Consider the following 72,089-nt stretch of genomic DNA (forward strand, 5'->3'; position numbering starts at 1 on the left):
TCTGCTTCTCAGAAACAAATCAGCCAGAAAAGCTGACACTTGTGTGGATGCATCCTCAGGTAGTGTAAATTCAAAGTTGTGAAAATCATTACCCCCGGGGGTAGGGTGGGGCCACAATGGGGGATCGAAGTTTAACATATGAATATATAGAGTAAATCTTTAAAAATCTTCTTCTCAGAAACTAATCAGCCGGCAAAGCTGAAACTTGTGTGGAAGCATTCTCAGGTAGTGTAGATTCAAAGTTGTGAAAATAATAACCCCTGGGGGTAGGTTGGGGCCACAATGGGGGATCGAAGTTTAACATATGATTATATAGAGTAAATCTTTAAAAATCTTCTTCTCAGAAACTAATTAGCCAGGAAAGCTGGCACTTGTGTGGAAGCATCCTCAAGTAGTGTAGATTCAAATTTGTGAAAATCATGACCCCTGGGGATAGGTTTGGGCCACAATGGGAGGTCGATATTTTACATAGGAATAAACAGAGTAAATATTTAAAAATCTTCTTCTCAAAAACTAATCAGCCAGGAAAGCTGAAACTTGTGTGAAAGCATCCTCAGGTTGTGTAGATTCAAGGTTGTGAAAATCATGATCCTCAGGGGTAGGGTGGGGCCACAATGGGGGGTCAAAGTTTAACAAAGGAATATATAGGGTAAATCTTTAAAAATCTTCTCAGAAACTAATCAGCCAGATGATTCTTTATAATTATTAAGACTTTGGCCCCAGGACAATTCTTTGGCCTCACGAGAAGGTTCAGAGTTTGATGTACGTTTATATCCGATGTATAAACTATTGTTAAGGATCTTTTTGAGAACTGCAATACTCAACATATGACATGACTATAAAATCATCCTGTCAGAAAGGGGACTAATGATTATAAACATAAGAATATCCAGGGGAAAATGGATTTTATTTATACAGGATCTACATGTATTATTGTTCATTGTCCAGATAGTTTGTATTATGACTCCATTAAGCTGATTTTATCATACCTATTGTTCCTCAGGTGAGCGATGTGGCCCATGGGCCTCTTGTTTATCGGTTTAAAATCTCATGTTTTGTAATTATCCCTTTAAAAAATGCTACACAGAGTATGTGTGTAAAGATATGTTTTATCATACGACCTTCAGTTTTTTTTTCTTCTAAAAATATTTTTATTTGTATTTAAAAATAGACACTGCTATGACTTTGAAACAGTTTTTTTTTTTTTGCTGTGACGTATATCTAACGACCTACGTATCGGTTAAATGACACATTTTTTCAAAGGAAACGCAGTGTTTTGTGTTACTGTAGAAACGTTAACATTACTAGAAAGGTATTTCATTTCTAAATTAAGTATTTTTATTTCGTTTTCATTGCTAAATATAGCGCCATTCCAGAAATAAAACAAACTACATATTGCTAATTGAAAATTTTTATTTTAAAGATAATGTATCGTTTCTAAAGAAGAGGGAAATAACATGCAACATATTAAATACAATGTACATCATTCTTTGAATGTTGTATATCAGTTATGGTTGAATGTTGATTTTCTTAATGTCTTTAATCAAATCTTACTTAACATAAAAAAACAAACCAGAACATGTTAATACTTCCTTTTGTAGACTTGGGTTACTTAACTTGTTACCGATAATGATAAGAATCTATGTTTCAAATTACGGTATTATCATATATAATCACTTCACATTGGTAGATAATCAATACCTAATTACTTGTTTACTACACTAAAACAATGTATTTCTATTATTTTTCGGGCATAATTTGAAAGGAAATGTGACGTACCTTGCCATTTAGTGCGAATAAAACGGACGGCCTTTCATGTGTCATGTTGCCCGAAAATGACAACATTTAGCGTAAATTACATAATGTTTAATGCGATTGAAAATAAAAATTAAATCTAAGCACAGGAAACAGAAGAGAGAGAGAAAAAAAATACTTTTGTAGCCCACTTTAGTTTTATTTCTAGAGACAAGAGATGCTTCGTGGTCCATCGATTGACACTGGGCATTTTTGAGTGCTTAGCGAAATAATGTCTGCTTCGTCTCAATTAAGATTGCAGAAGATAAAGCGCACAAATCGTGGTATCGCGGAATGTTTGAATTGGAATTGTGGAAATAGGAAACATCATCCAGCATTTTGTTCTTTTTTTTCCTCGTGGATTGATCGATCACGCCAAGTATTATTGCATTTGATGTCTCGATAATATGCTGACAAAAGGCAAGTGATTTTTGTTTGTAATGGAGGTTTGTTTATCTTATCAAGCGGTGTCGGTCACAGTCATTAATTACCTGGGAACTAAACCAATGCAACACCGCACGGTCTCCAGTTTTTTTTTTTCCAGGTGCGATGCATATAGATTTTTTTTGGTTCCCCTTTCTCTCATTTTCGATAAAATTTTAGATTTGTAATAGGCACATAAATTGTGTAATTGGCAGTTTTATGACTACTGTTTAAATAGGAAGATACCAGTGATTACTCTATAGGGTATCTGTCATTACACCAAGGTAATGCTTCAGTCGCATAATGTCCGTTTTGTCTCTTTTTTAAAGTCTTTAAGTGAGTATCGTTTAGTGGAATAAATCATGTAACTGGCATTGAGTTTTTTTTATAAATACATCTGACAACGGAACAAAGTGATATTTAGTGTCATATTTAGCTGACAAATATAGTCTTTATCAGTCAGTTAAGGCATATATATTTTTTATTGATTGAAAATACTATTTAGAAAAATCAATATATTTAATGTCATAACTCATTTTTAATGTTAACTCAATAAATTTTGTATTTTTTTACCTATAAAAATGATATAACTTTCAATAAGAAACACTTTATGCCTTACCATGTCTAGGATATATTAAGCAAGTTTCTCTCTTTTTCTTTTTCTCTCCTCTTTTTTCTGTCACTCTCATATTTGAATAATTTATATAATATATAAGATATTATGTTACATATTATATGCTAAAATGTTAAGATCAACTCAGCGAATGTGCCTTATCAATTAATGCAATCTAAAACTGATTGAAAAGTTTACAAAGTTCTAGATGATTTATGCATAACTAGAGTGCAATTCAAATATTGCAAAATGAATACTAAAATATAAAAAAGCAATAACTTGTATGGAATTGTGCTGAAATTAAAAATTTGACAAGGGTGCAAACAATATAAGATTTTCATTTTTAAAAGAAACAACAAGTAAAAAAAAACCTGCTTCTCACGTGTGCTACAAACAAATTATGTATTTCAAAACTAAAATTTAAACATGCATCCATGATACAGAGTAATTCTTTGAAAAGATATTAAAAGAATATATTTTGTATATTTGTAATTGTTAAATGCCTATACTAGGGAGGCTAGACCTACCAATAAGACAGACTCAAATTTCCCTCAGGTTGATTTTCTCTTTACATGAATGCTCTAACATAGTATACATTGGAATAAATAAGCAATCGTAAGAAAATGTATTAGGCAAAGGTGAACACACATGTAGACAAAGTAAGTCTCAGAAAACCGAAAGTAACCTTTCTTTATTATGTTATATTATACACATGTCATTATAATAAATAATATTTTACTGACTTTTCTTATACTTATAGGTATCTTTATAGCAGATAAGATATTATATATCGACCTGAATTTTGAAATTCATCATCAGAACTAAATAGTTTCCATAAAATAAATTTTAAAAAGGGCTAGCTTGGTGGTCATTGATATATGAAAGGCCATTTAGCCTCATGAAAAAGAAAATTTCTGTTAAAAAAATATGGGATAATATCTTAATATTATCGCCAGACGTTTTAAAATAAGAACTCGTAAATGATACTCTATGAAAGATCATATTCAAACTTTTAGATGGTTATAGTGATAAAATTATCTACCACCCAAGCTTACACAAACGATTGCTTTTGTAGCGCCTCGCACAACATAATTCAAATATTTAGAAAAAAATAAAAATATATAAAATATATATATATATATATATATATATATATATATATATATATATATATATATATATATATGTAGAATATAAATGTTAGAATGTTATCTTTAAGGGAATTATAAATAAGAAATTAAAATATGTAATTTATGTCATTAGATTTAATGTTAAATATATAATAGAAGTATTTTCATCATAAAATCCATTTTAGATAAAATAAAGTACAAGTGACACAGAAATATGGACCTTACGTTTAATCTAATATAACAAAATGGACGTTCACATTTTTGATTAAGTCGAACGTCACCCAAAAATGACAGTAGGACTTCCGACTTCATTGAAATTTCATGTGTTTTTTAAACCATTAAGCATGCTTTGATCCCTTTTAAGAACAGCTATATGTCTTTGTTTTCTTTTGATCCATATATAAAAAGTGTTTTTCGGGGGGAATATACCATTTGAACAAATGAATAAAGTACACCGGTCATAAAATTGATAAAACATTAATTCAATTAAAATATCTAAAGAACAAAGACGGTTTATTTAATGTGTGTAATTAAGATGTGCTCGTGCTTTAAAAGCCAGGGAGGATGTCATTCATTTAAAAAGACACACTGGTATAATATAGAAAAAGAATATGTGTATAGAGTTAATAATTAATTAAGAATTTAGAACGTTGTATACAATTATAAGGTATAATGAAAATTTATAAAAACCATTTATTCTTTACAGAAAAAGACTTTAAATGTTCACACATTGTAAATTTTTACAATTGGTAACAAAAATTAGTTTTTAGATGCCATACATACCGATTGTTAGCGTAAACTTCTTGCTTTTTTTTAATGTATGTTTTCATATTTATAATCAATTTCCCACTGTTTTCAGACTTTAGTTACCCTGTATGTTTAGAAGCAAATTTTAATTCCAGATTAGATAACAAAAATATAAAAACTATTATGTTTACGACTTGACGTGGAATTAAATCTGGCAGGAAATAAAAATAAATCATGTGTTAATTTGAAGTTATACCCATCTAGTACATGTAACCTCAAAATGTACAATGACTTTTATTAATTAAAGGCAAACTTGCAAATACAACAGACACCAGAATATATAACTTTGACTGAGCACAATTCAGTATGATCAAATTACTATAAAAGTACTACTACAATGTGAAAAATGCAACCTTCTACAATTCGCAAATATACAGAATTTATATTTGTGACGTATTTCCTTTTAGAATTTTACATCATGATACTTGACAACAATAAGAAAAGAACTGTATTCTATGTATACATGCATGTTTTAATATCAATATCAATGTCATAAATGTTCAATTCCAGTTGAAATATTCTCCCGTTGGAGAACCAGAAATTCAGTATATTTATATTCGCCGTTTTAATTAATTTTAAATTTTAAAAAATATAAATATAACAAAATTAATGCAATACTTCCACCAATGTATTATATTTAAAAAGAACTTTAATTATAGTTTCTTAATATTCCTCACCTTGAAATGGGGCTGTAGCTGGATTGTGATATATATAGTTGGCACATACACGTAGACAAAAATTTGATTTGAATATCTGGACTTATAACAGATAACAGGACATTAGTGATCCTAAAAATAAATATAATTGTATAACATATGAAATAAATACAAATTTTTATTACAGGTATTATAAGATTAATAGAATTAAGAAAAGATAACTAAGCGCCAGTATAAAATATGAAAGAAATAAAAACGTTTAGTATTATAGATTAATTCATTTCAATGGTAAGGATTAGGAGAGGATAACTATACGCGCAGTGACGTAACTTGATACTTGAACATCTTAACCCCGTTCTCGACCTGTATTGTATACCCTCAACATCTACATTTGTTATGTTATACACGAAGTATAACCTCTTCTTTCCCCGCCTAAACTAGCAGTTGTGGCGATTAAGTAATCTCGAAGATTGCAATTACGGGCCTACTAAAGTTTCGGATCCAGTTTTGTGGGTAACAAAAGACATGTTTTTATTAATATAATGGCGACTTTCTGAACAAGTTCTAGTGGTTTAAAGAGACATCTTGGTAAGCGGTTTAACGGTTTTAGCAAATCCCCCCGTTTTAACTTATCTTACAACCTTCAAATTTTATTGCATATCACTTTGCATAACTTTACGCTAGACTTGTTTAATTATTTCCTACACATCTAATTTAGAGAAATGCATTTTAAGTAACATCTCAAAGATGAACATTTTGTCTTCTTAATGTAAAATTTGAATACTATCATAGTAAAAATAGAAGGAAATACAAAGCACTTTAACTATTTAGCAGATATTATAATTTCGAAGCTTTCTGTTGCTCTGATGAGCAATTGGGGTATCGTGTTTTCCCAGTTACAAGTAAAATTAATATCAAAAGCAAAAGCAAAGCAGATTCACTTTTAAATGATAAACTTTACAAATAAAAATCTGTAGGTTACGCAAATTGGATCTTCTTTTATATCTTTTTCTAATTTCAAAGATACGTTTCGATGGTAAATATTTTTTTTTCTTTTTTAATCTACATGCATTTTATTCCTTTAACACTAGATAAAATTTTCAAAAACCATGTATATAAGACACATACTAGCATATGAGAAACCTATGGGTGGGTTTACAGCGGTATTTTAAAGAAACCTAGACACGATTTATATTATAGTTTTAAATTTTTTATTGTCTAGAATGGTTAATATGGATAATATTAATGCTTTATCAAAATTTGAAAGTTAAAGATTGAGTAAACATATTTAAGAGAATTTTTTGCTTTGAAAACATAGTCTTGTTAGTGTTTACATATGTGCTATTTTGTAATAAAATGTTTTTGGTGATAGTACTGTAGTATTAATGAACACATTGGATTAATTTATATTGTATGAGTCAAACAAATATAAGAATCGAGCTTCGTTTACATAGCAATGAATTCTTGCTTGTAACTTGACTTTCAACATTCAAAATTTTGTCAGTCATTCAAAATGTAAAGTTTACATTTTATACTTAAAAGAATTGAATTTTGACCTCAAATCGTGTAAAGGTCTCTTTAATAGTTAATCACACAATTTTTGAAAGTTTTCCGTCAAACATAAAGCTTAATTTTGCTGAGAACTTTCCTACAATGTATCTATTCAGAGTTCTACACAAAATTGTTCGTACCTGTATTAATTAATAACTAATCAATAGCTAATTACATGTACTAGTAGTTGAAAAATTAGATTTTGGTCTTTAAAATGTCTTTGAGACAATGTTGCATCTGTAGAATTAAGTATTACTTTAAAGTGTAAGATCATTGTATAATTTGTTGGCAACTATTTTGTGATATATGTCGTTCTCCAACAAATGTGTCAAGTCATACATGTATGTCTAATATATCTGTATATTTACAAATCATGGTCTGTAATTTTTTTGAAAAATCAATTAAAATGCTACGTAATGGTTAGATTTTTGTATTAAGACAGAAGCTTTTTTTTCTTTTATTTCTCCATGATTTCCTCTAGAAACCCTCCGTTTGACATAATCATCCACGATATATTAAGCATCAACGTTAAACAATGGGTTAAGAAAAGGGAAAACAAAAACTCAGAGAAAAAAGTAATAAAAGCGAGCCAGTATGCGGAAGAAATATCCTTAGCGATGACTATCTTAGAAAATGCCTAGTTTTGACGTAATGGAAAAAACACTTTATAATGTGGAGGCGACATCGAGATGGAATCCTTGTTGTTTGATGGCGAACAAAGATGCGCGTTGATACAGTTGTTTACAGCAAATTTACACAACAAATAGTCGTCCTCCAAATAAAAAGGAGAGAACACTTGTTCTGCGACGAGATACAATGTGAAAACACTGATTTTAGATATTGTAAATATTATGTCAACGACATATGTAACATTTAGTCGGTCATGTAAGCTCAAACAGCCATAATACATACACAATAGAGGTAGCGCATTGTTATCAATTAGGGGACAACACAAGACATTAGATATTACAATAACCCGCTAAATGTCCTGTCTAACGCCGACATCAGAAAACGTTCTTTATTGGTAGTGAAAGCTTTATCAATGAAAGCGACTCCAAGATGCTCAGTTATGATTTTAATAGGGTGTTTGTCGAAACGGAGCACTTTTGGTATTCTTTGTAGCTGTACACAGGGGTCACAGCCAGGTTTCGTCGTTTGATGAAGGAGAAGATAGGAATGTATTCCGTCATTCCTGCAAATCACAAATGTAGGAATTGTGAATATCAAGCAGACGATAGAAAACTACGATGTAGGTGGCGAGTCGGCAAGATGTCGAAGGAAACCTACGCTGTTGCTGACTGGTCTTCTGATCTGGAAACTTACAGCACCCCGAACCGTTTGCTAGTGGTGATAGCGATAGAGTCGTCCACGTGTCTTTGGTTGTCATGACGATCGTAAATACGTTGAGTCAGGACTTCTGAGCAGCGACGGCGCCAAAGAAAGCTAGAAAAACCGTGTTCTTTCTCTTAGAGATCGGTCACTCGGCCGGACATGAATGATCAAATGACATAATGAATAAATCAGCTATTCATCCGCTTGTTCGGACAAATTTTCCTGGTTTTTTATTTCTTGCTCTCTGGCCTCGCTGTGTTTGACAAGGTTTCGGGACAAGAGATAGACTGACATGTTAGGATTTATGTAGAAACACTCGTCTTTGTACACCCCTGGATCAATCAAATGAAAGAAGACACGTTCTGCACATTCATCTTATTTTTAGAACGGGGGACCATGCTTGGTCCAGCATGTCGTTTTGGAAAAGAAAAATCAATTGCTGAAAAACACAAAAAATATTAATATTTTTGATAATTACAATTTTATTGGGGGGGGGGGGGGGTCTCTGGTTGTTTTGTTTAGATTGTCTTTTTTTGTGTAAGGAGAGGTTGCTAGGTGTGGTGAATAGGATACCATTATGCAATTTAACCACGCGTTTGATTTGAGACATTTAAAATAAATCCAAATAAGATAGTTGAAAGCTTTCTTTGAACATAGATTGCTCTTTTTCATTTTAATCCAATCGATACCATTGTTTTTAGATTTATATTTCGATTTAAATTAACGCTACTTTAACTAAGAGTATTCCCTTTAATTAATTTTTAGGAAAAATTAATATAAGCAGGTTTATGTAACATTAAGTATATCGATCAATTTGGCGAGAGCTTTATTTAAAGGAAATACTATACCGATCGTGGCTTGTAATGCATTGTTCATGAACTCGGCTAAGTACAGAATGCATTAATTAAAAACAGATATCCGCCTTAATGTACAGATTAAAAGATTCGTATTTAATTTACCAGAAAAGGCAAATAAATTTCACAGCCCAGAAATCGATGCCGGCTTTGCAATATAAATGTTCCTCTATACTATACCGGTATCAAGTGAAAGAATAAGGTAGAAATACTTCTTCACAATTCATTGAATTTAGACGGGAAATTAAGATTTATTACGAGAGTGGATCAAAGACGAACTCGCTTGCTGTGGCAACATTAATTACAGTTTCTCTTGCTAATACAATTTGTATAATTACGGTTTTACATATGTATTATGAGATTTCAGCCCTGTTATTACAATTGGAGATCAGATTAATGCAAAAAGCTACTCAATATTTCGCATCATGGTCTAGCACCGTTGTAGGGGAGATAGAAAGAAAAAAACACAATACGTGATAAAAGGCGATTTGAAAGCGAAATCAACATTGCCAATAAAAGTAGTCAATTTCCTGTAGATTATCTTTTGGACCGCGGTGAGTATCGCGCAAAAATCACGTGCGCGTGCCCGTCGCCCGCAGTCCCGCGAATTAAAATTCGCTGTGGCCCTACAGATAGTTCCTGTGCAAATTTCAAATGAAAACGTGCTGTTCAAATTTTTTTTTATACTGTACATTATTAAAAGCCGGATCCGAACAAGATTCTGGACTTAATTTGATTTCTCAGCTTCTTTGCTTGTAATCGATGATAATGTTAAAATATTCTATATTCACCACTGCTTGCATGCACGGAACACGGTGTCAGTTTGTAATTGACAAATTGTGAGATTAAAATTTACACCATGAAAGCATGCCACCAAAAGCCTTAAAAAAACATTGTCCCATAGGACACAGGTAATTGAAATATTGTCTGTGCTTATAGATTATGATGCCAGAAAATTATATTTTTAATTTTCTATTTCAAGTGTATTTTTATATATTCATAGAAATTTTGAAATAAATTTGCAAAGAATGAAACAATGAATCACAATTTCCTTTTTGAAATTAGTTGTTGGAACAATACTACGAGAGAAGAGGATATTTACACAAGCAAACAAGATTGGCGAAGAATCTCATTATTATATTAAAAGGGGCATGGTCAAGATTTTGGTCAAAAAATAGTTTCCGATGTTTACAATGCTTCACTAAGGCATTTTTAATAGGCAACCAATATCTGAGTGTCATTCGTTGAGTTATAAGCGAGTTACCAAGCTTACAGTTCTTTGCTATGTAAACAAAGCTTTTGTTTACATTTTGAATGTTGAAGTAAAAATTCCAGTTTTAGACCTAAAAAGAATGTCTTGAACGTTAGGAATTTTTTTATTTATGCTTAAAATGAAAAATATATGCATAAATCAGCATAAAAAAGATTTTTTACTGGTATATTGAACTTATATAAACAATAACAGGGCACGAGCCTTGTTTACATGACAAAGAATTGTGAGCCCTGTAGCTTGCTTATAACTCTACGATTGACTTTCAAATTTCATTTAATCACTAGAAATTCATTCCTAAAGCATTGTAAATAATAAAAACAGAAAAATAAAAATAAGACCGAAATCGTGACCATGCCCTTTTAATTTAAAAGAATGTGATGCTTAGTAAAGCAAGATAAATAGTATTTCGTTTTGTTAAGACTGTTATTACCTAGAATACTATAGAATTGTGTCTGCTTGTGTCATGCAAAAAATACTACAACCATTCAAAAAACATGTCCATTTATGAATGAAACACTTCCCGTTCAAAAAATGTTAAATGAACTTAAGAATCTGTAATTGTAGTTACTGTAGGATATTTTCAATATTTGATGGACTTCATTTTGTTGCGTTTGTAAATCAATGTTGTATTTTTAAAATTAGTTTATTTTAAACATGGAAAGTTTGATTTTATTGATTTATGACATGCAGAATTTTAGTTAATTTTTTTTTCAGGCAATTCTTGCTTCGATATCTGATTTAAGACATGGTATTTGTTGTTTGATTTCTAGTCCAAAGACCTTAAATTGAGAATTAATATTCATTATCTTTCAATATTTTTGACTTTTTGGTCTCAGTGAGTCAGTTTTTAAGTCATTGTACTAGACTAGTTTTGAAATACATAATATCCATTCTAACCCCTAATGAAAGTAGTATTCAGTTATTAAAATTATTATAAAAGTATTTTAATTCAAAATATTGACTTTAAATTCTCAGTTTATGGACCTCCTGGATGTTTTACTACACAAATGTAAATATATCTATCAATATTGTATTGTTTGTTAATACTGTTTAATTATGTATTTGCTGATTTTCAGACAAAGAAAGCATTTAACAAAGTAAACCGCATTGTATATTAAGCAAACTTCAAGAGAGTTTTTCCTTCGTTTCATTGTTGGGAAAAATTCAATTTTAGTGTTAGTTTTTACGATTATTAGAAATATAATTATTAAGTGCTAGTTCTTTATCTGTTGTAAATATGTTCAACGATATAACTAAAAACCGTTTGTCAATGTATTTTAGCATATCCACAAATGAAATACTGTAACAATCAAAAAATTACATTTGTATATTTTACATTTTTTTCTTTATAATTTTTAAATATATTATTATCATTACTATTTACAATATTAAGAAGGAAAGAGGACCATTCTTGGATATAATTTTTTTTGATTTCGCCAGTTTTTTCATCTCCTAGAAACTAAAATAACATTAAACAGCTAATTTTCATGCGTAAATTATTTGCCTGTTTTGCGTTAGTTTATGGATCTTTATGGATCGATTATTGAATGTCCAGAGAATTTCAACTCGTGTATCGAAGGCAACAAATCATTGCTTGATTTTAAATTTTGACAGCAAGCGCCTCTGAAGACATCGAACATCCGGTGAGAACGAATTTCTTCTGTCGCTAAGAGCCGTGTTTTGCGAAACATGCACCGAAGAAACATGATTCTTAGGAGGAAGTACCAATACTTTATTCAATTGAAACATGAATTACCTTTGAATCGATAGATATATCAATTAATGGAAAAGTTACATATGTAATCTTGACGGATTCGGTACAAGAGCATGACTGATCAGGGATAACTGACCATGTTAACCAATCTCTCTCTCTCTCTCTCTCTCTCTCTCTCTCTCTCTCTCTCTCTCTCTCTCTCTCTCTCTCTCTCTCTCTCTCTCTCTCTCTCTCTCTCTCTAGCAAATCTACATTTAACAAAAAATATTTCTTTGAGACAAATTTGTGACCTTCATCTTAAAGGTATTTTCATACCTTAAAATTAATTATATCCTCTTAAGCTTTTCTTTAACTTCTATGTAGTTTCATTATTGAAGATGCAACTATTTTTTGCACAGTCGAGTCGCTTTAAGAATAGTACATAACAATAAGACTATAGTTTTCAGGGTTTTTTTAACAAGAGCAATTTTTGCACGCTGTAATAGTATTTTTCCTCTGCAGAAGATGCACAAACTGACAAAAACATTTCAGAACAATCAAACCTTGATAAATGACCTGAAATCATTAATGATAAATAAATTCCTTCTATTTCGATTCTAAGATAGACATTTGGACCTTATTTATCACACCTATTAAGTCAAGCTGACTTTGAAGACGCTTTTGATCTTCAAAAATGAAAGTAAATGAAACCAACAAAACGGCATGGTGCACCTCAAGGCCGTACATTTTTTGCAGAGTTAATTATAACATCCCAATATAATAGCAACCCAGAAGCCCCATTTTTCTCCTCTGTCAGGAAATAACGCGAGATCTCGCCGGCGGGGGTTGTCACATCACCCGATACAAAGACCCCTCCATCAAAGTTAATAAATGTATTATTTAAATTGTACCCAGACTTGGTAATCTTTTAATAATTATCTATGAGCCAAAATGTTTCTAGAATTAGGAGAAAATGTCCAGGGGCCAGAAATCTTTTCGCACACGACGAGAATGCGACAATTAGATATTATATCAGATAATCGCTTATGATTTGTTGTTTTTAAGGTAATTGTAAATGCTACAGATGTCATCTCTGTTCTAAACATTTAGCCGCGGAAAAGTCGCGTGTCACCAATGCAAGGTGTCATGAAAAAAAATGGAAAAACGGGCTGCTTTTGCTTTCATTACTTGATGATGCGATATCCCATTTTATTGAAAATTTATTCTATAGATAATAGACGAACCGTCGACAGCGGTAAATGGCTTGAACAAATTATTTCAGATTGTCTCTGACATATTCGCTAATCAAAAACTTTAAAAAAGAGAGAGTGAGATTGAATACATTAATTGTAATGAGATTCATAAAACGATACAGAAAAGGGATGCCCCCAGGCGAAAGCCGATAAATTTGCAATAAGGTTTTCGTTATAAATTTATTTATTATTTCGCGATTTTTTTCTGCAGAATTTGTTAAAAGCGACTAAGGTTATAATTGCTTACCAAAATATCGATGCAATCTTACAATTGCAAAAAGGTATTATTTACAAAGAAACAAATGCACACAAAAAAAAACTCGTTTTAAAATAGAATCCTCTTTTGCCTAAACACTAGATTTGTTTTTGTGTGAATTAGTGTCCATTTTCAATTAAATAACCTTAATTATTTTTCTAGGATATCAAGGTCGGGTTTCTTGATACTTATGGTGCAATATAATTCTTTATAATGCATATAATGCATACAATTAACAGGAGAATGGCGGGGGATTCTACATTGTATACAATGTATAAATATCAAATGGTGTACAACATTATTAATATATAATAGATATGTAAATATACGTAAGACAGATACATGTAACATCATAAGGCATTAACATATTAATTTTTCTCTCAGCTTCAAAGCTTTCAATAAATATTGGCAAAGATTCTGAATAGATTTGAAGTTATCATAACTAAACAACTGTATAAATTTGAAAAAGGAGGTTTCTTATAGTAGTAAGGTTTTATATATTTTTCTCGAATATTCGAAAAAAGCAGGACAGATCAAAACAAAATGAAATTCGTCCTATATCTCTTGAGAATTACACAAAGTACATTTACGGTCATTTCTAGGTATGTTTTTATACCTTCCGTTTTCAACGTTTAAGGAATGCGCTGATATTCTATATTTACATAACAGAGACTTTTCTTTATGTGACAACAGTTTCAAAAGATATTTCTGTAAACAAAAATGTGAAGCTATTTCCTTGTACACTATACATTTTGAAGAATTTTCAAAAACACTATAACAATTCTGTATGAACGCGTCCGTTAGGCGCTGTTCAACTAGTAGAACAAATTATTTAACATTAGTAACTTCTTGTTGTTCCCAAAAGTTTCCAAGTCCCAGACAATAAAGTTCATTTCTAACTAGGTTTACCAAGTTTTTACATTTTTGCTGTTGTTTTTCATATTCATTAACAATTCCTTATAACAGTTCTGAAGTATACAATTATTTGTTGTCAGCAAGCTACACCACCTATTTCAAAATACGAAGTTTTCTTTGTACATACACAGGGTATCTACCAAATTCAAAGTAAACAATAAAATTATTGGTAGATTTTCGAAGCGACATAATTCTTTTCAAAAAATCAGTATGTATTTTTTCAACTAATAAATAAGGTTTGTAAATGAAACTGACATTTTTTCAGAAGATATAACATGTGACAATGAACGGGGGTAAGTGGGGTTATAGTTCAGGCACGTAGCATCAGGGGGGCCAGGGGGCCAGCCCCCTTACTTTTTTTTTAGAAGAAACAAATTTTCTTAAATTTTTCATATAAAAAAATTGAATTATCATGGAGTTGCCCCCTTTTTGGGGGAGTATGTAAAAAAAATGTCATGAAAATAGGAAATCAGGAGTGAAATTGAAGTTATAGATATATTACGCCAGCCCTCCCCCTTTTTTTTTCTTTTTGCTTGTCAAGATTTTTTGGATGAGTCTGCCCCCCCCCCCCCCCCCCCACTTTCCAAAACGATGCTACGTGCCTGTAGTTAGTGAACATGTATTTAATTTTTATCATTCAATTAAAAAGTGGGTTGAAATTTTGTCAATAAGGTATGTTTGAGAAACTGGACTTGACCTTTACAAGAAAGATTTTTAAACAAAAAGCATCCACAAACACTTACTTGATGTATCTTTTTTGGCTACTAGTATTCTGCCGATTTTTACTTATTTAATGAATTGGATTTTTTATTTGGGTCCGTTACCACCAAGACTCGAACTCTGGTCGATTGTACTTGGTGCAGTGGTGCACCTACTGAACCTTATCAGCGAAAACATACTATGATAAAATATTTCAAAATGGAAATGATTCTGCACGTCTTGTTTCTTTGTCGCAATTCAACTTCACAAGATTATTTGAAATCACTCGCGAAATAGTAGCTAGCGTTATGCAGTATTTTATTATAGTGACAATGATATCTTTCCATCATTTTTTCTCTCTCTTCATTCATCGATAAACATAACTACTTCTGTTTCTCTTTGATGTCAGCAACCAGCTATTTCATCAATGCAAAATTATGATTTCTTTTGTTCTGCCCCTTTTTCAACTTGTGTATTGGTCCGAACACTTATAAAGAAATTTGCTTTTAGCAGTGTGGGTTTTGTTTAACAAAGAGAGAGGAGAAAGATTGATAGTTATTCAATGTTAATCAAATGTTTGAAGTTTTCGGACATCGACTAATGAATTTCTCATTGAATTGGAATCCAAGCACGCGCAAATCTCGTTTCCCAATCCATCATAGAGGTTCAGTTTTCTGCGGGACTGAGAAATGCGGGATTATTTTACTTTAACGGAAATCTGATTAATTTACAGATTGTATAAACAAATACCTTTATGATGCAAATAACGTTTCAGGTTTTTTTCTCCGTTGACTTCAGATTTTACGGTTTTCCTTCCAGGACTAAAAGACGTTTTTTTTAAACTAAACGAACTCTGATAAATATGTCTTCATATTAAAATTATAATATTTATTGGAATTGTTTGTATAAACAATTCTTCAATGCTCAACTCTGAGTAGAGGATATATTCAAGGTATAAAATACATCAAACCGTCCCTGCAGTCAATTGCAAATGAGCCGAGATTAAGAAAGTAAACTGGAATCTCTGATAAAGCCAATACCAATATTGAAGAACACTCCAAAAGTGAAACAAGGGTTGACAGAGACTGCCTTTATCAAATAAACGTGATCATTAAGGAAGAAAATTAATTTTAGAAGTAATCAAAGAGTCGTGTAAACACTTGATAGGTTAAAAGCGGAAGCGATCCCTCTTGTCGTCTGCCAATCACTGCGCCTGTCCGGAAAATTAACCGTCAAAGATTCTGACATTTGTGTTTTCCTCGGGGAGACTTTTCCTTTATGATTTTGTACAGAAAGAGTCTATGTATCCTAGATTGTTTTTAAAATGTCATTGGAATAAAGACTTTGAAGAAGAAATTTGATTAAATGAGAAGTTTCCAAGTTTTTGAGGCTTTTGACTTTACCCTTATATATCCAGATCTCGGATATTTAGAGTTGAATATTTGACGTTTTCTTAAAATGGTGTAGGTAATCTAATTTATTTAACGTTCAAAACCATCCATTCCCCATCCCAATTAAATCTAAGAGCCAAAAAAAAATAAAATTAGAAAATGCACTCTATTTGACATACTAATAGAAATAATGAGATTAAACCAAGTAGATGCATATACTTTTTTTTTTAATTTATTTGGTTTTTGCCTTAAAAAATAATTAAACCAAACCCAAGCCTAGGGATTTTGTTAATTTCAAACACATCATTACTGTTTAGACATAATAAATATACGGATTTTTATCACTGTAGAATTAAGCAAAAAAAAAATTACAATTGGTTCTCGTTGTTGCTAACTACAAAATTCAATTGTCAAAACATGAAAAATAAGCATAAAATAAGCGTTTAATGAATGACTGGATTGTTGACGTCTTACTCTAACTTATGTTAGACGTTAAATGACCCTTAGATCTATTTTTATTCAGAAAAATACTGTACAATGAATGTAAAAATCCCGGAATAAAATGACCGTGTTCCAAACAAACTGCACTTTCAGGGTAATTTTTCTGCAATTTGCCTTTATGTTATAAAGAATTCTGACGAATAAGAAGGTATCCATGCAGAAATAGGTCTCGGACTTTTCCATTAATCGATTTATCAGCACAATTTTGAGTTATGAGAACTGTTTGAACACTAAAAAAAAAAAAGTATAATAAATAATATATACGTATGATCGTTAATATTTAATTGAAAAGAAGTACTTTGGGTTTTGTAAAATAAAAAATAATAAGAGAAAAAAATATATACATTTACACATAACAATAAATAAAGGAACATAAAAATGCTTTATTTTTACTATTCTTTATTTAATATACTTCGTTTGTTGTTAAATATCCGATGTTCCCGTCTAGATATCCGTGAGTACGTTCTTCAGTTCTCCTACATAAAATAAAATTTTGATCATAACAAACTGAGATTTCTCGGACAACAAATGTAAAACAAGATGGCCTTGGGTTTTTATTAGGTGTTTCTTAATAGGATTAGCACTTTTTCCAATCAAGGAAGCGTGCGATTCTTGTCAATTAAAGCATCTCTCACTAGTGAGAAATACGGCTGGAGTCAAACATTACGAGGACCCTGTTGCTCGGAGACGATCATTGATTCACAATATGGAAAGATTTTAAGAGAATGGACTTGTCCATTTTTACATTATACATTTTTTTCAGCAAACTAAGCTTCTTTTTAGAATCTTTCCTGAAGGAGAGGACGAAAATATATTGCTATTGACATCTTATTTCTAAAAGCTTTATTTGCATTGTACATTTGTATTTTCACACTTAAGAGGGCTGGATGTTCGTGGCCATTTTTAGACTAAATTAATCTTCTTAAGATGAAGAGCTCTAAATAGAGATATAGGAAAATGTTAAAGTTTTATAGGTGAAATATTTTCTTCTCTTTGTTATAATAGTTAATGGCTAAATTATCACATAAAACTTTAAAGGTATGTCTGATGTGTATGTCGACACCTTATTGGAACCTTTTCGCACTAATAAAGATGGCATATATACAACAATTGAACAATTTTTTATATTTAAATTGTAATTTCAGCTGTGTAGGTAAAATGGCAGTCTTTTGGTTAAGATATCTATATTTGTACAGAAAAATATTGAAATTGTATGAATACCGTACCAAATAAAAAATAAATACTACAGTCAGTCAGAGACTGTAAAGAACAAAAGTAAGGCATATTTCTTTTTGGTAACGCTGGGTCAGTCAAAAAAAGTGATAAAGAACCACCACATTCCGTGCTCCCAGTGGCGATTCAGTTTTCCGAGGTTCTAATGATTTCCTTGGGATCATTGAGAGCCATACTCCAGTCGGTCAACAAACAGAAAGGAAAAAAACCTTAAGAGAGAGAGAGAGAGAGAGAGAGAGAGAGAGAGAGAGAGAGAGAGAGAGAGAGAGAGAGAGAGAGAGAAAGCGCAACTAAACAAGAACAACTGTATAATGTTATTAAACTTTATTAATGTAACAGAGCATGTCAGATTTCTGTATATTGTCTGTAGTCTGAAGTGAATAACCCCTTAAAACATTAATGTATTTTTCGTGTTACCAATCGCTCTCGGAAAGCTTGGAGCGCTACGGAACATGATCGGCAGTTACCAGTTAATAGGCGCCGACTACAAATCGCCGGCCAAGTCCGAGAGAAGATTCCATTCCCCTCCATTAGCCGTTATGAAGTAAATCAAAATACTCTATGTGCTGTCGATATTATCCGAGTCATTTTTTAACGACTTAATTAATCACTTGAGTGGTAAGGCTCTACCAGAATTTTCGCTCTCTCCAGGGTTCCGCTTGGTGACAACATCTTGTGGTCGGTTTCCAAAGTTGGTTGCACTTAGGTTTGGGTTTTTACCGTTTATCATCCCTAAGAGATTGAAGATATAATTGAGGGCGTGTGTGGAAAAGGTTAAAATGTTTATCAAACCTATTTTTACCGGAAAAAAATTTAAAGAACAATAAACAAACAAAAAACAACAGAAAGAAAAACAAAATAATGGAATAAATGCAATTTAGAATGCAATTTAGTCAAATGAAGGAATAAACAGAAACCTGGTGACCGAATACATCGATATATAATCAAAAAAATAAAGCTTCCATGATGCCACACAAAAAGACTATAGAAGTACTTTTTTCTTTTGTCAAAATAAACTGAACAGATTTAATTTTGAAAAATGAAATGATTCAGAGAATTGAACTTAAAATATGCCTGGTTTTTTAAAAGATGTACACATATGCATCTAAGTGGTAAAAAAAAATCACAATGGAATATCTGATCGAGAGAGAATATTTAGAAGTAATCCCAGACAACGGGTTGGGGCAATTTTACGATAGACTTTGCTGGAGACTGAAAATTTTTCGCATCACAGACCACCCGAGTTAATTTTCCGTCGAAGGTCACTTTATAACACCTTTCCTTCGAGCGGACAGTCATTTTATTCCGGGATTTTTCACTGCCTCCCTAATGATATCAACGATTGACTGCATATGTGAACTTCCGGTGTTTGGTGCTATCTCGCGCATTTCCCTGGAGTGGAACTGTGCCGATAATTAACCTAATGGAATGATTAAGGCCGATTTCTTTGAAGCCCTTCGTCTGCCCAGGTGTAATTGAACTAATTGACAAAAGTGTCAATTTATTCGTACGATAACTGTACAAATTAAATGTGTGTTGTCCTACCACCATTTGCCGTTTTACCGTATACTCCGCTTGGAACAATTGCTTTCAGCTGTATTAATTTCCTTTCTTACAATGACGGAGGGCTATGCACGTTTCATATAAACAGGCGATCGATGCATGTTGTATTGTCATTAAAACACGTATTATATCGTTGTTAACATGGCATTTTAGGATCAGAACCGGGAGTCGACAAATATGAGAAAGCCTAATTACGACAGAGCAGGTGAATGGCGTTACATCAACGGAAAGTGGCACCAATAACGTAAATGGGATCAGTGTCGTTAAATCGACATCCACCGTGAGAAAATACTATCAATATCGAGGAAAAACTTGAGAGCCCTAGATTGATTGTAAATCAGCTTTTGCTGCATTCCAGACTGCTAATCTATATTTGTACTGTTGTACCTGTTAAGTGGTCGCTCAGGTAGAAATCGAAAGGTTTGATTATTATCCAAGTAGTTTTAAAAAAAAAAAAACCCACCGATGATCATCATACCAACTTAAAACGGATTACTTAGCTCAAAGCGAACAATTCTCTAAACTTTCAGACTGCATGTCGTCTGTGAAACGAGAAAAACAAAATATCTCTGCGCTAGATATTGTATACTAGACGCATTTGGTTGAATGTGTAACGACAAAATAAAATAAGTACCTGATGATATAGACGCTATTTACAGTTGTTCCCTAAGGCTTCAACGTGCGAGTTTCTAGGAATAGAGGATGTTTCCATATCGGATTTGCAATAAAATGGAATCCATCCATCAAAAACACAGACGTCTATACTGGTATAGACCTGATTGTATTATTTTACTTATTATTAAGGATCTACCAGCAAGTGGAAAAACAATGTTCTAACTTTTTTGAGTCTGCAATCTTTGGTTAACTATTTAAACAGTTCACTCCATTCCTTTTATCAAACACACAACCTACAAGTTTGATTGATCAGTCTGTTGTTTGTGAACTTCCATTCAAGAATGCACTCATCAATGGCGGTGAAAGTTCAACCAATCAGAACCAACACAAACCATTAATTCTACACGAGTGTTAGTTGGGTGGAAAGTTTTTTTTAGCAATACACCAACAACCTTTGAAATATCGAGGAAAACCCTACAATCATTATTCCTAGGTCTCTATTAAAATTCCTTTATCACATACATGTACTTTTGAATTATGTCTTGTTCTTTAGAATTTTATAACCAAATTTAAGCATAAATTCAAACAAATTCTCTTGTTAATATGACGTCATAACAAAGGTTCGGAATTTGTCCAAAATTCAATATTTCATCCTTTGTTGTCAACTAGAGGAATTCCTGGGAAAAATTTGTAGGGAAACTTGGACTTTACCCTGCATAGATTTCTGCACTGAAAAAGTTCATGATTTCATTTTTCAAAGAACTTACGACCAAAATTATTAAACGATCATTATCAATAAGCTTCAAAGTTTTTTCACTCATTACTATATATTAAAGCATATTCAAAATAATTGATTTACTTTAAAATAAATAATTTTACATTAATGTTGCACGTTGGAGATTATTCCACGCGACTGAAAAGATAAACGACTTTCTTGTTAATTATTTTGTAAAACGCAAAAATGTAAACAGATCCATAGTCAAAAAATGGCAGGGGTCTTTGGAATTAACTTTGGACAGAGGATATAAATATTAAATATGCGCCTATATCATGTCGAAAACCTAACTCAAACCTAATGGCATTGTCTGGCGTTTTGGTATGCAACCTGCTTTAAGTTTTAATTAGTATTGCAATTGGCTTCAATTGACAAGTAAAAAAAAATCAATTGAACGAATACATATATACCGGTATGATTTTGATCAAGTTCATTCACCTCTTATCTGAATTGCTTTTCCTATACAGGTTTCATATCAATCAAATATACAAACAAAATATTTGAATTTCTTTGTTAAATGATTATACATGTACTACAGTGCATATGTACTGGCATGGTTTCAGACACTTGAATCTGACGGAGACAATGCACATTGATTTCCCTCGTTAGAAAATTGACATTTCAAATGATTTTTTTCCAGAGTAAAAGTAAAAACCATGGCCTTTAGTAGAAAAATCCAAGGCCAATCCAGAGTACACGAAACCTTCGACAGACACATCATCCTTGAACGTACAAATACTCGATTAACCTTGAAACGTACATTTAGATGTGGGTCGTAAATTGCCGTTCTTCCTTCGATGTCGGAGGTTTCAAATCACGCTTTTGTTTCTTTTTGCGCTCATAACATCGTAGATTTATATAGATCATTATTCGGAATATTTCGTGGTTTCTGCAGATCGGTGCATTAAATTGTCTATTTTTTTAAATAATCGGTGATTTTATGAATGCACGTACATCTATATCTCTTCCTAATTCTTCTTTTTATCCAATGTTTACATGGTTTAGCACTATTACGTAAGTAACTAAATTTTACAATCCCTTTTTTTCGCTGCATGTACACGTATCATCAGGTAGGTTCAATAGCCTAAGGGAATATATTGAATTTCCATCACATGTAAGGAAAAATTAAATTTGACTTGTTTCAAATTAATAAGAAAACATATAATTTTTTAAATAAAGAACCCCCCCCCCTAAAAAAATATATCTGTGTCGGGTACTTTTTGGTCAGTTTGGAGTAAACAAACGTGTTTTATATGTTGGCCTCTGGTATTTAGATTTGATATGATACTACGTATATGCAACATTATTTACATTGTCGAACACTACGAGCAAGTCTCGCTTCAGTTTACTGACTGCAAGTCAGCTCTCTAAAATTTTCTCGTTCTTGTGAATAATTCATGCCATATTCTGATTGGCCTCTTCACACTTTCGTAAAGAGATCAAATATTACTAATATTATATATCTATACATGTAAATACGGGCATATTCTTATGATATAATTTATGTTTTATACTTCTAAATGCTAAATATTTCCGCTTTCTCATTAATGGATTGATAATAATTAATGCATAATTATATGATATTTTAATTAATGAAAACGTGAGCATTTATATCATACAGTTAGTAAGAGTTTGTGAGACTGGCCGTTGGTTTCTATTGACGCTTTATAGACCTTCTTTGCAAAATATTGTTCAACATCATCATCTTGGTACATTTACCGTTTGCACGACAGAATCCCTGCAGACTATCCATTTTCAGACGTGTAGATAGAATGGGGATTTTCAAAGAATTATCGGTAATCTACAAGGACAATTTCTCTAAATCGATTTCAAGACAGCTAGCTGTAAATTTGAAGATTTTTTAAGATAAGAAAAGCCAGAAGAAGTAGTGTCCTTTGGTTATGTAAGTGTGTTTTCAGGGTTCAGTGCCCTGTTCTTAACAGCGAAAACCCTTATTAAAGCAAATTTTTACATAATTATTCCTGATACAAAAAAATGAATTAAAGTGTCAGCATATGAACTAACAAAATACTGGAGACCTTTCTAAACGTTGAATTTATAAAACAATATGAAAATATCCAAATATTTGTGATTTAAAAAAAAAAAAAAAGAAATTGTAAATATCTAACAGCAAAAGGGGTCTTAACGACGTCATGACATTGAAAAGATATCAAATAATTATTAATTTTTGGATATAATTCTCAGACGTTGAATTTAATGGGGAAAAAATATGATCTTCGGTCGTTTCCAATTTTTTTTATACAGATTGTTTCTTCTTTTTCATTAATAAAGTACTTGTGTATGCGATGTCCTTGGAATCTAAACTCAGTTGTCACCACAAGTTTTAATCGCCGATGCGAATGGTAGAAATACCGGTAATCTTTTACAATCTACAGTTGTTGCATAAAACATGTAAATATATATCACAAAATAACAAGATATATTGATTTTGATGTGGATACGACGTCAATTAGATATAGCGTCTTTTTCCCATCATTTTGCCTGTATTACACTCGTGTTTGAACGGAAAGTACCTGTTACTAAAAAAAAAGATTAAAGTACCTGTTGCAATATGATTTTCGAAGCTAAGAGACTAATTTTGTAATGATGTCTAAAAACTGTTTTGTCATAAATTCAGGAAACCTGCATCGAAAAATGAATATATAGAACTATGTGAATAAAGTCAGGTGGTATTCTGAACCGTGATAACTTCCAGCAAAAAAGAAATGTATTAGTGAAATAAGAAAATAGTGTTAGTGAAGAGATTTGTTAAAATTGAATGATATTTGATGTGCTTATACTCAGAATCAAACAAGAGAATTTGAAAAAAAAATCCAGCAGATTAGATACATGTATATGCATTTTAAACAGTAAATTGCTTTTAAGTGATTAACAGAATTTTTTTTTTACTATAGTCTGTCCCAAGATATTTATGCAGCACATGTGGACGATTTTTGATAGAAATACACATACCTGTGAAAGAAGTGCAATTGAAATCGATGAAAGGGAAAATTTCCAAGTTAACTTCATTCACACATTATCATTTTTCACTCGGAAAAATTCACTGGAACGAAAACAGATTTCCTACAGAGATTTATATGGGGAATGTTGACATCTTTTTCCATTCGGAAGTCACTCGGAATACCTCGCACACTTTTTCAACGTTATTTTCCGGGCTTAACAATTGCTGATGCAATGCAAAATCCCCGTAGACTTTCTATTTTTACCCGTGTGTTGAAACCTGACAAGCTAGAGGGGGCGTTTCAAAAGGGAAATCTTGGGATTTTTTCATTCTATTGAATGAACATCATCTGAATCAAGAGGTATTGATAACTATTGAATAATTTAAGAAAATATGCGGCAAAAAGAACTTGGAACAGATTATAATTGCTGGAATCGATCCAGCGACCGCAAAATAAGAAAGACCTCGGCGTTACCACTAGGCCACGCATATACATACATATATATCATTTATATACTTAAATCAACCATGAAATAGACATATCGATCTATTCTACATGTGACCTGTTCAAAAAAGTAAACCTTCTCCAGCATCTGAAACCTCTGGCTCTAATTCAGCATCCACGTGTTTGCCTCTAAACCAGCAAACTTCCATCTAAAAAAGGTCTCTGATTATGTTTGTCAAAGACACAAGCGCTGGACACTGGACATGTGTACATGTAAGCCCCTTACCAGCATACGCCATAACTCAATATGCTTGAAATATGTAATTAAAAAACAGCTGTAAGAAAATCATAATAGAAAAGTATATTCTTTCCTAAATCATGCCAATCACAACAAAACGTTATATTCACTGAAATTAGAATATATTGTCAAACAATGAACGCTGTTAGAATGGGACACACTTCATGTACAATCAGAAATAAATAGCGATTGCGTCACTGTGGATTTCAATGTACACGATCGAGAGGAATCACATCAGCCAAGTGGAGATATGTAGGTCAGAATGTATACATCACGTACGGTATAATAGCACCATTGCATGCACACAAAAATACATAATAAGTACAAAATTATATCGAAACACAGTCATAAAGATATCATAATTTAACACGGTTAACGGGCAATAAATACATGGAATTTAATTTTAAACTTCATTGAAATGAAGCTTTAACAACTCTTCCGTGTAGAGGTTTCACGGGCCGGAAGTTGTCGAGTAGTCTCCCTTCACAACCATTAGTGGGCCTTTCGTCTTTGGAATACATGTACAATCTTCTGAAATCGTCAATCTGTACAAGGAGGCAATTGCTGAATATTAACTTAGTACTATTAATATTTACACCTCCAGGAATATCTCATTTAGTTAATACATGAAAATGAGTAAAGAACTTGGAATTGCTGCTTTAAGAATAATAATGTTGCATAATGATAAATTGAACAGCAAAAAAAGTACATGTATATCGTATTATATTAAGATTGGTTTTAAATAAAAGACACGTCATGAAAAAACAATCACCAGAAATTATTCTAATTAAAAGCAATTGCATGGCGACAAGCCTCGTTAACGGAACTTTATTTCGCCCGTTTGTAATTTGGCCTATTTGGAATTGGCTTAATTTATTGTCTATATTAACTAATCATTGATTTACAGAAGAAATACATACTCGCTCTGTTAAATTTTAAAAGTACACAGATATGATTTGAAATCAAAATTTTACTTTTTTATGTACAAATTTGTTAATTTTGAATGATTGACCTAAATTTGAATGTTAGAAGTCAAATTATAAGAGAGATACAGAGGTAAGAATTCTTTGTTATGTAAACAAAGCTCGAATTATATAGATCTATTTGTTTACAAATAATGTAAAGTGAGGAATTGTCATTTCTTTGACAAAATGAATCTTGGCAAGCAAGATAAACTGATTCAATAAGTTAATAAATAATTTTATCAACAAAATAAGCAAGATCTGATTGAAACTTACACAAATTGAACATGCACATATGTTTGTTTACAAAGCAACGAATTTCAAACTCTGTATCTTGCTTGTAACTCGATAACTGACTTTCAGATTTTGATGTGAAGTGCATTAAAAATACCTATATGTATTTAATTTAACTATTCTAAACATTAAAAATGGAAAAAATAAATTTTACATTTACTTTGTACATAAAACAAAATTAATGAATTTATGACAATTACCTGATCAGCGGATATCATCATGGGGTATCTGAACAGAATCCACGTAACTCCTTCATAACATGGCGGCATAGTGAGCGAGCCTTCATAAGTCCAATAATCTCTTAGGTCCGGATCTTCAAAAAATAAAAATACAGCGTTACAGATATGCACAACCTAGCACAGGTCGTACATTGTGTACATTTGAAAGACTAAACGTAAGTTTCACTGTCAACATTTTTTTTTAATTCGGAAAAATATGGAGACAGGAACTTGTAACCCTTATCTTAAATGGTTTTCATGAAGCGAAGAAGTTATTTTTTTTTTCAAAAATTTAAAAAAGAATCGATGCAAAAAATGAAAGAAAAAGAAACATACAAGTTCAGAAGACAGGGTGAAAAAAATACTAAGTCCTTTCTTTTCGAGTATATGTAGGGCAGATTATGCCAATCATTCACAAAAGCACCAAATTGAACTCTATTACCTATTACAGTAAAACTAGCTTATAACGAAGTCCCAGGGACGGACGATTTTACTTCGTTATAAGCGTAATTCGTTATATCCGCCAAGTTTACAACTTATGATAAAGTCTCAGGGAATTGAAATCACTTCGCTGTAAGCGTCCATTCATTATTAGCGTGTTTGCAATAACCGTGTTTTACTGTACTTGATCGAGTGTAAAAACATATTATATAAAACGTTTTATGTCCAGTCTTTAGGGGAGAAATCTCTTTCTATAAGACGTTTGCAAGGTCAATATCGAATAAAACTGGATTCCTGGTACTTCAAAAAAAAAAAAAACCACGTTCGGTTGCAACCCTGTGGCACAAAAACATTTAATACTCGTAAAAAAACTTTATTTTGAGACGAGCGATTAATTTTTCGATTTGATTATGACAATATCCTGCATTAACAAAGTCTAGACATAATAAATTTGAAATTATTTAGAATAGTTTGGGGCTGATTTTTTTTTTTATTTTTTGATCCATTTCAATTTCATAGCCTGTATTAAATTTCTTTTTTATAATATTGCTTCTATCTACAGTGAATTTACATTTTTATCACACATGTATACAAAGATCTAAAAAGGTTATAATTCCAATTTGAACAACAGCATTGTTGAAGAGAGAGAGAGAGAGAGAGAGAGAGAGAGAGAGAGAGAGAGAGAGAGAGAGAGAGAGAGAGAGAGAGAGAGAGAGAGTACCTGGCAACAAACCAACGGGGTTGAAAGGGGCGTTTGTAGTCTTCTGTCGACCCTAGGACCGGGAAAAGAAATATGATTACTCTTTAAAAAAACTATTCTTAAACACATGTATTGTAGTGTGGATGACTTTGGGATAAGTTTTTTTTCTGAATATTTCCGAAATCTAAGTTCAATGAACAGTGTTTCTGTGTTTATTGTGGCATACATGTAAATGTATGTAAAACTTTTATTTCTATGTGCAGAGAAATAATATTTTCCCTCTTATGGCAAGACTGCATGGCAGAGTCTAATTCTATCTATGAAATACACATATTTTTTTTAAATACAATGTATACTACATGTATACATATTTTGTCGCCGTGTGTGTGATGATGACACGTAAGTGTAAAATTACACTCACCTTATAAGCTATTTCAGCTAGTGTATCTGGAAACAGAGCTCGGATGCAAGCATTTTCTTTTCCAATCTAAATGAAAAAAAATTCTTATATTTAAGATTTTAGTAGGGTGTACACGAGGGAAAAAAATAACAGTGATTGAAAATAAATGTGCAAAGAGCGATAACTCTTAAAATGAACCTGCACGAAGAGGGACATGATACATATGCCGTTTTCTTTTCCGATGGCATCCTCGTAGTTCTGGAACAAGGAGGCATTCCAATGAACCAACTGCACCTGAAAAATACATTAAATTTAGATCGTCTAAACTCCTTTACATGCCTTTGGAATTGTCGTATTTGAAACATTTTTATTCAAATCAAAATTCCTTGATTTTTCCACAAATTTCAAATGTTTAAAAATATTTTTTAAAGAAAAATGATACAACATTTTGTGTTATAAAAACTATAGCGCTAGCAATCCAATTCGATTCATTTGGTAAATCCGCTTTCTGTTTTTAAGCCTAATTTCCGGGTTGGTCAAATTCAGAGAACAAAAGACGATTTAATTAATTAAGAGCCGTGTCATTTTCCCCCCTTTAACAAAATCACGTTCAAAACTCACGCTTTCATCCTACACTTTTGAATGTTCGACATTTCCTCTTTCTATTCTCGTTTTTATTCTTTTAAAAAAATCATTTGGACCGTACATTCCATTACAATTTTTACAAAAGGACATTTACCTGATTTTCATATTAATTTTGTACGATGAATATGAAATATTCTTTACATTTCTATATCAAAACTAATAAGATTGCGTCCTGAACCTACTATGATTATTTGAGTATTCAACTTCTTTTTTTCTTTTCTTTTTTCTACATCTATTGCATGGTCGATGTTTTTACATGAATTTAACATTGTTAACATAAAATGTTTGAAAATATTACAAACCTGAAAATTTTACTAAAGGAACGACAGATTTGTTGGTTGTTATACATGTATGCTACCACCCTCCACCCCCCAACCCCAATGTATATTGTCGGTCTAGCATATGCATACATGTGCTTTGTACTAGTTGTCATGTCCGAGTTTTTATTTTTAAAAAACATTGAAATTTTGTATAGGACACTGCTGTTACTAGTATGTAAGACCGCCCCGTTAGATTCCGACGATGCCCAAACGTTGAAAGCTTGAATGTTAAAAATGCATAACAAGACGTCTTTAGATTGGTCTAGATGTTACATTAAAGTTTTAAAATTCACAGAATTTTAAACTATTTATAACTGTTATAGATAGTTTTAAATTCTCTGAATTTTAAAACTTTAATGTAACATATATACTGAACATGCATGCGAACAAATCTAGGGTTCATTCTGAAGATATATAAATTTAAGAAATTAAATTTTGTTTTATCATTCTAGTTCAAATGCTTTCAAGCCCTCTTCCCCCTCGATTCTATCAAATGTTACATGTATAGAAATTGCTATTTCTCATTTGAATTAGTGTTTGCCTACATTCAATTTGTTAGACACATTCTTCAACGTGCAGAGAGTATGATCGAGTGTCTTGAATTTTACGTGTACGAACACGTGAATGGCCATACGATTGATGCCAGTTGAATAACCCAGTGTAGGAGATTCATTTCCATTCATCTTCATCATACGTGGTTTATATTACATACACGCAGTCAATTATATTTTTAATTTCGAAAGACTTTATGTCAAAATAAAAGGAAGGCTTCCCATTCATTCTTCTCATACATGGAACTACAAAATTGAATATATAGTCTGTGGCAAATCCCGAAGTTGTTGTAGCTATTTCATTTTGTCGATTATTACATGTATTTAAATTAATCTGGCCCAATAGAGTAAAGATAAATATATATTTTCTCGGCAGAACTTTGTTAACATTATCACTGTCTAGTGGGTTATCTCTCTTTCCTGAGTAAAATTTTCTTTTTTATTCGAAATTCACTACCTAACTTTCGATTTGCTGTACAATATCATGCCTCAATTGCTCAGTGTGTGGTCTGGGTGTCATGGGTTCGTCGTACATTTTTTGGAATCGGTTTGTATTTTATTTCACAACTCTTTGCATTGAAACGATCTGTGAAGACGCTCTTGTAGTCAAAAAAAACTTTTGGCATTTCGATATAACTGACCTAACTAATATTCATCTTACATTACACTTCACATCAGACTGCTGCAGTTCTGATATCCTTCAAATTTTATTTGAACTATTCCGAATAAAACAACAAATAAAATTTCAAGGCAATGCTTTAATCAAGTACGAAATACCCGTATGCCTCCTACACGCCTGAGCGAAAAAAATAGCAGATTTTTTTTTTACCCTAAAGAGCCTCGCACTATATTATGCATGTAGTTTTATGATAGGTACTTTAAAAAAAATGTCACTTCATGCTTACCTCCATAGGGAACGCCTTTCCGTTGACCTTGTGTTCTGACCCTCGGGTGCTGTATCGACCCCAGTGAAAGCGAACGTCCGATAACTCGTACTCCGACCCCGGGGGTAGGGGCCCACCTGATATCACTACACGAAAATCAGCAAAATTTGTGAGAATGCTGTTTCAGGTAAATGTACATCATTGTATTGTGAAAAATCGTCAGTTTAAATGACCATCGATGCAAGTGAATCATTGTTGTTGAAAGTTCAGTTTTTTGAAAAGACAAATGCTAGACATTTTCCCTATTTTTAAAAGCCTTACACAGAGGTAAACGCATCTATTTAGTTAATATTGATTAACCACATCATATATCATGTTTTTATTACATGTATTTGTGTTAGTGGATATGCATACTAGATTTAATTCGTTTCATATTCCAGATCATATTATTAAAAAGCGTGCCGGTAAATCATAAATCGGAATACCGTAATGCAATAGTTGAGAAAAGTGGGTCGCTAATTCACTTACATGTAGATTAAACACAATTCCTGGTAAATCAAACAACTTTATCACCTTAAAAGCAATTCAGTATTATCGACATCAAGTTTAATTACTGATACAGGTGAGAAAATTGTGTACCTGAGCGAGCAGAAGGGTCCAATCGAAGAGAGGTTTCCACTGAAAGAGAAATAAATAGAAGAAGTTAAAAATCTTTTATGATGGGAATTTAAACGTGTCTAGCATGTGAAATGTAAAAGTTATAAATGTAGATCTATTTAAATTGCTTTTGTTATTGTGCTTTATTTTATTCCAGTCCATAAATTTCTGTTCAATTTCTTTATTACCTTTTTAAGGGATTCTGAGTTCGCATTGAATATGGAACCTTGAGAAGAGAACATTCGAGCGCTTTTTAAAAGATTATGTTCTAATAATTTTTTACCGGCATGCTTTTATACCTTGATACATCTGACCTACTTTGAATATTTTATTAAAATCTTTGAAATTTTATCCATTTCCCCCCAATTCTTATTGTTCGACATGGTTAGATGTTTACCCGACCAAAACAAAAGCCTAAACTATATAAAAAAAAAATCTCAATTATTACTTGCAATATAGAAGCAAGTGAAAATGTGAAAAATGTAATATAACTCCTATCCCCGTTTCGTTTTTCTATTATTCCTTACGATTTCCTTTCTTTATTTTGAAAATTGATCAGAACCTTTAAATACTGACATCAGTATTTTTATTTTCATTTTATTTCTTTTTCAGAATACTGAAATGAAAAGCAGTTTCAGTCTTGTGCTGGTAAATTTCAAGGATTTGGGAAATTATGTGCATATATTTTTGCTTTAAAGATCTTACGCAAGAAAATAGCCAGTTCCATATATACAGAGACAATTTCTTTTCTTTCTTCCTTTTTTGGCACCTTATTTTAGACGTATAGTATTGATTTTGGACTCAGTGGCTAGGAGAATTATTACTTTAGTGGAATTGTCACACTAATTTCAATGGAACTATTCTTTTAGATGCGCATGATGCAACTTCCTGGATGGTGCTGAGCCTGTTTGTCAACATGTGGAACCCACGTGTACTTGGGGGTAGGTATGTTTATTCTCAATTATCTCTCTTAGAAGCCGCATAAGGCGTTATTTTTCTGATCTAAAATTTTTGTTGAAGCATTTAACTAAAATTTCTCTTTCATGAATTATATGCTGAGAGTATAGTTAATTAATTAACTGAATTAAAGCTATATAGTAACATATAGTGAAATCAATTCCTTGTGTGAGACCTGAAACGGTGAATATTAAGCCATTTCCCACCTTTAGTTTTTTTTTTTTTTTGGGGGGGGGGGGGGGGGGGGGAGTGGGCGAGGGTGTGTTCTTGACAATGCAAATGAACATTGGAGAATGATCATTAATCTCCATATATAAAGTTTTCAGTCCGATCATATATTCGGTTCTCTTTGCCTGACGAAAAGGGTAATCCGGACACGTAAACGTAAACAGCCGAGTGTCAGTTAAAGTCTTCGGAGAAGTGACAGATTCTCGCCGGGACGTAAACCACCAATAATTTATCCACCTATTATATGTACATGTACCTACCTCCGCGATACTTGGGGTAGATGATAACGTTGTAACCATCGTTAAGGACGTCAGTTTCGCGAGATGTGAAGTAATTGATTGACAGGGGCTTCTGCAGGAGGGCGGGGTCAAACTTGGCGTCGTTGGATACCAGGTTGATCGGAGACTGGAACTGTCCCGCGGCTGCTGGGTAATTCTCCTCCCACTCCGAGGCTCCTATATCATAATATCATTAAAAAATATTACAACTCATGTAACCTTTGCGGAACTTAGTCAATTGCAACTCCTCGGGATTATCAGACAGGAGAGGTTTGAATTGGACGGATTATTTCAACCGTTTGTCTTCGCAACTTCTCGGGCTCCTCAGAGGATCGGAAAATAAAAATGTGTTTTTCAAAGCTCTGCTGGGAAGTTCCGAGTTGTTGCGATTGGCTGCTTCGTTGTGTGTCTTAGCAGAAAAATTTTGCTTGAAGTATTTTGCTTTACTTTGATAAATAGTTCCAATTATAATTAAACTGCATTCTTATATGGTACATGCTAAGCCTATCATACATAGGTGTCGGAACCGGTGGGTGGGAGGGGGGGGGGGCAACCGGGTTTTGTCAAGATTTCTAACAAGTATAGCCCCCCCCCCCCCCCCCCCCCCCCACACACACACTTTCAATTTTCTTCCCACGCTACTGTCACATATAGACCGCTTTTAACGATTATTATATCCCCGCATTTTCAACACACAAAGAGCATACTTTTTATCTATAGAACAATGACTAAGTTTATACATGTATATGAAGCTGTGTACTCACGTGCATACATGTAACCCTCCGGCCATTCTTTGACCCGTACAGTCCTCACCATGCAAATCATCCGGGAATTTTTGGTGGGTACAGATTTTTGACGTTTGAGAACAGGCCTAAAGTTGGTCGGGCATGGTCCTATGGAGAGAGTTAATGCCATTTTACATTAAAACCGCCGTATACACCCAAACAACAAGAAATACAAAAAGTGTCCGGTCGCGCAGTGGTCAAGCAATCGCTGTTGCTTAGTGAGTACTCTTTAGTCTCACACGGTGACCTCGAACATTCAGTTCCATGGTCAGAGTATGGTTGATTACTCATCATGGGTAATTAGTGAATTGATACAATTGAGGTTGGCTGACCAGGAGTCGGTCGGGCATTCTCGGGCATTTCCGGACAACCTCGTCAAACCGAGCGCAATGTCGGAAAGATCGAGAATCTGCAACGAGCGCAATCAATTGGGAGACAAATTGAGTGAAATTTGATCATAATCAGACATCTTAAAGATTACAATAAAAAATACTGCAAATTAGTGATTAAATGAAAAACAATAAGCCAAAATAAATCAATATTTTTTACTTTATGCATGAAATTATTAAAAATTATTTGATAAAAATTGATATTTAAGAAAATGTAATCAACCAGTTGTAACGAATCAAACACATTCATTCCTAGCATTCAAATCGTTTATGACAATTACATGTAATGGCAATTGAGTTCAGGGTGCATGGGAATAGATATTTATCATTGACAAATTCGTTAATCCTATTTAATTTGCATGTGCAACTGCTTGTCAAACTGCCTGACATTTACACGGATTTTATAACTTAACAGGATAAAACGTCCCTATCGGTCAATCAGATAGTAAGTACGTAAGTAGTGTGATAACGGCTTCCTAGCCGATGAACGCGCGATGTCATAATTCTAATAGTAGATCACTTGTATACGAAATAGATGGCTGTAACAAAGGTCCTCAATACTGTGTGAAACGCCAGCAAAACATGCTTTATTTTCTGACATCCAAACATTTATGTAACGGTAACGTTGTGCACATGTTGCATGTAACAGTGTTTAATGTTCATATTAACTTTAAGTGCATATTGGATTGTTTTGTTAATTAAAAACGATATATACTGACAAGCAACAACTCTCTCTCTCTCTCTCTCTCTCTCTCTCTCTCTCTCTCTCTCTCTCTCTGTGTTTAACTGATGAAAGTATCTTTGACAAATATACTGGTGGATTAGTTTTACACAATTAATTACCAACATGCGTGTCACATATGCGTCTTATGTAACTTATCTTAACTTTTTTTTTTAAATTGTAAATGTCAAATACTTTCTGAGATGACCCTTTGAACTTGCTTTGCGTGCAGAAGCTTTGTAATGGAGGATTAATATAAAGTAGCAGTTTTTAAAGGTCTCCATCTCATGAAACTATGTACAAGTACATATCAATTGTATGCATAAAAGTTCTTTAATGTTAAGAAATAACCGTGCACCCCCACTCCTAAAAAACGGAAAAAAATTATGAACAAGTATAAATCCGCAATTTATAAATGCATATGAAAAGCAATGGTTGTCAAATCATGACAGTATTGGAAATTAAGAATTAACTGTTTAAATAAAATATTAACAATATACTTGGTTTTTTAAATTTATTATTTACCCAGTAAATTGACATATCAGAGAATCTTGTTCATCAATATCATGATCACTTATCCCCCTCTCTCTGTAAGGGGAGACTACAAGAGTATATCCAACTCTGTAATTAAGATCAATTATAAATGTACCATACACACACACGAGAGAGAGAGAGAGAGAGAGAGAGAGAGAGAGAGAGACAGAGAGACAGAGAGACAGAGAGAGAGAGAGAGATGAACTAGAGCAGAGCTCGTGGCAAAGCCACGAGTAGGTCTTCCGTTGTTGCTGCGGGTTAAAAATACGTGATATGGTGTCAAAAATATATTTACATTTTCCAGTGTCTTTGCCTGTGATAACACTACGTATCGATTTTGTACTATAAAACCCATAATACAAGTGACGTCAAATTGAGGCGCCAGCGGGGTTTGCTTATTTATATTTAAATATTTAATCGCACAATGGCTAAAAATTATATAAATATAAGTAATAAGGAATCATTCTTTGAATATTATGAGGTGATAAATTTCGGTCGGGGCGTGATCAATTCTATCATAAAGCCCTTCGGGCTTTATTGGATGTGATCACGCCCTGACCAAAATATCACCTCATAATACTCAAAGAATGATTCCTTATTCCTTATATAATGACTAAACTTTCAATTCCGCTTTTGATATAAAAACGTGTCGTGATTGAAAACCTGTATATAAAATGTGTTTTGAACAAGACAGGAAGAAAATGTTTTTGGAAAACTATTTGTCGAACACAGTCTGTGTAATCGTTTCAAAAATTCTATAAAAAGTGAGATGTTTAATGGCGAGTTAAATTTTCAAAAGGTAGCAAGCATTGTTATAAACAGTATGTACTCATGATTCATGTCAGGAATTGCAGTTTTTTTAAAAACCTAACCCGCCTACAAAACACGTAACCTTTTCTCTAAGATAACTTGTTTATTTAAATCTTTTTTTTTAAGACTATTTGCAAGTTTAAAATTGTTACGTGCTGACAAAATTTAGTAATTTGTCAAAATTGATGGCATCATTGAGATTTTCTACAGGGAAATGTGTGTCGTCTGATATTATTTAATGATACGAATAGATTTGGACATTCAAAATAATATATAATCAGTTAAAAAAAGATGAGCGGGAGAATTTATGCAAAAGCGGGCATCTAAATTTTACACCAGATGGTGCTGTTTCATAGAGACACCGCTATGTAATGTGAATTAAATAACCTTATTTACAGAAATGAATGTTACTTCTCTCGACGATGTAATAATATGCAAAATCCCTATTTTTATGTCAGTGGGTTGACTAATTAAATTTAAAAAAAACTTCAATTGCGCTTGCGTAAATTGGAATTCTGGGAAGGAATTAGACAGTCCGTGTTAGAGAAATTCGAGGAGGTTATGAAACTGGTCAGTTTCTATATCAAACTGTGCATTGATGTATTAAAAGACTATCATTGGTATCGTCTGTAGCCATGGTCCGGAATCCGTATGTGCAGTCATACATTGTATGTACATCATTACACCTATACCTCCTCACCTACAGCCATACAAATGAGGATGCAACCTTCATATACACAAGCATATTAGTATTATAGATCTGGAAACTATTTATCTTGTATTTCAATATATTGGGTATTCGTTGTTCACATAAAAGCCATCTATATTCCACTGGCTGTAACTAACCTTGTAAGTAAATTAAGTTACATTACAACCTCATTATAAACAAATTCAATTAAAATTTGTTTTTTTAATCAATTTCCATACAGATAACAATAAATAAAATTCCCAATGACGCACATCTATCTCACTTAAGTGTAACTTTGAGAAGTGCATATATTTTTGGGAGGCAGATATGTCGCTATATTATAGTCTGAAAGTCAAGTGAATTATCATGGTCTTTCAAAGAAATAAGAAATCCGTTTACAGTTGCAGTACTTTGATGATTTCTATGGTGATCGACTGCATTGCTTAATGTAGTCGTATTTCCCAAGAACAAAATTTTCTTTGTCTTCAAACTTTTAATTATAATATATTATGAATTATTATGTTCATAACCATAAAAGTTTAGCGTGTTCAACAGGTTAATTTATTAGCCACATTTTTAGGTTACTATTTCACATATTTAATGTGAAGATGATTGACTTCGAATAATAGTCTTATTGTTTATAAAAGCACCCTTCCAACTGTTAGTCAATTACATATGTTCTGAGTTGTGTGCGCTGAAGCGACACAAGATCGTCGGTCGCACGTGGCGATTGAATTAACACAGACTGACCGAATAAACACACGGGTGGGAAAATTAAACACGATGAGGAGAAAATGTTACACATAAGAAGAAGTCACCAAAAATGATTTTCGACAGAACTGGATATCTTTTCGCCAATTTAAAAATATCCAGCGCGAGCACCTGTCAGAGGGGCGGGAGGAGGGTGGAACGCAGCACTGAGTTCGCTTCCACACTGAAACGAACAACCATGTAGAAAAACTACAGAGTGATTAATATGTGACTGATAGAATCTAATCTTAAGTTGTTTAAAACACATGTGAATATTCTTTTAATAATCATCAAATGCCTCAATTCAGGACAATTCAGGACATTCTTTTATCGTGCTAGCACCTACCGCAAACATGTAACATGGAACTTTGATGATTATTTGATTTGATTTTTAAACTAACTTGTACGCTATCGTATAATTAAATCAATGCTTAATCAACTGTACAAGTAAAATAAATTCATTTATTTTCGTCATAAATCTATATAATAGTTGAAAACATAATAAAATATAATTATGTCTGTGCAAGATATGAAACATGAACGCGTGATAAGGTACATGTAGAAGAACACGAGCCGACCACAGATCACTTGTCCACTCGCGCTGGATCTCCTCGGCCATGTGCGAGGGATGATCATCATTTAATTTTTTTGGGGGGAGGGGGGTTAATTTTTTTTTAGATATACAAACCAACCATTAATTTATGTCTGACTATGTTTCCAATTTGGAGTAATATCTTTCATTAATATTCAGTTACACTCAAATGTTTAATTAAATAAATACAAGATGGACAAACTTTTATAATATAAAATTAAAACAGTTCTTGTATTTACGGCTATATAAACTCAAAGTTCATCTTCATCTAAGTGTGCGTCGCGGTGTGCGAATCTTGTGTATTAGATAACCGCTTACCGCTAGTAGTACAGCCGTGGACGAAGTATAGATTACGTAAAGGTACAACGCACAGACACGCACAGCTCAGAACCCAGGGAGATTTGAAAAGTTTGCAGTATAATGACCATATTCTATCGAATAGAAGTTCTTTATTTTAAATTTAAAACCCACAATTGATCTATGTCTGATATTGCTTTAGATTGAGAATGACATTGCTTTTATTAATTAACTGAATGATTTCTTAATTGACACCCAATCTTTTAGTCCATAAACTTTTATGTGTAATCAAAACTAAAACAATTTTTGAGTTCGCGACTAAATAAACTCATTTATGAGAGACGCAACTCTCGTGTATTAGATAACCGCTGACCGCTAGGTAGCCCAGCCGCGACCATGGTGACCGATTTTCTCGGCCGCGGTTTCGTTAACTTGGCCAAATTGCCGCGAGTACTGGTCAACACGTATTACTTTTTACCTCATATTATGCAATACCCGAACACAAAAACAGTTTTATGAGATCAATAAAGTCACAAACAACATTTTTTGCAACGACGCCCATATCGAAAAATTTACCGTTTAAGAGTTATGAAGCAAAGACTTTTAAGGGATCTAGACCCCTCATGTTAGGAGCTAGCCCCTTTTCTATGGTATCAAATGAAAGCTCTTAATATTCTGCACAACTTTTATTCTATATGTGTCTAGAAAAAATTTACAACTAAAAAGTTATTGAGCAAAGATATAAGCAAAATTTAACATTTTTTGAAACATAAATTTCGATGTAATTTTTTAAGCAGTATACGTGTGTTAATCAAACATGTAAAACTAGGAGGACAACGTTCAAGATGTCTACATTAAAGATTTGTAAATTAAAACTACTTGCTACGGATCTACTCGGAGCCTTTGCAGGTACACGAGACCCACTAAAAAAATATTCAAAGGGGAATAACTCAAAACCGGAAGTAGCGATTTCACCATATTTTTTGCTATAGTAAGCTATTATTATTTACAATAAACCCTGAAAATTTGAATAAAATCTAATGACAAACAAGCGAGATATAACAGTTTAAAGAAACGTCTAGAAGAAAAAGAAGAAGAAAAATAATAATGAAGAATTTCCAACAGAATCAGTACAAGGTCTTCCGTTGGAAACGGAAGACCTTAATTACCTACCTACCTGGTGGAAGGCATTAAAATTTCGCTTGAATATTATATGTTAATCCAGGAGGTTTAAATGAGCCACATCACAAGAAGAAAATCGACCAAGGGATTTGCTCACTCAATATTACGATGCCTCTGTCGGTGGAAATTTCCTGTTCTCTCTCTCTACAGAGGACGACAACTGTTCACATGTATATTGTACATTTTATAATATTCATTTGATACCTTTCCAGCTCGATCAATAAAGCCTTGTAATTGATGCTCCTAACTATAAAACATATAATCCAGCGCTCGCCTTAAGCTAGACCTTCATGCCGAATACACCTGTTTGTCAATAGATATTAAAAGTTTAAATGTATAGTATACACCTTTCCCCCGCCGCTTCGGACAGTCAAAACTTTATTACGATGTACAAGAGCTTTTAAACACCGAGAGAGAAAATTACACACTGTATATTTCGGAATTGTCCATAAAGAGGCCCCGTTGAGGGAGTTCCCGCGATATTTCACAGACTCCGCTACGCAGTATGACGCAGCGCTTGTCTCTACAGTAAAGAGAGAAATAAAACCGATTTTCTGTCGGCGGGTTATGTCGAAGGCGCCGCACCGTGCCGTCGTGGTAACGAGACTGTCTTATCTTAAAGCGACAGGATAGATTTGCTTTCTTTATAAACATTGATCTACATGCATTGTCTCGAATTCATTGCATTCGTTTCTTATGTGATTTTTGGGGGGGGGGGGGGTTATAGTTGTTTTTTCGTTGTTATTTTGATCACGATTTCTCATGTATTATTTACCTGTACATACATATCTTTTCTTGCATGTATATTTAAGAATATACTTGTACAATGTATTTTTGCGTGATAAGGTCAGTAAATGTTGTTTCGTATAAATTTCGATATACCTGATAGAAAAGCAGTGCTTTATCCAGAATAAGTATAAGCTTTTTGACGATTTAAAAGAGAAATATCTGCGTTAAGTATGCTGCTGAAAACTAGGTTCTATCGTGTATACGTAGAGATTTCAAGTTTACGCTGAGCAAATAATGGGAAATAAATGTAAGCCCCACCCCATGCCGAAAGGCTTATTAAAATTCTAGTTGACGGTCAGTGATTTTGCCCATATACGAAGAAAACATGTCTACATGTACATATCACAAACAGTGTATATTTCACTATGTGTAAACATGTGTAATTTCTTAAAACTATTTGGATGTTTCAATCAATATTTGAACAACAATGATATGGACTGTCCGCAAGTAATAAATAATGATAAACGTGCTCGAAAAATAAAGCTTTGACTTTTAACTCTGTTTAAACCCTCTATTCTTCTGCTTTGACGCTTGGATTATTTGATAAAATTGCGCGCATAATAATTCCTTTCTATTTTATTTTGATGAAATCTATCAATCCGGAACAGCTTTGTTGATAAGTAAACTATTTTAATTGACTTTTTCAACCTTTAAATATTCAATACCCTTTTTCACACTTTGACAACATTTACTGTAGTGAAGTCCGACGATGGTTTATTGTGCTATCGTGTGTGTGTGTGTGTGTGTGTGTGTGTGTGTGTGTGTGTGTGTGTGTGAGAGAGAGAGAGAGAGAGAGAGAGAGAGAGAGAGAGAGAGAGAGAGAGAGAGGGGGGGGGGAGGGGGGGGAGAGGTTTAGTGGATTTGATGAGTTAATAATTTTTTCAACAACATTAACTGTATACAGTCTTTTTGAAAACAGAAAAAAACATCCATTTGTATATTTTAAATCCAACTTTCAATCATTTCTTCGATTTCAATTTTGTTGGTCCACAGTCGCACACACGGAAGATTATCTTTTTATCCGATAGGATTATCATATATATTTCTAGTAAACTTGCAAAATTTTGTCCGATACGATACAATATGCACAGATTATAGAAAAAGAACATTCGTTGCCATAGAAACAGTAACACAACCACCCTAACGTTTTACTAAGAGAAAATGAAGTATTTATTTCTTCATAAAAGAGTGCCAATACTGATATTGGAAAAGTATCAGGTTGCCATGCTCAAAACACCAATGTGTTGCATTGTGATCTTTATTTTACTAGTATATGTACTTGTATGTTCTAGTTTGCCGCATGTTTTGTCAATATCTAGTTCATTTGAGAGCTAGAGGAAAATAAATCAGTGTTTCTAAGGCATCCATGTAAAAACATATCATTTGGTAACCAATGGAAACGTTTAAATAGTATTTATTTAAAAAACTTTTTTTATTCTCTGTTGAGTGGCAAATAAACAAGCTCAAGCTTGGGTCCGTTTGAACACGCCATTCGGGAAACTCCACACCTTTGGGGAAAGTTTCACAGAAAAAAGGCTCGATCTGAGGGGAAAATTCAACTTTTAAAAATTTATCTCTATTCATAGAAACAAATGTCCTTGCTGTATTCAAACTCGGGACTTTCAGGTTTATAGACAGAGATTATCAAATACACATCCAGTTTTGGTATTATTAACAGTTTCAAAATGGGTTGAAATCGACATTTTGTGTCGTACTGTCATAAAAAGGTTAAAGTCATGGGGTGTTGAGTACCCTTAATAAGAATGCAAAAAGTCACATCGTTTCAATACCACGTTCATTCAACTCATATACGACTACGAGGATTTATTGTTTTGGATAGGTTTGGAATTTTAAACTTAATCAAGGGCCTCGACAATTTCAGACTTCGAATTTAAAAAAAAAACAGCTGGAAAGATGTCAGGTCGCATTTTGGAGTTTCCCTGCATGCAGATCTGCTTTTTTCCTGAAGGTATGAAAACTTAATCATTATTTTCCATCATAACAGCAGGACACTAATTAGTAGATGTGCTGCCACAACACCTGCGCCCGATAGATGATCAAGTATCTACGTTAGGAGTTAACGAACTTTGTCAGCATTTTCCTTACTAATGCTTACCTGGCAAGAGGCTTACTAAAAGTAAAAGTTACGTTAGCTCAGAGAAGGAAATTGAAAATTGAAAAACTTCATGTGCGGATCTAAAAAAGGGCGTGGATGGGGGAGGGTCCGTACACCCTAAATAATTTAGAACTTATCAAAATTATACAGCAAAGTTGCTGTAAGCAGACCTCAAGCCATTCCTTTCTTTAAAAAAAACTTGGACAAAATATTATGTTTGAAACAATGACCTGCTAGCGCTGCACTATTTAATCTTTGTAAACCGTAACAAATTTAACTCATTTTGGGGGGGAGGTCTTATTCCAACATTGTGGTAGCAATTACGTTGCTTTTTGTGATATTTTCTTTATTCAGTCGAGCTCTATACTTTAACAGTATGTTACTTGTACTCTTAGATGATAAAAATGCGTGTATATGTATATATTTAAACAGTCATGATATGTAAAATTTTGTATATATTCTCTTGATAAAATGTAGACCAAGCTCATGATTTATTTACCATAAAATCACACTTCCTAAAAAATGTTTTTATCTAGAGATAAAATAATAATATTATTTTTTTTATTTCCGTCCCCATTCCGACGATACGACATGCCTTTTCCTGCAATTAGCATTTCTATTGGTGACATCATTTCTATCATCTTCGCTAGCCAAGGGTTTTCGGTCCACTTTGCTCCCCATAAATGGGAAGCAAAGTGGACCGAAAACCCTTGGCTAGCTAAGATGCATTTCTATGGTCATGTAAAAAAAAATTGACAAACTTGTAGATTTTTCATTTGTGGATTTCAGAAAACGGAGAAATTGTACCAAATGCAAACCCAACAGATGGAAATGCGTATTATAGTGACAGGTTACATGTAAGTAACAAACAGGATTTTAGAGCTCAATGAGGAATTAGATTGAAGCCTGTGGAGTTAACTGTCCGAGCTTTATAGGTTACACGATTAGAACTACACAAATTCATACCCAGACACATGTATACACTATACACACCAACACGGATGCATATTCGGATTTACAAGTTTTCATGTCTGGAATTTTGAACACGATTACCATACCAACAGGCTTCAACAGAAAAAAACATCATGTTTGGTAAATGGGGGGGGGGGGGGTCACTCTAAATATTTTGGGGCTTAAAAAATAAACGTATGGTTAAACGTTTGTGTAAAAAATAACCCCAAATAACGATACGTCAGCAATGTTACAATAGTTCAAAAGGGATCGTTTTAACGGAAAGTGTCTGTTATGCTTAGTTACACATTTTGTAAATGGTGCTTTTGAAAGTCAATGTTACCACCACTCCAGTAAAATTCGTACCAACATTCTTTAAAACATGAACATGATGCATACATATTTTTACTCAAAATATTTTTGTTAGTTTGCATTCTGCCTGAAATGTAATTTCTTTATTATAGAAACGCTGAAAATACATTACATATAGAAGAGTGGATTAAAAATTATCCATGATTATATATATATTCCTGGGTAATTGTCTGACTGTAAACTGGGCTGGTCTCCCAGATATTTTTTAAAACGTGATGTTATCGTGACAAATTCACATAACATATTTTTATATTCAGATATAAAAAACAAAATCCATATCAATGACAGTTAGATTTAATGGTGGATATTTGAATATCAAGTGAAAATTCAAGTGGCTTAACCGAAGAGAGCGCTGGAAAAAAAATAAGGCGCAGTTAAAGAAAACCCAACTCAAAACGATTTTATACATTAATTTTTGTCGGTCTTTCAAATCTGAATTAAAAAACTACTTTTATCTTCTAACACTTATTTATGTTAATCCGGGATATGATTTTATAATCCATATCTATATATTACAAAAGTCGTCGTTCGTTACATATCAGACAATCTTGGGTTTCGTAACAAAAAAATTTAGTTTTAATCAGAACAAATCAATTCTCGTTCCCCACGAATATCAATGTCTTAGAGGCATAACTATTTTTTGTCCTGAATGTTCCTGTCTTTGTCTTCGAAAACTTCTATTTTTGGTTATAACACGTGCACCTGGCACGTGTAGACAAACTCGATCAGGACGTGAAGATGAACGATGAATAAAAATGGATTGACTTGTTCGAAAATATATATCTGAACATTGACAACCTTTCTATGCACTTGTTCGGATTAATCTTCTATAAGACTATATTAAAATAATATATAGACTCGAATTTTTGGCCTTTAATACCGATAAATCCGAAGAGTACTGTCTTTTATTTTATATATTTAAACATCATTGGTACTTGAAGATTAGCAATTTGTTTATATTTTTTCTCAATTAAGCTCCACTCATTAATAATCAACGAAAATTTCTCAAAAAATTCGGGAAATCATCTGGATTTATTTACAGTCATTACGCGTGCGCATTACATCCACAGTTGTTCACGCTTAATCACGGGAAGCTCTTTAGCATGTTTATAGTTTATGTTTCCACAATATTATATTTGCTAGGATAAACTCAAAAACGATAATCATATTATACAAATACGTGAAATTTTCATTGGATTTGCTATATATTCTGTTCATATATATTTATGATTTCTTATGAGAGAAATTATAAAATAACAAATGATATCAACCAGAGACACAAATAACATTATTATTTATGTTTCTGATATCAGCTTAGTACTTATTTTTGTCTTCATGATAGCAAAGAAAATATTTGATAATGATAAATGTCCTACGGACCCGGTTTAACGATATAGTGCCTCTGTAGCAAAGAAAATATGCGAGATAACTCTAACACAGTGCATAAATTACCATGAAAAATCCCGAGAGTTTTAACTGAGTTAAAAACGTAGGTGAAACGGTGTTGAATTCTTCCATTATATAATTTTTAGATGAAAGGTATTTACAGTCTCGAAAAGGTTTATTAGGATTAATTTGATTGTTATTTTCAATGCAACTTCATTAATTTTCTACAGTTTACAAAATCGTTTCGGAGCGATTCTGCAATTTTCTGCATTACAAGTATTTGCAATTGGGGGCGCATTCTAACTCTGGCTAGGGCCTGTCCTGAGACACAGTTAGATTATTCTAACTAAGGAGAGTGTAGTGAAATTAATAAAAATGTCCGATACATGCAATGTCAACTCATGCACGCACGGGTCAGTCTTGTGTTTACTATAAATGCACGAAGCATCAGTGACCACTTTCTCTCGCAGCAAACATTTTCCTTAAATTTGAATAGAGAATTGAATGATCATTGCTTGTCAAGATTTTTTTGGACAAGTCTGGTCCCACCACTTTTAAAAACGACGCTAGTCTACAGAAATTATTGTTCAATTTTTTTTTCATAACTTTACAATCCAATAATTGCATAACAGGTTAGCCTAGAAAAATAGTTTATTATAATGCATGTAACCTTGAAAAAAATAAACGGGTCAATGCCAGCATCGAGTACTTTATTATACCTTACCGCCAACCGGAAGTCGACCTAAAATAACGACAATGATGCTATTGCAGCACATGCAGAAATGCATTCTAGATAAGAAAAGGCGAGCATATTTCGATTATTTTCTTTGTAAATATCAAGAGTTATCCTCCTTCCATATTGAAAGTTGAATGAACTATACTTGCCACAGAATATATTGTATGAATATTTTACTTGATTATGAATACTATTTATCATTACTCTCATAATTTACATAAAATGGTTTGGATGAAGATGCGCTCGTAACAACCATCAACGATCACCATCCCAAACCCAATTCAGCAAGTTTTTTTTTCACAACATTGGCCATTTGCGATGAAAAATAAAAGGAATTGGATATTCCCTTTCATCAGGCATGTTTGCAAACATCAATTTCAAAAATTTACATAAAAAAAATGAATTATTATGGAGCTGCCCCTCCCCATTATTTGGAAGCATGTAAAAATTGAAGGGAAAATAAGGAAATAAACAATGGAATTGAAGTTAAAAGTGTACGACGTGCATTTCTATTTTCTATAGGACATTCCCGTAAATCTACAGTTTTGCAGCTAACATTTCTTATTCATTTTCACTGAGATAAATATAAACATTGGCTGATATGAAAAAGATATATATATATATATATATATATATATATATATATATATATATATATATATATATATATATATATATATATATATATATATATATATATATATATATATATATATAGCTCTCTGTCCAATTGCTTTCATCAATTGTGCGAGTGTGTGTGTGTGTGGGGGGTGGGTGTTAAATTGAGAAAAAGTTTGCATAAGCATATATAACGTATATAATACTGTAGGCTACACAGACAGTGGGTTGACTTACTGTTTTTTCCCCTGCATGCATAGGCGTTGGAACCGGGGGGGGGGGGGGGGGGGACTGGGCTTTTTTAGCAAAGTTAAACCTAACCATTAGGCACATAGCATCATGGAGGGTTCAGCCCCCCCCCCCCCCCCCCCACTTTTTCTCGCAGGAAAGATAATAGTTCCTAAATTTACCTTGAGATTGAAGAGTAATAGGTAGAGTAGCCCCCCCCCCCCCCCCCGGGATTAGGATTTTCATGATTTTGTGAATGAAGTTTTTATGTTTTATGTTGTTCTTTTTTTTATTGCTTGTCAAGATTTCTGAGGATTAGTCTAGCCCCCCCCCCCTACTTTCAATTTGCTTCCGACGCCACTGGCATGGCTAGCGAGGATGACTGTTCTTAATTAACTTAACAAAAGTTATAACATTCAGATATTAATATAACATGTGAGTGTTTATGGGACTCTTATAAATGACAGTTTTGTATTTCACTTTTACGAAAGGAGTTAATTAACCAATCAATTCTGAAAAAGTTAATTAGAGTACTTATAATAACTATATATGTACTTCCATATCTGTGAATTATGACAAGTATATTATTTATCACATTTTCACTATTTTGAATACTAGTTGTAATTCGATGCCACAATTTAAATGATATGCATGAACAATATGTTCATGAGTTTTCCTTACCTTATCTGACATTTCTGCATAAAATTTCGAAATAAGTTACCACAATTAATGAAAAAATTGGAAACTGTGTAGATGGAGTGTTGATATTTAAAACTCAGTTTATCGGGGGAAGAGAGTATTGGATAAATAAATGTTTTTGTCTTTTGGAGGGGAGGTTGTTAGGTTTTAATTTGGAGAGAGAGAGAGAGAGAGATGATCTGCTTAATTTTTACTGTAGATTAAAGACGCGTACGTCACAAATTTCATTGTCGGTAAATCACCTTTGATAAATTCAATATAACAATAGACAAATCATTACTGAATTTTAATCATCTCATTAATTCAAATCTTCAATCTACGAAATGAATTGATTAATGTGCATATGAACGATATTCAACCTTGTAACAGTACATTTTAAATGTGAAAAATGAATGATTGTCGTCAAAATTTAATAACTTTGGGTTGTCATTATCTCCAAATAAAAATTCAAAATCAAAAAAGAGTTCTTTTCTATATACTAATTTTAATTATAAAAAATATTTATGTAGATTTGACCAAAGGTCTTCGAAATAATCAATGGATCTTTGATGAGTCTTAATTAATGACAAATATTTAAATGTTTAAATTAATCAAATATGTGTTCAAAACAACGGGATGTGCATATGAGAGAGAGAGAGAGAGAGAGAGAGAGAGAGAGAGATGAGAGAGAGAGAGAGAGAGAGAGAGATTGATTACTAATTAATGGCTGTGAGTGAAATATGTTCATACAATGTATACATGTAAATCATACGTTTTATCGTTTTAAAATGCCATTAAATTCCAATTAAGCTATTATTAAAACTTTTATTTATAATTCTTAGAATGCATCGAAGGAAACATTTCGACATCAACAAAATATCATATATGAACTTTACCTTTCTTAATAAATAAATCAAAAACTAACAGAGTTTTCGTCCTCCCCTAACAACTTAGGTGGTTGTTCGACAATTAATAAAATAATAAATCTTTCTGAGAAACCCACATTATTAGAGAAACATTTATACAGCTTAGCAAGATGATACAAATTAAACGTCTTTTTTCTTGACCACAGATTCCAAAATCGTGCCTCTCTGAAGGTTATTTATGCAATGCATTTTTTAATTGGGTAAATATTCTCTTTATGATTATTATTTAGCAGATATACATGCTTTCTTTGGTGGATCAAAGGAAATATGAATGCAGTGGGGACTGTCCAATACGTTTAAAAAGAAAAATGCTGAAGCTTTAATTATAACACTGTGCCGGATAATTATGCCAGTGCCAAGGTGGTTTTTTGGCACCCGATTAAGATGCAGTTTCGGAAAAATCCATACATACCAAATGATACACCATTGTCTAAAGAGTATATAACCACTTTTGTTTTTAGTGTGTTTCACCTGACAGGTGAGATATTAACATTTAAAATTAATATCACATAGGAAAATGATAATTCCCATAGGAGAATTGATTCTCCTACAGGAAATATTGACAATCCTATAGGATTTTTTAAAAGTCATATAGGAATTATATTTCCTATAGGAGAATGGTATTTCTTGTAGGATTTTGATTCAGGCATGTAGTTTTCCTATAGGATATTGAGTTTTCCTATCGGATTTTATAAAATCCTATCGGAATTGATATACCTATAGGAAGTTCTTGTATTCCGATAGGAAATTTCAAATTACCTATAGGAATATTGTTTTTCCTATGGGAAAAAATATTTTCCTGTAGGAATTTATTTTTGAAAGGTAAATATCTCACCTGACAGGTGAGATACAATGATAACAAAGGTGGTTGTTAACTCTTTAAGCAATAGTTTATCATATGGCATATTTGAATTTTCGATATATGCAGCTTAGACGGGTGCAAAAATGTCACCATGGCACTGGCATTATTATCCGGCACAGTGTTCCTTTTCTTATCACATGTATATATGGTATGAATTGCATACTAGAACCATTTTAACAAAAACTTGGACCTTGGGTAGTTGTGACAAACAGCAATGTGACGTAAGCCTGTCTGTTTCAGTGTCGGCCACTCAGCCATGGCTCTCTGAAATCAACAAGATTTGTCTGGCTTTTGAGCTAAGACCACGCAATTGGTGCATATTTCGCTTGAAACCGCGTCATTTTTAACTTGTTTTGATGCAAGAATTAGATAGCTAAGTCCTACTGAAAGTCCAAGGTCTTGTTAAAATGATTCTTAAGAGTAAAAACATACCTTAATCATACAATGTAACCAGGGCCAAGTTTGCCATTATCGAACAATACAAAACAAGATTAGGTATTTGTATGAAAATCATCCGGGTTTAACAATTATGAAACGCAAAAATGTGTACTTATACACTTGTAATATTTATTGAAGGCACTCTTGTGTAATCAAAACTTAAAATGTCGCAGTAAAAATTGATTACAATACCTTTTGTGTTATCATTGTAAGAACTGAGTTTTACTTTGAATACAAATTACAATGTTAATCATTTACAAATACAAAAATACAACACAATATCTAAGTTTAACTAGCAAAGCAAAACTGTAATACAGTTCCCATATCAATACTGCAGGAACGTATCAGCTATGTTAGGATTTTTTGTCAGTCCTAAAGGAATAGCGTCAGCCTTGTAGGATCTGTGTCAACACTGAAGTCAGTAATGTTCAAGGGTTGATTAAAAAGTAATGTCACACTATAGACCGCATTTCACACTGGCGCTGTATTGTATAAATGATACATCAAAATTTTCCTTATAAAAACTCTAATTTGAAGTAAAATTTTGATTAAATTTCATTGAACACTTAACAAGATATTGATGTTTATATAGCATGATATATACGTGACATCACCGCGTCATGAATTTACGCCTTTCTAATGTTTGTTTTTTGGTATAAATAACATAATTTGAAAAAGATCCACTTAACATAATATTTTGAAACAAATTTTTTTCTGTTTTAAAAAAAAATTAAGGATCGTTACCGTTCATTTCGGATATCTACGCAATGCTATTTGTCTCTAGACCAAGGAATAAAAAGACTGGGCATGCCAATTAATGATACGAGGCATTTTTTGCCTCGATGGACAGAAATCACCAAAAAATGTACTGGAATTGATATATCAACTTAAAATTGAGAGCGAGTGAACAATGTAACCTTAACGTGGTTCCAATATCTAATAAAAGCATATGTCATGTTAATAAATAAATAGTAGACAGAAGACATACGCTCTGAAGGAAAGTTAATACTGGGTTCTTACGTCATGAGCTATATCATAAAGCTACGTTCATGACCTCTTGAAGAGACCTTGACAAACTGATCACACTTTAAATAATATCCAATATACTACCCCATCGATTACAAAACGATTAACTAGTTACTTTATGAAAAAAAGTAAAAAATCAAAGAGCATCGTGGCCAATTTTTATAGAGTACTTAATTACAAAATTCTACCAGAACGCCAAAGATCTAGAAATGGCGTCGCTAGCGTGCGGCGACTATCCTTGCTTCACGCTCTACAAAATAGTTGAACTTCAGAAATATTTATTTGTTTATAATGCATCAAACTTTTCAGATCTGAATTGAAATAGATAGATATCTCAAAGCACAAGATTTTGTCTTTTACGCGCATTTTTCAGGATTTTATCGCATCTGTGACATTACTTCTAGAACAACCCTTTTACAATATGAGTCAGCCTTATAGGATCTGCGTCAATACTCTAAGATTTGTACTAGTCCTATATATAGGATCTGTGTATGGTTTGCGCCAGCCCTGTAGAATTTATGTAAGGATCTGTATCATTCCTGTTTGATTTGTTTCAGTGCCTGTATCAGCCTTGAAGGATCCGTTTAACTCTGTAGAATCTGCGTATGCACTGTAGGAATTGTGCTAGTCCTTTAGGATCTTTGTCTGCTCTATATTATTTGCATCAGCCCTGTAGGACACGTCAGTCCTATAAGGCCTTTGTTAGTCTTATAGGACCCGTGTCGGTCTTATAAAACTTGTGTCAGTCCTATAGGACCAGTGTCAGTCCTGTAGGATCTGTGGTAGCCCTGTTGGATCTTTTTCAGCATTAAAGATCTGTTTCAGCTTAAAAGGACCAGAGTCAGCTTGAAAAGCAGATTCAGACGTGTACCTGCAAATCTTGTATTCCTCAAAAAGTACTATGCATTTAAAACACTGATAAAAACTATAATTAAAACATTAATTTAAATCAGTAAAAACTTCAAACCGGCAAAGTATGTAGATCTTAACATTTTGGGTAAAACTGAAGAATAACTGTACATAAATCAATTGGTGATTTCTCTTGTTAAGGAAGGTACCTATAAATATATGAAGAGAAAACTGTCAGAAAAGAAAGCAATATTGTGACATTTGAAAATGTCAACTAAAACTAATAAAGTGATTATAATGACCAAAAAAACCTGAAAGTATTTAATAAATCGGGATTTACGGCGTGTGTCATCTGTTATTTAGTTTTATGATAATTACTTAAAATAACGTCAAGAGCTATATGATAAAGGGACAACATGATCTACAATTAGTGGAAGAAATTGCATCGCACAGGACGTCCCTGGTGAATTTTGCCATCAAGGTAGGTAAAACGAACAACCTAATGTTTCGAAATGGAGCTAAATTTTTATTTACTAACATCTCGAGTGTGTTTACATAAAGTCAAGGAGAGAGTAGAGGAGGTGTGCAAAATTTTAAAATTTTCTCTTAATTAACTGTATTTTTTTTTGGTTAACAATTATCATTCAAAAATATGTCATGGAGCACATACAAATAAGACTGACCACTCGCTTGTCAGGACAAGCGAGTGGTCAGTCTTATTTGTATGTGCTCCATGACATATTTTTGAATGACCTTTGCTGGTAATATTTTCCCAAGTCAGCTTGATGTGTAATACACGCATCTACAAACTTTAATATCCCAGATCATCTTTAAAATGTAATCTTTTTTCAAAAATTTAATTTCACCTAGGTTTTTTTTAGACCATTGAATTGACAATGATGGACAGATATACCTACCCCTACCCCCCCCCCCCCCCAAAAAAAAAACAGGCAAACACAAAACTGCGGTTATGTGCAAATTCAGATAGTTTTTTCACTATCATCCAGTTTTCGTCAGAGGTTAACGTTGCATTGAATTGGAAAAGCAAAACTGAATTTTTAGCTGGCATAAAGGTACGGACAACAATTTTTTGCAACGTCTTTGTTGCAAAGTTGTTTCTGACAAGTATATAGGACGCGTGCTTGAATTTACTTTTGTGGGTGACGTAGGCAAAATAAGACCAGGAAAACATTTACACTTTGTTTTAAATCATTTTGTTTAATTATCATAATTGCTAAGTCCAACATATATTTTCTCCAAAATAACAAAAACAAAACTTACAGGACGATGACTTTAAGGGCAGGAAACAATGGTCACGTGATCTTTTTAGCAGATTTATATATTTATGTGTTTCAAACATAAATTAACGTAGATAAACTTTGAAGTTTCACTTTAAACGTTATTTAAATTTAAACATGCAGTTTTTAATCACTCTTTTTAAAAAAAAAATCTCCCAGTCAATTTAAGAATAGGCTAATGATTGTCGTGTCTTTAGCTTCTCTAATTCCCGAGCGCTGAAAAACAGGACATGTAAAGTAATGAAAGAATGATGTTCATTGCAGTGAATGGGGAGTGCCCCCTACCCCCTAGTGACCTTTCTTTTGTTTTATTGTTCAGCCTTTTGGTTCAACGCCCCTTTGTATTTCGCTTTGCGTTGTGAATGAACTAAAATCTGAGAAAGACTGAAGTTATGTATCAAGTTAAATCAGGCATAAGGATAATAGAATCATGAATCCGTGCTGAAAGGCACTGGTTTAATAAAGGTGCCATTGACTTTGTAATCTGGTATATGTGTATGTTTTTGTCCAATAGAAATCTAAAAAGATCCCGAAATTCCAAATTTTGTTACTGTGTTAGAGTTAAATTCAGTAATCCAACTTATATAGTTGTGTAACTTTCGTTTAATATACGCTTTTAACATATTTGTGTAAATTATTTTTGATTTATAAAAATATACAGATAAAAATGTTAAACAACAGAATTAAAGAAAGCTAGACAGATAGACAGAGAGATTAATGGATGGATGGATGGATGGATGGATAGATAGATAGATAGATAGATAGATAGATAGATAGATAGATAGATAGATAGATAGATAGATAGATAGATAGATAGATAGATAGATAGATAGATAGATAGATAGATAGATAGATACTGGTGCCAACATAAAGATAATAATGCAGTGCACGTTATATTCTTTCTGTAAAATAGATTATCTAAAATAACAATATCATAGACAAATAGAATTGACTGATTCTTGAAAAGGTCAGGAAAGTGTAAATGATTGTTTAATTTAGTTATGGAGATTTGCCTATCAGACATTATTTAATTAAGGGGGAAGTCCTTAAATTCATCGTGCCAGATTGCTCGTATAAAATCTGACAAACCACTGAGTACTCAAGCCTAGGTTGTGCATTTCACAGATTGTCAGGTAACCTTGTCTGTTATTTAACATTCTTAATAGATTCATTTTTTATAACTAGTTCTCTTTGTCATAAATTTCCGAAAACAAGCAAATTTGCTAAATAGACACGGATTGGATTTGCACAGATGCGCTTTATATTTTATCGGTAGATTTCTGAAGTTTTTTTAATTCGATACTAGTACTCAAAATTTATATACATTCTTGGCAAAAGGGAATACAATTAACACTTAAAAACTTGTAAGGTAAGATTAATAATTAGTATCTTTTTTTCAGTACAAACTGTGAAGCATACATCTGACTTTTCTTATTTATCTTCGATAATTCAATTTTAACAGTAAACTAAACGGAATTTTGTAAATTGACAATAAACAACTGAATATACAAGATATTTGATCAGCATTTTTTTCAGATATAATTATAATTTTATCTAATTCTTTTAACATTTTAACGATATTAAAGACAATCAAATTGTAATTTTTATCAATTGTACGTAGGGATCGATAGAGTTTTAAACTTTAAATTTTCTGCTTATGTTTCAATAATTTTTATTTTGTCAAATCTTTAAAAATGAAGTAAAATCAAAGTACACTGTATATTGCACTTATTTGTAAAACACCTGATTCATTTGGTCTTATTTCCCTATTTATTTGCCAAAATCTTAAATTTTTTATCTTTGTTATTTTCCGTTTTATTTACAAGAAATGTGTGGTGAATAATGACGTTACGTGATGTTAGATTCAAAGGTTCAACTGACAAGTTTTTGTTATATTACCATTTCTGTAATTTTTTTATATAAAAGGGGAAAAACCCTGCAAAATACGAAACGTGTCTAAAACTTCACGCTTGTTACACTAACTAAATTTGACAGAATAGACGAAGTTCAAGGAAACTGTAGGAAACTAAAGTTTCAAATAAAGCTCCTATCACTTTAATGAGCATGTCCTCTTGTTTAATGCTTATTTAACTACCGAGGTCATCGGGGTTGATTATCGGACCCAAAGGGACATATTTTACGTTCAGTTGACATGGTTTTGACGTTAACCGCAATCAAGTATAGCATTTTAATTACCGGGACTGGAAATGAACTTTTTGATTTCCCTTTACAATTTTCTTTTGCACATTGGCAACTAAGCAGTACCCATTTTACATGCTTGTATTGATGGATATATCTCTATGTTTTCAGCACAAGATGCGGTGGGCTTCATATTACGCCATATTTCTCGTCGTCTTGGAAACCCACGCTGCAGTCTGGGAATGTAAACTTCCGGGATTGTTTAAGGAGTGTTATGACTTCTACTCACGAATGGCCAGGGTACAAGACACGCCAGCTTACTCCATTCAGAGCCGATGTATCAACTCCTACTTATGGAAAACGTCATTTGCACGTTACCACGTCAGTCTGAGCACGTCAGATATTAACTACATCCGGTCCCTCCAGCGGGAAATGGAATCCAAGCGGCGCTACAAACGGTACAAGAGGCAGGCTGCGACACCCGTGGCTGTACGAAGGGAGTTCAGAACCCTAAGCGACGCAGAGAGGGAAGCTTTCTTTAATGCCGTCAACGCTATGAAGAACGATGGGGTAATTGATTAATTTATTGATTAATTTTGATGGTCGTGTGGACCATCATCTTTAAGATTCAGTCACTTTAGTGTACTGTGCAGCCAGAAAACTTTATTTTTTAGATTAATGAAATTGATGAAAACCATTATTAGGCAATTTATTGTTATTGTAAGTAATGGTATGCTGATATACTAGTAAGTCGTGTTTGTATTTTCGTGTACTGTATGTAAAAGAATGTTTCATTTGTTCATAATCATTATCCTTTGTTGCACAGAGTTATGATGCCCTGGCAAATATGCACACAGGAATCGCCCTACAGTCAGGTCATGAGGGGCCGGGATTTTTGGCATGGCACAGAGAATATTTAACAGCGTAAGTTTATATTATACTGTACAATCATGGACTATACCTATGAAACACTTATAATAAACACTTATAATGCTAGCTTCCAGTTCTTTAACACGTTTAACGATGTACTTTAACACGTTTAACGATGTACAAATATCATGTACATGTGTATCTCTTCCCAATTTCATTGGTTTTGCCAACGTGGTCGATTGCTTTGTGAATCTACTAAATACGGGACGATTGCAGAATTAGTAAAACAGTATATTTATTAATAACACCCTTGTTTTGCTACCTTTTTAGATTTGAGACAGCTTTGAGGCGCGTGGATCCGTCAGTCAGTCTCCCATACTGGGACTCATCCAAAGACTTCGTTATGGACGACCCCGCATTAACTTCTTTCTTCTCCTCGGCACTGGTCGGAAACGGTGACGGAATAGTCGTCAACGGGCCATTTGCAGGCTGGCCAGCCCGACCGGACGGACAGAGACTGTCACGTGATATCGGCGTCATTGGGTCCCTATTCACACCCGAAGGTCTGGATTTGTTCCTGAACGACCCTACAGTGAATTTGACGAGACAGATTGTTTTGGGCACCAACGAAATGCTAGCCAACACTCTGGAGGGACAGCACAACAACGTACATAACTGGGTAGGAGGAGATATGTCCAGACTGAATACAGCGGCTCACGACCCCGTCTTCTTCATGTACCACGCCCATGTCGATTATGTGTGGGAGAGGTTCAGAGAGAAGCAAATCGCCTTAGGCTCTGCAAATCCGGAAGCTGATTATCCGATCATAAACTCACCACTACATCAGCCCGATCGAGCCATGGATGGCTTCCCCAATGTAACAAATCTCGATGGTTTCAGCAATAGATATACCAGCGAATTGTACACGTATGCGAATTCTCCGGAGTGCGCCGATGGGTGTGGCGGATCTCGGTTTCTGCGATGCAGTACAACTATAAATAGATGTGTTGCTCTTACGGCTGCAGAAGTCGGTGGCACCGCAGACACAAACCAAAATCCAGTAGTGGACATGGGCGACTTCCAGTTCTTTAACACGTTTAACGACCCCAGAACACGATTTGCACGTTCAACAGAACACGTCAGACACAAGAGAGATAATGCTTACATTCAAACTCTGCTTCCAAAGTACACATCGAACCTTTCCCACAAACCAACTTCACTAGCCAATCCGTTCACAATATACGGTTTTAATAATCATAAAGCAACCATGCCACATAAACCAAGGTACGCATCTAAAACAGCTGTAATCCATGGCACGACCCCTGTGCTGGAGAGGGGTCGGCAGAATTTATTTTCATTAGATGGCGTTTGTGATGTCTCAAGATGGGCATACATCCCGGTGAAAATTATCAACGAAAGAGATGTTTCTGGACCAGGTTTCAACAGTCCAATTATCGTTCGGGACCAGTTCATACCTGGCGTAGACATTTATAACCCCCTCGTGTACACGGCGCTCAGGCCTCTTTTTTATCAGACCAGAGGCCAAGTTGTGGCTAAGTTCCCGACATGCAAGAACGTTAACTCTGGAGTGAAGAAAGTGTACATCCGCTCTGACGGTCTGACCTACGACGGACATTTCAAAGAACACGCTGTGATGGACGAGAGACAACCGATCTCAGAGACAACTGCCTATGTGGCGGTGAAACATCCTAAACTAGGCCCAGGTAAGGCCATTCTCACTGCTTACGATTCCTCAGGACGAGTCTGTGAGCCTAAATGCCTCATCCCAGGATCCTACCCGCCATCCTACCGAACTTGTTCCGGGGTCATCAATATTTCAAATTTGCCGCCAAAAATGTATGGCGATGACTATGGACAAGCGGTTAGGAGTCAGTGGAACTTTGTCCCCGGTGGGTGTCCCTCTCAACAGAGGAGCCCTATCTACTTAGTCTTCTATTGTTCACCGTCAGTACAGTGGCCGTGGAAGAAATGTCTGACATAAAAAAAAGTAGTCATTTAATGCTTAATTGACAACTCATTATTGGTCCTGGTGTTACAAGTTTGCAAATAATTTTCTTTTTCAAATAAAATGATAAAGACATAAATACTTAAAGTCTTGTTTTTCCATACACTTTTTGTTTTGTTTGCAGCATAATTAACGTTCTAAGTCGTTCTTAGACAAATAAAAATAATTAATACGTGAGTTTTGATGGATTTTGGTAAATGTCCGCAAAATACAAGTAAAGGCAGAATACATCATGAGACTTCTATCACTCATTTGGGGCAATTTAATACAGGGTATATCTTTCTTTTTCGACCAGCCATCGGTACTTTTGTGTCTACTGAGCATTTAACGATAACGCAAAAATCTATACATAGAAGAGAAAAATGCATAATTTATAATTCCGTTTAGAGTTTTGTGGTTTAAAACAATTCTTGAACTTTTTTAAATCTTGTGAATTAATGTAACTATAGACAAATTGTAACTACGAATATCCAACTATTTAACAAAAAGGGATGGAAACCGGATTCTGGGAAAGAGTATTAAACTGCAAGACATCATTGTAAAGCCATGGGTTATTTAAAATGGGTTTGAATGGCCGTCGCCATTTTTAAATTAATATATATCGATCTCCTTAAGATGAAGAGCTCCGAATGGAAATTTTAAACCTAAAATATGCTGATTTTTCTTTACTAAATTATAAAGATTGTGACAAAAATCTTTTAAAACTTTAAGCTAGATCCGATTGGTAATTTGTTGAGCATCCTAGTTTTTATCGATTTGCTTTTCTGGAATAATCCATTCGTCTTTAATAAGTCATCAGTCTGATTCCAATTGATATTATAATAATTAAAATCAAAGTACTGAAGTACTGAAAGCCGGGCTCTTTTGGTGTGTCGTTGTGCATATTGTGTAGTAAAGACTGAAAAAAAAATATCTCTCTCTCTCTCTCTCTCTCTCTCTCTCTCTCTCTCTCTCTCTCTCTCTCTCTCTCTCTCTCTCTCTCTCTCTCTCATGCTTTTAATGTCGGCAAAGCGTCAGAGAGCGACTAAATTTTGTAAGCGACTATAAACAAAAATATGTCTGTCTAGTAGAAAAAAGTTCAACAGTTGCTGCCTTGAATTTTGCAACAAGCGTTATATATTCAATCCCCATTTCTTCAAGGCGCAGCAAAGTAGTTCATGGATATTCATGCGCATTGTATGTGTCCAATATGCATAGTCTTGTTTTTAAAACACGTTATTAATAAGAAAACTAAAAAAGATAGACAATTCTCTCGAAATTAAAAGAAAGAAACAAAATGCCAACACTTTTGACAAAACGTGGCTCTTTGTGTAACTATTTGGTATAGCGGAAGCTTTTACTCTGACGCTGTTTGGTTTTTTGTTTACTTTTGAAGTTGTGCTATTTATAGTAACATTGGCGGTTTGCCTGCCTACAGCCAGGACTATGCTTTCAGCAGAGCCCGGCTAATCATCACAGAGCAACTGGGAACTCTTGCACACGATCTTCCCTTTGGATAAATCGGCCGATTAGAATGAAAAATTATAACTATCTTAATTCACCAAATGCTTGAAAAATGGAAACGTCAAATGTAATAAAATTTCCGGGGGGGGGGGGGGGGGCAAAACACACACAAGAAGACAGACAGAATAATAATAATTAATATGTATTGATAAATGAAACGCTTAAGAAAATGATTTTTTAATCATTGATCGATAAAAACATACCAGCCACGCCGTAAAATCATAAATATCAATGATTCCGGATAAACTTTCGGGAACTGTCCATAATGCTGCAATTCTTATGTCATGACGTATAGATGACGTCACAAACCATATGACGCAACAATAGTTGCTATAAACAGAAATCTGAGCGGAGAAGAGACGACTTGTACTAAGGTAGTCAGCAGTGTTCATGGATGAATAAGGATCGATATTCTAGAGCGAATTATAAGAAGACGGTGATTATATCTTAAATGTTGATTTAAATTTTGTAGATTACCAAAATGGAGCAGTTACAGTATGGAGATGGCGTTTTGCAAAACCCAGTAAGTCTTCAGTTAGCATGTCTCGTTAACCTGTGAGAAGATACATACAAAATACGCATTGTAACCCCCCCCCCCCCCTTAGTGATTATATATATATGCTACTATAGTGATAATGTCCTTATCAAAACTTCAAAATCTTTATATTATCAATTAATATTTTATTATGTTCAAGTTTTGATTATCGAGATTATTTTGTAATGGAAAAAAAATTGACACATGGATTATTCATCTAATGATTTTATGATAGATAACTTACGTTAATTTTGTTAATCTCATAGATTGTGAGCATGAATCAACTGACGGAGCTGAAGCTAAAGTTTGAGGCCGTGCAATATCTAGTATGTAGTTAGTTTTAGTAAATTATTTCAACATTACGTTATTTTGAATTACTTAGTAAGAGAGAATGATATCAGTTAATTAACTTTATCATGATTTATTCAGTTCAAGAATCCGGTACTAGTATTTTCATTATTTGCAATAGAAATTTCTAATCAGAAAAAATTATTGATTTAAAAAATCTTATCATTTTAATCATTTGCAGTAGAAATTTTTATAATCAGAAAAAAATCAGAATAAATTTTACAACGAAACGCTGATCTTTTTTAATTTAATGAACAATGTTTTACAGAAAAAGGTTATCTTTAAATACTTATATACAAAGTTTGTAATTTTAATCAACAGCTGAAGGCAGGAATTAGACGGAGACTATTACAGAGAATTCAAGTTGACATACTGGTATATCAAAACAGTACTTTTCTAAATGATTGTGGTGTCGTCTTGTGAAAATTCTGAGTAATAATTAAAAATTAAAAATGTATAAAGATTTAAACACTGGAGAATAAATCTAATATTTCTCGGTTACAGAAAAGGATTCTTCCCGAAAACAGAAGTTCTCACTCGGCTGTCAAAATGATGGTAAGACTATCTAAAAATGAAAAAGAAAACTCGCTATATGTTAGATTTTTTATGTACATACATTATCATTATTTCTATGTCTAGATTTTCGTCATTGTTCAAGATCTTAAAATTTGATAAAAAATTCTTTTTTTAAGAAAAGGATCCAAGAGAACCATTCAAAAATGGTGTCTGTCCATGAGGAGCTATGGGTAAGTTAAATCTATATTTTTTCGCCATAAACTGACCGAAAATTAGTAACTACCATACATGTATATGTTTCAGATGTATATGGACCATACGTCTTTCGTAAATCACATTAAACTGAATGAACGTATTATTGATAATTTTTGCTTTTTCTACAATCAACCCGACGGTTGTTCTTATAAATGTTTGGGTTTTTTACAGAGAAAGCTAAATGGCGAAACATTAGAAAAAATCACAAGAGAACGTCAGGTATTGAACACATTTTAAAATATTATAACATTACAAAAGGCTTTATGTGATATTCATATTGAATTCGATTTAAGGGCAAAAATCATTTTATAACATGCAATTCATGTATACAATGTACCAAGTTAATATTTAATATTTACGAAAAATCCTGCGAGTCATTAATGCCAAGTATATCCTTGTCAGAAATATTTAATATTCAAGGCAGTTTTACAGAATATTATAATTAACACTGTGCTGGATGATTATGCCAGTGCCAAGGTGCTATTTTTGCACCCGCTTAAGCCGCATGTATCGAAAAGTTCAAATATGCCATTGGATAGACCATTGCTTAAAGAGTGAACAACCACCTTTGTTATCAGTGTATCTCACCTGTCAGGTAAGATATTTACCTTTCAAAAATAAATTCCTACAGGAAAATAATTTTTCCCATAGGAAAATCAATATTCCTATAGGTAATTTGAAATTTCCTATCGAAATACAAGAACTTCCTATAGGAATTTCAATTCCGAAAGGATTTGATGAAATCCGATAGGAAAACTTAATATCCTGTAGGAAAACTACATGTCTGAATCAAATTCCTACAGGAATCACCATTCTCCTATAGGAAATATAATTCCTACAGGACTTTTTAAAAATCCTATAGGATTGTCAATATTTCCTGTAGGACAGTCAATTCTCCTATAGGAATTATCATTTTCCGATGGGATATTAATTTTCAAAGGTAAATATCTCGCCTATCAGGTGAAACACACTAAAAACAAAAGTGGTTATATACTCTCTAGACAATGGTCTATCATTTGGTATACATGGTTTTTTCCGAAACTGCATCTTAAGCGGGTGCAAAAATGCCACCTTGGCACTGGCATAATTATCCGGCACAGTGTTTAATTATTTGTAATACAAACAGCAGAAAGGCCCCCTTTTCAGCTATTGAAACATTAATCGCTTGTCATTTAATCTGATGACTACATGTGGAATTTTTCTTTACTGAATTATAACTCAAAGATGTGTCTCATCTTAAATAAAGGAAAACCAAATTTATTTATTTATTTATTTATTTATTTATTTATTTAAGGATGACAACCAAAATTTCGAGAAGGATAACTTGTTTGAAAGAGAAGGAAAGACACAGGAGAAGGTACTCTATGATTTATTTATATCCGTTAAAATGTTTATTCTGATGGTTGGACTAGGAAGTGAAGGTTTACCTTTTCCAATAAATAATATTTTTCAATATCATTTTTCAAATGCGCTTTCTTTTTTACTAGCCAATGGCAGACAGAATAAGGAAAATTATCAAACGGATTTAAGTGAATTTACTGGTAGGTTTTAAAGCATGCTTTTTTAACGACGCATGTGTTGGCCACTAAGAAGTGAATCTGTAATTTGACGTATCTCATAGTTTCTTGTTCTTTAAAAATCTTAAATATTTCTGTTACAGAAAACAATGTTGCCAACGGAGCGCAACTCAAAAATGGCCGTACAGTACATGGTATGTATATAAGTGTCAAATTGAGCGCGGTACATGTCGTAAAGTCACACTCAAAAAAAGGATCTGATTATATGGATATATAGAATTAGAAAAATTATTTAGTAACATCAGTTGAAATCATTATCAACTGATAATATCGAGTACATTGCTGTTCGTTGAAGGAACTATCATTGTCAATACATTTTTGATTTTCGTTTTAGAAACGCATACGAGAGAACCATGAAAGATCTGAGACCATCCATCAAGAACTTCTTGTAACTATTGCAACTGTTGTTTTCATAATATAGAAGAGAAATTCTTTATCAAGTAATTTACTTTGATTTTTTATATGAAAAAAACCCCAAAGATAGTTTTGATCAGCCGTTAGTGCTTATAAGATTGAATCTGTTTTGTTATTGGAAACACATGCTTGATGTATCTCATGTAAACTTTTCTTTTCGCTTCAGAATACACTCAAGGGAAGAGATGATAATGGCCTTAGGGAAGCTATGAGAAAATTAGAGGTAAGTTTATACATCGTATATATCGCTGTGCATGTAATCTTGGTAACTTTGCAATCATTTGTGTAAAAATTACCGTTTAATTACACAAACAACTTTTGATGTTCTTAACACACTCCGCATGCGCAAACCTAGATGGGATCAAGTGAGCCCGGAGCCAACTCCCCGTGAAAAATTCATTCTTGACAAAAAAAAACTAGTTATCAAAATACACGTAACAACAACAATAATAATCCCCAATCCTCCTCCAAACAAAGTTAGCTCTAAGACCCTTCCCCTTAGAGGAAAAAAAATTCTGGATCCGCGCATGGATTTAAAAAAAAAACCTGCAAATAAAACCTTTAATTTTACTTTTGGCAGGAATCAGACAAAGAAAAATGGAGAACTACATTGGAATCATGGGTATCTATCCATATCATAAATTAAAAAGTTGTCCATTATTATAAAGATTATTTATTAAATTCATAAAAAAAATGTGTGTGAACCATTTCACAGTTATTTTGTTTTATTTACAGAAGGCGGCAAACAATGATCGCATCTTAAACTCTATCTTTGTGGGATTAGTGGTAAGAAATTAAATGAAGTTAGTGATATGATTTCATGTCATGGTTCTTGCATGTTTACTGGTCAGTCAACTTTGATAATGATTACATTACATTTTTTTCTATCATGGTGTCTTTCTTTGCAGAGAAAAATCAGAAACAGACGTTGTCCTCAAATGGCAACAAAAATATTGGTGAGAGTTTTATTGGAATCTTCCTGTATCATTATCAAAATAAAAAGATTGAATACTATTAAAAGCAATGGAATATACTTTGCGTTATTCTATTTTATCCTTATCCTATTTTCAGAAAATTATCACAGACCATAACGTTATCCTCAGAAAAGTCCAGGAAGAGCTCATTGTAAGTCAAACAAACATTAGAACATAACCCACTTATTCAATTCATCCAATCATCAGTCGCTAAATATTCTATTAGGTGATGTATGAAATCATTTTAAAAAGTTCACATTTTCGATTGACAACTTAGAGAGCGGCAAACAAAAGAGAGGTACATGTAATATTAGATTGACGCCACACTGTTGATCAGCCAATGAAATAGTGGATTTTTTCTAAATAAGTTAGATCATATCAAATACGCGATTACAGTGGGGCTCGGTTGCTTTGCTCTCTTCGCCCCCTTCTTAATAACGTAAATTTATCTTATTATATTGTAAATATTACATAAAATTAAAACTTCAGATTTAAAATTCTTAAGTCAATGATTTTGTAAGATATTTTTTTACGCAAGTTAGTTTGTCTCCTTGTACTTATATATTTTATGGTAGTTTGTTTTTTTTCCCTACAGGAAAATGTGAAAGAAAGAGAAACAAAGCAAATTGTGGAAAAAGAGCGGTTGGTGAGTTTACATTTGATAAAACTTGACAAGAGTAGAAAAACAGCTTTTACAGTACAATGCAAATCGAATGAATCTAGAGTATTTAAACAGAATAAAGTAAAATCAATTAATTGGAAGAAATGAAATAAAATAGGAAATAGAGTTATATAAGGAAAAAAAATTACAGCATTTTAAGCACAATTAAAGAAAGGAATTCTACGTATTTAAATCTGTTATAATTTTCATTCAAACTTCAACTTTTTTCAGGTAGAAGAAAAAAGCTTGTATGGCGATTTCGTTCCAAGAAAGCTATTTCTGAATGGAGTAGACACTTTTAAATCTATCCCAAAGGTAGGCGTCTTAATACAAAGAACAATTATAATGCACAAAAAACACTTTTTCAGCGAATAGTTCATAAAAGGAAACATCTTTTTGCCAATCTAATTAAAATTAGACTTTTGATCCGCTCCTAATAGATTGCTACACCTTTGTGTATCTATCTTTTAGGAGTGAATCAAAGATCTAATTCCAATTAGATTGCATGTCTTTTTGCATATTTGCACAATTTCTAAAACCTTTGTAAATCTGACATAATTGATTTGTTTTACGTAAGCTTGTAACTGGTCCCATGATGAAGAGTGTAGTGAATGAAAAAACATCTACAACCCAAACCGAAACTCTGCCTCCCATGAAGGTATGACTATACACATCGTAGTTCTAGTGTTAATGATTGCATGTACTTACATGCCGTTAAATACTTTATTCTAATTTATTTTACGTTTGTATTTTTTTTTTCCAGAGCGATGCAAGTCCAAAACGCAGCATCAAAAATCAAGAAACAGATATACACTTGAAGAAGAAAAGATAATTACCAAGAGTGGAAGATAAACCATCAAAATTATAAATTTCATCTATTCCGCCCGTTTTGTTTAAAAAAAAAATATTCTCTTGTTTTAATGTGAAACATTGATATGTTCACGTTTCTTTTATCATGATAATGGTCTTCAAATACATAGACTCATATTTACACCTACCAATAATGATTCCCTCTATTTTTTACGGAAACTTATATTTAATTCATACATGTAGCTCTATAGAAACAGCCAGACTGAAATCTACACACCCCGTTTATCGATTGGTCTAAATCTACAGCGGCTGAAACTGACGGGACTGAAATTGACACGCACTCTTTATCGATTGGTCGTAACCTACAGCAGCCTAAGAAAAATTACGGACTGCACGAAATAATCATTATGATGTCAGACTCAAAGTCTCACAGGGGACGATTTGGCTGTTTCTTTTAGAAAACGTACTTGTGTACATTAAAAGTACACGTAATTTAGTGTTTTTTACTTACTTTTCATAATCAATTCATTAATGAACTAAAAGATATTAATATAAACAATGAAATGCATTCTTTGACGATTCATGCGGGTTATGAAGGTAGCAATCATTGCCAAAAAATATATATATATTAAATAAATAAATAGCATGGCCTGCTTAAGTGGATACTTATATATTTTTTCTCCACCTTCATCCATATGAATCACCAAGAAGGCATTTAAATTAGACATAACTGGGGTTTTTTTCTATAACGAATCCTGTATGTTTGTTGTAAGCGATAACAGAAAAAATCGTTTTGTTATAATTTGTATAAAAAATGAGTGATTTATAGGAAATTAAACCCTTCTGTACTACCAGGCAATATATACCACTCATACCCGAACATGCTTTCTTCTTACTTTAAGCTCTTTTAAAATGGAATTTAAACAATTGTGACCATCAATATGCATTTCCAGATAAACAAGCATTCTGAGAGTATTGCATAAGCAATACACGTCCCCTACCGGTTTGTAGAAATTTGTGAAAACAATGCACTGTTATGCAGAATATCATTCTATTACCGTCTTCTGTACCCCGAATCAACAGACCAACCCGATAACGAAACCGATTGTAATTATACAAAAAATCCTGTCGATAAAATTAACAACACAATGTTTGAAACTATTTTATAGAACTTATTTGTTTGTTAGAAACAACAAGCATTCTGAGAGTATTGCATAAGCAATACACGTCCCCTACCGGTTTGTATTATTCTATGAAAGCTTCCAAGCACACAGCTATTTCAGAGCTATTGTAAACGAGATGTCATGCTTTAATCAGACATAAAAGAACAGAGGAAATTAAAACTGTATAGTTGATATAGAAATTAAATACAAAATAGGTAAAATAATACTCTTTATTTCATCTCCTGTAATTTCGCCAAGTCTATTCTGTAATCGCTGGTAAACATTTGTGAAAACAATGCACTGTTATGCACAATATCATTTCTTGCCGTCTTCTGTACCCCGAATCAAACCAAACAGTTAAACAGCCCAACCCGACAACGAACCCGGTTGTAATAATACAAAACAAACCCTGCCGATTAAATTTACAACACAATGCTTGACACTTTTTTACAGAATTTATTTGTTTGTTAGAAATGATAAAAGGAATGGTACAAGTAATGCACGATATTATTACTGACTACATACTGGCCTCGTTTATTCAATACACACCGAACTCGATAACGAACCCGAACATTAAAAAATTGGAATATAAAAAAATCAATTTTCTCGAAAAAATGTCAATCAGACGCTACAAAAGTGTAAACTTGATCTGTAGTTTGACATTTTGAAGCTGTTCAGCAAGTTTCATATTATTCCTCAAACGCATAAAGATAAAAAGTGTGGAAAACTGAAGTGGGACAGACAGACGGACGGACGGACGGACAGACGGACGGACGGACTTACGGACGCAGATGAAAGTTATAGTCCCCTCCGGTGAAACCGGTAGGGGACTTATAAACAGGCAATTGATGCAGTAATTTATTGGACGAGACTCAACGATGGCAACATTACAACAATTAATTTAACAGACAGACATGTAAGAAACGAGTCGGATACGGCCAGTAGTGGCCTCCGGACTCAAGACTCTGGGTGAGTCGGACGTGGCCGAGGCTGACCGCCGTATTCTAGACTGCCGATTGACAATTGTACATAACTAAGTATAGGAATCTGAACAATGAGTATAAAATGACAGATGATGACATAAGAAGGCCGAGTGAAATATTGACTTTTAGAAATAATTAAATAAACTCAATGAGTTTTTGATGTCCTAGACAAGAAAAACAGCACAAAGTTGTTTTAAGGGATAAGCAGTTTTTGAGCCACAACACTCTGTCTCTTTGAAATCACAAATAAAGTCCGAAAAGTGTCTATCACTAATTGAACAAGCATTCTGAGAGTATTGCATAAGCAATACACATCCCCTACCGGTTTGTGGAAATTGTGAAAACAATGCACCGATATGCAGAATATCGAACCCGAACATTAAAAAATTGGAATATAAATATGTCAACCAAACGCTATAAAAGTGTAAACTTCATCTGTAGTTTGACATTTTGAAGCTGTTCGATAAATTTCATATTATTCCTCAAACGCATAAAGAAAAAAAAGTGTGGAAAACTGAAGTGGGACAGACAGACGGACGGACTGACGGACGCAGAGGAAAGCTATAGTCCCCTCCGGTGAAAACCGGTAGTGGACTAATAAGAATCATTGAATCAATGAATCAAGAACTAAACCATGAGAAAATATTACAAGACAGATGTTGAATTTAAAAAACTGAAGTCCAAATTAAGTTATTGCTGAACAGTGAATTTTGCACGGCGATACGATATTAAAATCAAAATATCATTAAAAAATAATAAAATAAAAGTTGATAATTTTATTAAATCACTTAATTTAGTTTGTTTTACTTGGAAAGTGACCTCGGGGTCTCTCAGGGCTTCCTCAGTAACCTCAGTGCCGACCTCAGGATCTCTCATGGTTTCTTCTGTGCCACCCAAGGTTTCCTCAGGATTATTTTAATACTGTAGTGAACTATATGTGCATATTACAAACAAAGTTTCATTTCACAATTTTTGCTTTCATGAACATAAAACTTAGTTGTTGATGATAATTATAGTTTGGATGTATATGAATACGAGAGTTATGTCCCTTTACATTGTAATAAATTATGTTGTGAAATACCCTGTCATTCAATGTGTGTGGCATTGTCAAGTAGTATTGGATAAAGAGATCGCAATTATTCACTTCAGTAACCATACCATTCTCAAAGTTCCTCAGTACAACCTGGCATTCTTTGGTTCTAGCGATTTTTTAGGGTAAAATTGAAGTTTACATATTTAGACTTTTATAATATTTCTTCTCGTGATTATACGTAAAAGTAATAATTTATTTATAATTTTAAATGTTTGTAGATTTAAGATCTGCTGTAATCCAATCAAAACCATCTGCCTTTCATAAATATAAAAAAAATATTTCTTTTTATTTTCTTTTTCTTACGAATATTTCCTTTTATTTTCTTTTTCTTACGAATGGAAGATAGTTAATCAGTTTTAAAAAAAATCTACCTCAGAGGGACGATGTAAAAGACGAAAAAAACAAGCATTCTGAGAGTATTGCATAAGCAATACACGTCCCCTACCGGTTTGTATTATTCTATGAAAGGTTCCAAGCACACAACTATTTCAGAGCTATTGTAAACGAGATGTCATGCTTTAATCAGAGATAAAAGAACAGAGGAAATTAAAACTATATAGTTGATATAGAAATTAAATAGGAAATAGGTAAAATAATACTCTTTATTTCATCTCCTGTAATTTCGCCAAGTCTATTCTGTATTCGCTTGTAAAAATTTGTGAAAACAATGCACTGTTATGCACAATATCATTTCTTACCGTCTTTTGTACCCCGAATCAAACGAAACAGTTAAACAGCCCAACCCGACAACGAACCCGATTGTAATAATACTACAAAAAAACCCTGCCGATTAAATTTACAACACAATGCTTGACACTATTTTATAGAATTTATTTGTTTGTTAGAAATGATAAAAGGAATGGTACAGGAAAAGGAATGGTACAAGTAACGCACGATATTATTACTGACTACATACTGACCTCGTTTATTCAGGTACACACCGAACCCGATAACGAACCCGAACATTAAAAAATTGGAATATAAAAAATTAATTTTCTCGAAAATATGTCAATCAGACGCTACGAAAGTGTAAACTTGATCTGTAGTTTGACATTTTGAAGCTGTTCAGCAAGTTTCATATTATTCCTCAAATGCATAAAGAAAAAAAGTGTGGAAAACTGAAGTGGGACAGACAGACGGACTGACGGACGGACAGACAGACGGACGGACGGACGGACGGACGGACAGACGGACTGACGGACGCAGAGGAAAGCTATAGTCCCCTCCGGTGAAACCGGTAGGGGACTAATAACTATGCCAGCTTGTATCATAATAAACATGGAAGAGTCTTTAAAAACACAAGCTAGTATAACCAATTACTTCAGGGTGGGTGACTTGTCACATTTGAACCCAAGGAAAGCGTAGCTCAATGGGCTTTCTATGTACGTTTGAACCCACGTATTCAGGCATATTAATCCTGTTTAGTGACAAAATCACACAGCAAACTTGCTAAAATGTTTTATTTGATGAAGCATATAGGATATGTTCATTCAAAATTATTTACTCAACAAAACTATTTTGTTATCGATATCTCCGAAAATTTAACCATGTTTCGAACAACCTTGGAATTTCTATTTTGATCATGCGTCAATTATGGCCTGAGTATAGATATTTTTTTTATTAAATGGTCTGGTTTCCTCTTTTATATCATTGAAAGAAAATCAGTGAATTTGTTTAAAAATAGAAAATATAGCGAATTAATGCAGTAATGAGCTTTTTAACCATGGATTGGACAATATTAAGCATGCATCGAACAACCATACAACAGATACTAAAAATAGCGAAATTTTAATATTTCATGCAAAAAAAAAAACAAAAAACGAAGAGGCTCGGATAAATATATTTATGACTTTCATATTAAGATTTGTATCAATGTAAAATGTGGAGCAAAAATGACCTTGGAAATAATTGATGAATTCCAAGTCTAATTTTATTTTTTACACAATTTGTTTCCGAAGTTAGCTTTTTTCGAATTATTTAAGTGAAATGGTACATACAAACGATAAGTGCATGCACGTTTATTTGTAAATGTGTGTGTCAAACGTATGATGGACTCAACATAAACTACCCAAGTACACTTAAATGTGTATTTAGTATATTGAACGAGTCTTCATATTAATTTGAAGCTAATAAAGAGGATGTGTATGTAACCTACGAAATAAAATCTATTTAATCTGGAGTCAATGTTTTGCATCGGTTGTATGATAAATAAATTATCTAATATTTAAAAAAAATTAGGATCTTTTGACGACTCTAAACCAAAGCTGGAGCTTTCATCATATTTTGGTATTTGCATTTTAACAATACTGAAAATACTTTTGTGATTAACCTTAGTTAGACTACCTAAGCTAACACCTTTTACTCGCCAAAAATTAAATAAAAAAAGAGGAAAATAAAAAAGTCAATATTTTGCGTGGAAGTGGGGGGGGGGGGGGGGGGGTGTGTGTGAAATGCTTGAAATGCTAGACAAATATACCTTTGTACTACATATGCATCATGTGTAAATATTTTCTGCATTATTCATTGCCCAATTTACTAAAATAATTAATATATGAAACGTAAATCAAATTATTGAATAAAAATAATCGAATGAAAACTATATATCGATTGTCTAAATATGTCATTCTAACTTGTAAACGGCAAGTGCAAATATAAAGAACGTGCATAAAACATGGTAAGAAAGTTTCTAATCGAGAATTGGTACCACCTATCAAAACTCTCCATTTTCTTAAATTCATATGAAATTAAAAAAATTTACGTGACAAATTGTACAATTTAACATTACGGTCTGCACCGATATTCTCAGCAACAAAATTAGCAATCATTTCATGTTTACGCCATAAGTTACGACTACCCTTGGCTAGGCGTAGGTTTTTGTCTTAACTTAAGGCGGGCGCAAAGTTACGCCTTTTAGTGAAACGGAACTTAGTCCAAATATTTGACTTAGTCCGGACTTACGACAGGCGTAAGGTTACGCCGGGCGTACGCCTTTTAGTGAAACGGGCCCTTGGTCTGTTGATTCGGGGTACAGAGGACGGTAAGAATGATATTTTGCATAACAGTGCATTGTTTCCACAAATTTTTACAAACCGGTAGGGGACGTGTATTGCTTATGCAATACTCTCAGAATGCTTGTTTACATGTAGCCTGCCACTATAATACATACTTTTCATCTGTAGTTTCTGAAATAGCACGGATGACATGTTATAAATCGACAAATGTAATCTACAAGTTTGTCGAATTTCACTGAGTCGGCCAGTTGGTCAATTGAATCACCGAGTTGCTAAGTTATCAATAAGAAGAACAAACTAGAGCAAAGCTCGTTGCAAAGCAACGAGTGGGTCTTCCGTTAATGTCGGAAGTAAAGCTGGAAGTTCCTGTAAGAAGCAGAGCTCTTAAACCAATAACAAGAGTACCTTAAATAAAAAGATGAAAAAATCGAATTATTCCTGGTACGACTTAACAAAATCAGAATGATTTTACGTACGACTTAACAAAAACCTTTCCGATTTCAAGAACGACTTAACAAAAAAAATCCGAATGTGTTACAGTACGACTTAACAATTAATTTTTAGGTACAAGTTAATCTAACCAAGAACTTGATACTAATTTCTTAACCAAAACGTGGAATCAA

The 72,089-nt window shown here is 33.2% G+C and overlaps 2 protein-coding genes across 6 annotated transcripts; one reads left to right on the plus strand and one right to left on the minus strand.

Moving 5' to 3' along the window:
* Positions 1–25,039: 25,039 nt before the first annotated feature.
* LOC128190022 (carbonic anhydrase-related protein-like) lies at positions 25,040–39,755 on the minus strand. 3 transcript variants are annotated; one of them, XM_052861892.1, is made up of 10 exons: positions 39,311–39,755; positions 33,332–33,460; positions 32,550–32,744; positions 31,087–31,125; positions 30,469–30,593; positions 28,246–28,341; positions 28,069–28,134; positions 27,669–27,720; positions 26,489–26,601; positions 25,040–25,577 (listed from the first exon to the last, which is right to left on the minus strand). In XM_052861892.1, the coding sequence occupies exons 2-10, from the start codon at positions 33,390–33,392 to the stop codon at positions 25,443–25,445; spliced, it is 882 nt and encodes a 293-aa protein (XP_052717852.1). In that variant the 5' UTR covers positions 33,393–33,460; positions 39,311–39,755; the 3' UTR covers positions 25,040–25,442. The 3 variants fall into 3 exon arrangements, with proteins under 3 accessions (XP_052717852.1, XP_052717851.1, XP_052717850.1); XM_052861891.1 differs by having other exon boundaries at positions 39,307–39,755; XM_052861890.1 differs by lacking the exon at positions 39,311–39,755 and having other exon boundaries at positions 33,332–33,574.
* An 11,974-nt stretch (positions 39,756–51,729) lies between these two features.
* Positions 51,730–57,681, plus strand: LOC128190021 (uncharacterized). 3 transcript variants are annotated; one of them, XM_052861887.1, is made up of 4 exons: positions 51,730–51,771; positions 54,899–55,297; positions 55,554–55,651; positions 55,928–57,681. In XM_052861887.1, exons 2-4 carry the CDS (start codon positions 54,905–54,907, stop codon positions 57,597–57,599), a joined length of 2,163 nt encoding a protein of 720 aa, XP_052717847.1. In that variant the 5' UTR covers positions 51,730–51,771; positions 54,899–54,904; the 3' UTR covers positions 57,600–57,681. The 3 variants fall into 3 exon arrangements, with proteins under 3 accessions (XP_052717847.1, XP_052717848.1, XP_052717849.1); XM_052861888.1 differs by lacking the exon at positions 51,730–51,771 and adding an exon at positions 53,633–53,721; XM_052861889.1 differs by lacking the exon at positions 51,730–51,771 and adding an exon at positions 53,821–53,957.
* Positions 57,682–72,089: the final 14,408 nt, after the last annotated feature.

Source organism: Crassostrea angulata, chromosome 6 (genome assembly GCF_025612915.1).
Source record: "Crassostrea angulata isolate pt1a10 chromosome 6, ASM2561291v2, whole genome shotgun sequence".
NCBI lineage: Eukaryota > Metazoa > Mollusca > Bivalvia > Ostreida > Ostreidae > Magallana > Magallana angulata.

Coding starts and splice junctions, on each gene's coding strand:
- LOC128190022 (XM_052861890.1), bottom strand. CDS start 33,482: ATGGCATTAACTCTCTCCATAGGACCATGCCCGACCAACTTTAGGCCT. Junction 31,126..32,549: donor CTACCCCAAGTATCGCGGAG/GTAGGTACATGT, acceptor TTTCTCTTTCAG/TGGAAACCTCTCTTCGATTG. Junction 26,602..27,668: donor CCCCGTTGGTTTGTTGCCAG/GTACTCTCTCTC, acceptor TATTTTTTGAAG/ATCCGGACCTAAGAGATTAT.
- LOC128190021 (XM_052861887.1), top strand. CDS start 54,905: ATGCGGTGGGCTTCATATTACGCCATATTTCTCGTCGTCTTGGAAACC. Junction 55,298..55,553: donor ACGCTATGAAGAACGATGGG/GTAATTGATTAA, acceptor TTTGTTGCACAG/AGTTATGATGCCCTGGCAAA. Junction 55,652..55,927: donor CACAGAGAATATTTAACAGC/GTAAGTTTATAT, acceptor CTACCTTTTTAG/ATTTGAGACAGCTTTGAGGC.